The sequence below is a fragment of the Primulina huaijiensis genome, chromosome 1, assembly GCF_012295235.1.
Source record: "Primulina huaijiensis isolate GDHJ02 chromosome 1, ASM1229523v2, whole genome shotgun sequence".
Lineage (NCBI taxonomy): Eukaryota > Viridiplantae > Streptophyta > Magnoliopsida > Lamiales > Gesneriaceae > Primulina > Primulina huaijiensis.
This window is the reverse complement of record NC_133306.1, coordinates 18,087,385-18,138,770: the sequence shown is the minus strand read 5'-3', so window position 1 is coordinate 18,138,770 and position 51,386 is coordinate 18,087,385. Positions and strand designations below refer to the sequence as shown.

Here is a 51,386-nt window from a genome sequence, read left to right as displayed (position 1 = left end):
GGCAGTGCTCTGAATGCTGTTTTATATGCTATTATGATCATTTTAAATGTTTAAGGATTTTTATATGCTAAAATGGTCATGTTAAAGGTTTATGGAATTTTATGATTTATTCATGGAAATTGTGACGTAACAATAAAGTTAAAAGGACTTGTTGCGTGCATGTTTTTAAAAGGAAAAAGGATATTAAATGCATGATTTTATTTAAAGTGATGAAAATGTGAAACGTTGAAGGAAGTGAAGGAATTGTGACTATTGAGGATATGAGGATAAAAATGGGGATATCGTGAGGGAAAAGGCTCCATAGGGAGCCCATTTATGGGAGAATGCTCCATAGGGAGCCCGACGATCATATTTCCATTCGATGAGGATAGGCCAAGGCTCAGTTGACGAGAGATTGTCGCCGATGTCCCTGTCGTCCAGTACTGTGGTTACATGTAGATGGATCCATCGACTTCTTGAGGATGATGAAAGTAACAATTAACGATATGAATTCAATAAAAAAGAAAATGTTTATGATCATGATAAAATGATACATGTTATGAAATGAGGAAAAAGAAAAATGTTGAGGTTTATGTTATGCGTGTCATGAAAAATGTTATTTTTACGTAAAAAGTATTTTCATTGTTGCATGTGATTTTATACATATTATTTGTTATAAAGATTATGGCGTGTTGAGTTTTTAGACTCACTAGGTGTTATGGATGCATGTAAGTTTGATGGATGTCTTGATGGTTGACCTGACTGGACTGAAGGTGCACGTAACCCGAGGACCAACGCTTCCACTTTTCTGCACTTATGATTTACGTTTATGATTCATGTTAAAGATTTTTAAGATTATTTAGTTATGTTTTTGAAAGATTTTTGAGAGGTTTATTATGAGCTATACTTTTCAAATTTATTGTTTTTTAGGTTTGGTAAAATGTTAGACGATTTGACGTTTTGAACTATTTCTTTGGACATTTCAAATACTAGTTGGTTGGTTTATTTTAAAATGATACAAAAATATTTTATAAAAATATTTTTGTGTATTGTTAAGGGTTCGGCCGATTTCATAGCTTAAAAAAAAAATTCTAGTACTTTTAAAACAATGAGATTAGCAGACGTTTCAAAACATATGCTCCAAAAAAAAATCTTCAAAAAAACAATTATCGGATTAACATAATTATTCATGTTGTGAAAAAATAAAAATTTACGGTAAAAAGTAAAAATCTCAAACTATCAAAATTATCACACTACACACTTTATAATATTTTTCTCTCAACTCAATTGTGATTTTCTTCATAAATGAGAGATCTATTTATAGAAAATCTTTACAAATAATCCAAAAATAAATTACATCATTACCTTCATCATCACACACAAATTTCAATATTCAACACCTAATTTTACCTAATTTTCAACATTCAAATATTCAACATTCAATATTCAACATTCAATATTCAAATATTTAATTTTAAAATATTAAATTTCAACACTCCCCCTTGTGATGATGATCATAATGATTGTCTTTATTACGTGTTTTTATACTGTCTCGTTAAAAACCTTACTAGAAAAAACTCATTAGGATAAAAACCATAGTAAGGGAAAAAGAGTGCAGTCACGTAAACTCCCCCTCATGTTGACACGAACAGTTCTTCACAAATTTCGTAGATTGCGCATTCCAATATTATATATGTGCTTTCTGAATATTGTTGTAGGAAGTGCCTTTGTGAAGAGATCTGATGAGTTTTTCACTTGATTGAATGTGACGAACATCAATATATTTATTCTTCTCAAGCTCCTTGGTGAATGCGAAGAACTTAGGAGGAATATGTTTAGTTCTGTCGCTTTTTATGTATCCTTCTTTCATTTGAGCAATACATGCAGCATTATCTTCATATAGTATCACAGGCTTCTCGTCAAATGATAATCCGCATGAGATTTGGATATTTTGGGTCATTGATTTTAACCACACACATTCACGGCTTGCTTCATGTAGTGCAATAATCTCGGCATGATTTGATGAAGTTGTTACGAGTGTTTGTTTCTGTGAACGCCAAGAAATTGATGTGCCTCCACGAGTAAATACATATCCAGTTTGAGAACGTGCCTTGTGTAGATCAGATAAGTATCCAGCATCGGCATAACCAATTATACTTGGATTAGCATCTTTTGAATACAAAAGTCCCAAGTCTGTCGTTCCTCTTAGATAACGGAATATATGTTTAATTCTGTTCCAGTGTCTCTTTGTTGGATATGTGCTAAATCTTGCCAATAAATTTACGGCGAAAGATATATCAGGCCTTGTACGATTTGCAATATACATAAGGGCACCGATAGCACTTAAATATAGTACTTCTGGACCAAGAATATCTTCATCATCTTCACATGGACGGAATGGATCTTTTTCTATGTTTAATGATCTAACAACCATTGGAGTACTTAAAGGATTTGATTTATCCATATTAAAACGTTTAAGGATCTTTTCTGTATAATTTTTCTAGCGAACAAAATTCCACATTCTTTTTGTTCAATTTGTAAACCCAGACAATACTTGGTTTTTTCATTATCTTTCATTTCAAATTCTTCCTTCAAATATGACACAACTTCATGAATTTCATTATTCGTTCCAATGATGTTTGAATCATCAACATATACAGCAATAATTACGCATCCGGATGTTGTTTTCTTAATGAAAACACAAGGGCATATTGAATTATTTACATATCCCTTTTTCATCAAGTGATCACTTAGCCGATTATACCACATTCGGCCCGATTGCTTTAACCCATATAATGATCTTTGTAATTTCACAGAATAACATTCTCTGGATTTTGAACTTTGTGCTTCGGGCATCTTAAATCCTTCAGGGATTTTCATATATATATTACTATCAAGTGATCCATATAAGTAAGCTGTAACAACATCCATAAGACACATTTCTAAATTTTCAGATACCACTAAGCTAATCAAATGCCGAAACGTAATTGCATCCATCACGGGAGAATACGGTTCTTCATAATCAATTCCAGGCCTTTGAGAAAAACCTTGTGCAACAAGTCAAGCTTTATATCTTACTATTTCATTTTTCTCATTTCGCTTTCGAATAAAAACCCATTTGTATCCAACAGGTTTTACACCTTCAGGTGTAAGGACTATAGGTCCAAAAACATTATGTTGATTTAGCGAATCCAATTCAACCTGGATGACATTTTCCATTTTATCCAATCCTGCCGATTTTTACATTCACCAAAAGATTTTGGTTCATGATCTTCATTATCATTTAAGATGTCGATTGCCACATTATAAGAAAATATATCATCAATTTCTTCTATATCTTTTCGGTTCCATATTTTTCCAATATTAATATAATTGATAGAGATTTCATGATTCTCGTCAGTTTGTGGTTCTGACAGAACATTTTCATCATCATGTGTTTCTTCAGGAACAACATTCTCTATTTTGTGATCATCATGTGTTTCTTCAGGAACATCATTCTTTATTTTGTAATCACTGTTTTTCTCTATGAATTTGCTTTTTCCAGGATTTTTATCCTTGGAACCGACTGGCCTTCCACGCTTCAGGCGTTTTACGACATCATGACTTTGTTCAATTTGTTTCTTTGGAATTTCAATTCGAGCAGGAGCATTTACAGCATGTATATATGATTTAGTTACCCTTTTTGCATCTTTAAATGCACCTGGTATTTGATTTGCTATTCTTTGCAAGTGCACAATTTGCTGTACATTTTTTTCACATTGTTGTGTTCTTGGATCCAGATGTAACAATGATGATACATACCATGTAATTTCCTTTTCGGTATGTTTCTTGTCTCCCCCTAACATCAGGAATATTTCCTCATTAAAATGACAATCAGCAAAACGTGCTGTGAACACGTCGCCTGTCTGAGGTTCAAGATATCGAATGATTGATGGACTATCATAACCGATATAAATTCCAATCTTTCTTTGATGTCTCATTTTCTTTCGTTGCGGTGGTGCAATAGGCACATACACCATACATCCAAAAATTCTTAGATAAGAAATGTCTGGTTCTTTACCAAATGCAAGCTGCAATTGGGAGTATTTATGATATGCACTTGGTCTGATGCGAATTAATGCAGCGGCATGTAAAATTGCATGTCCCCATATAGAAATAGGAAGCTTTGTTTTCATAGTCATTGGTCTAGCAATCATTTGCAGACGTTTAATCAATGATTCAACCAATCCATTCTGTGTATGTACATGAGCAACAGGATGCTCAACAATGATTCCCATAGACATACAATAATCAGTAAAAGTCTGGGAAGTAAATTCACCAGCATTATCAAGTCTAATTTTCTTGTTTGTATAATCGAGAAATTGAATCCTCAATTTTATTATTTGAGCAAGTAATCTTGCAAATGCAACATTTCGAGTTGACAATAAACATACATGTGACCATCTATTGGAGGCATCAATCAATTCCATAAAGTATCTGAATGGTCCACATGGTGGATGAATTGGTCCACAAATATCACCATGAATACGTTCAAGAAACATTGGTGATTCAGTTTGGATTTTGGCTGGTGATAGTCTTATAATAAGTTTTCCAAGAGAACATGCTTTACATTGAAACTTATTATTATGAAGATCTTCTGGCCTTTCAGCGGATGACCATGTGTATTTTCTATAATTTTTCGCATCATTGTTGAACCAGGATGTCCTAATCGATCATGTCAATTGGTTAATATTGAAGAATTATCAACTACCATGTTTGATTCAATGGAACTTATATGTGTATAATGCAATCCAGTAGGGAGCATTGGTAGTTTTTCAATCACATATTTCTTTCCTGATTTATATGTGGTAAGACACATATATTTCTCATTCCCTTCATTCATTGTTTGAGTATCATACCCATGAGAATATATATCATTAAAACTCAACAAATTTCTTTTCGATTGTGGAGAATACAAAGCATCATTGATCAAAAATTTTGTACCATTAGGTAACAAAAATTGTGCTTTACCACAACCTTTAATCAAGTCTACAAGACCTGATATTGTATTCACCATTGTTTTTGTTGGTTTTAGTTTCAAGAAATATCTTTTATCTCGGAGAATAGTGTGCGTTGTACCACTATCAGGTATGCAAACTTCAGCTTGGTTCATAGCATTTTCCATATTTGAACTTCAAAAAATATGCAATGAGATAAAATTACTGACAATAAAATACATATTTAAAAATATAGCACACGATAAAATATTATCATATCAGTACATGAAAAAATAAAATATTTTACATATCTATTCCATCAGCAAATTGATCATTGTCCGAGAAATCAATCAGAAAATCTCCAGCATCAAAATGAGTTGAACCACTCAAAGGTTCACTGTGTTCAGTAAAGTTGGTCTCCTTTTCTTTCCCCTTTATTGATTCTTTATAAAGTTTACAAAGGTGCTCAGGGGCTCGACAAATACGGGAGCAATGTCCTGGAGTACCATATCTGAAACAAGAACATTCAAATCTTTTTGAGTGATTTTCATTAACACTCATTTTCTCATGATGCCTTTTCAGTGGATGGTTTGAGACACTCTTTTGAGATGAGTTATATGAGTAACTATCTCGATTATTTTCGAAACCACGGCCGCGTCCACGACCACGACTATTTCCACGTCCACGTCCACGAACACGACCTCGATTTTGTCCTCGACCAAAATCTTGTCTATAACTTTGATTTTGGTTTTCAGGTTTAAATTCATTTTTGCTTACGACATTTACTTCAGTAAATGCCGTTGAACCAGTGGGTCGTGCCTGATGATTTCTCATTAAAAGCTCATTATTCTTTTCCGCCACAAGGAGACAGACGATTAGTTCAGAATATTTCGCAAATCCACACACTCTATATTGTTGCTGTAGAGTTATATTTGATGCGTGAAACTTGGAAAATGTTTTTTCAAGCATTTCTGATTCTGTAACCTCATGTCCACAAAATTTTAATTGCGAGATTATTCGATACATCGTCAAATTGTAATCACTTACTTTCTTAAAATCTTGGAATCTCAACATATTCCATTCATCAAGGGCGGTCGGAAGTATAACTTCCCTTATGTGTTCAAATCTTTCTTTTAATCCTTTCCACAGAGCTATGATATCTTTTTCGTTGAGATATTCATATTTCAAACCTTCATCAAGATGTCAGCGCAAAAATATTATAGCTTTTGCTTTTTCTTGTGATGAAGATATACCATTTTCTTTAATAGTCTCGCTTAGACCCAATGACTCAAGATGCATTTCTACATCGAGAGTCCATGGCATATAATTTTTCCCCGTAATGTCGAGTGCAACAAATTCGAGATTTGTCAAGTTTGACATGGTGGTACTAAAAAAATTTATGATGCATTTTATTAGTTAATTGTGGGGTCCCGGACGCTAATCCATGTCTTAATCATTATTAATATCAAATGAACAATTAAGTAATGTGGGACTAAATTTTTTTCTTTTTAATTATGAATGCGGAAACGTAATGTAATCTAGTTACTATACATATCGGTATAAAAGTACAAGTCCTGTACCACATACACTTATTCAACTTAGGTTGAAACATCTAATATCCAGTGTCCAACCCTATCTCTAAGCCAAATCCGGAGCCTCCACGCTATCTAGTCCAGCCTCGTTCTCTTCTTGACCCTAATCATGTCCCACCTGTTGTCATGCACACATACAAACAAGACAACAGCCGGATAACTCCGGTGAGAATTATATTCTCAGTATAAACCATGTATGCATGCAATCATATAATCAATGTAAAAGCATATAAAGGATATTCATAACATGCATACTAATCAAAACATGAATAAAGTATTCGTCGCATGTATCACAATCCGAAACATGGATCAATATCAATAAAAAGTCATATTCTAAACATGTACCAAAATCAGGAACATAAATCAATATCAATCAATGAATCACTCTCCGTGATTCTCAGACTCAGACTCGACTCAGTCCTAATCTAGGGATCCCGATCAGAATAAGAACATACACCCACCTACACTCCCGATCGGGGTGGTGGTACGTTCTTATTCACAGACTTTGGCCCTTTCCATATCGAACATCAGTAATAGAAGCAACTCCAATTCTATCCACTTCGATATGACCAAACGTCCGATGTCCTGACCTATCTGTCAAAGACTATGGCACTTCTGCCATATTCCTATCCTGTGACAATGTGCAATGTGCCAGTGACGATTCTATCACTATCAGGCACTTCTGTCACAAGACCAATCATTTAATACCTGCTATCTATATATCAATAGAACAAGCATATCAATTCATTCATTAATTGCAAATATCAATGCAATAAAATAAAGTATGTGATTTAGGGAAACTCGAGTCAAACCTCACTCGAGTTGTGCAATCCCAACTCAACATTAATTTATACCTTTATCTTCTCGGTCTGACGAAGACGAAGTCTCGAATTCAACTCTGTCCATACCCAATCTGGCAATGACAATATCGAATAGATACAATATCAGTATATAACTCAGTTCAAAACCTGTTCTGATCAATACTCAAATCAAAACATAATCTAATCAATGTCAACGATACAACAATACCATCTCAATCAATACTGAATCTGATCAATACCAATCTACTGATGTTTCGACGGCATAACAATACATTCTCGCTAACTCCGTCAATCTCAACATCACAGATATACTATCAGAACTCAAAATCAATCACGGTACAACTCATAATCTAATCTGATATCGCATCTCAATCCAATCAACTCCGAAAATCATAAAAATTTCATACACAGTCTGTTCTTCGATCTGACTTCCATTATATACTGATCAGTAAATCCAGAACACATAACAATACTCAAATCTCAATTCATAATCAGTAATGATACAAATCTGATATCAAATCTCAGTCAATTCCGTCCGAAAATCATAATAATTCCATACGGTATCTAGTCTTCAGTCCGGTTTCGATTCTACGAGGTTTACTATGTCAAGAACATCATACATAAATTATGTTCAATTCTGACAATATCAGAATTTCAAAACATATCACAACGTAGCAAAACTTACGTCAAGTTGTAGCATGCATTGATAGGAACACAGTACTGAAGTCGGATTCAAAATCTGACGGATGGATCGAAATAAAAAGGCGTAAGGATTTTCAACCTTTCTTCCCTCGAAGCTTCTCTCGTTCTTTCTGAATTCAGAATTGAAGTATGTCTGTATATATATATACACGTCACATGCAACAAGGCAAATGGCTCATCCTACATGCAACACGTCTCGCGCATATGCGCGACATCACTCGGCGCATATGCGCGAGACCATATGTCTCGGCGCGTGTATCTCGGCAGCTCTCGGGCATATGCGCGCCTTCCCTCGGCGCATATGCGCGAATTCGCGCATGTGCGCCACATTCTCTGGAAATGTCACTTGTGCATCTCACCCCCTCGCGCATATGCGCGCTCTGTCTCGCGCATATACGCGAGGTCCTCTGCCTTCGCACTTGGTCTCTCGCGCATATGCGCACCTCCCTGCCGCGCATGTGCGCGAAGTCTACTGTCGGTCACATATGCAATCATCATGCCTTTCCAATTCTAGTCTCGTCGTGACCCTTCTATAATCACATCAATTAATCAATTAATCCATTAATCCTTTTCGATTAACACGATAAAATCTCGGGCATTACATTAATGAATATTGCAATACAAAATAATGGATAAATAACAAATACAAGCATTCGTAAAAATAAAGAAAACACACGAGGAGGATATTCTCCGATAAGTACAAGATTCGTGAGTATTTAACCAAAATAATTAAAAATAACTTTGTGAAAACCATCTTTTTTTTCTTCAAAAATTTGATGAAGAATAATTTTAGAGAAAAAGAGAAAGTTGGAGTGATTGAATGTGTCTGTGAGATCATATATATAGGGAAAAAATTAGCCGTTTTGTTACCATTTATGACCATTGGTGTACAAGAAAATAAATGTATGTATTTGTATAATTTTATAGTAATAATATGGTGTATATAATATTAATAATGTTTTAAATAATTATGTATATCATATCACAATATTATAATGATGTGTCATAAAATATTTTATTTAAAAACCTTATAAACTTTTATACTTGTCGTATCCTTTACCGGGAGTGTGGGATGTCGTCTTAACATCCTCCCAAGATTTATAACAAGTTTTTGAAAAATTTATTTTATTATAATATTATATTATATATTAAGTATATACACAATAAATAAATAAATAGTAAAATAAATATTATTACTTTTGTTACCTTTTTCTTCTGTTTTGGTGTTTCGAAAAATATAGAGGACTTTTAGAGCTTCGTGCTGATAACGTGTTGTGAAAAAGTAAAAATTTACGGTAAAAAGTAAAAATCTCAAACTCTCAAAATTATCACACTACACACTTTATAATATTTTTCTCTCAACTCAATTGTGATTTTCTTCATAAATGAGAGATCTATTTATAGAAAATCTTTACAAATAATCCAAAAATAAATTACATCATTACCTTCATCATCACACACAAATTTTAATATTCAACACCTAATTTTACTTAATTTTCAACATTCAAGTATTCAACATTCAATATTCAAATATTCAATATTAAAATATTAAATTTCAACCATTCAATCTCTAAATCATTTGCCAATTAGTTTTATAATGTTTGTTTAATTAAAAATGTCAAAGGCACATGAGGTAGATAAAGTTCCACTCTTATTTTCTTATCGCCAACGCCATAGCTTCTCCGCTGCCGTCGAAATGCAAAGCGCTCCGCCGGTTCCGCCCCGTCGACGCCCCGTCTATCTTGGTTTGGATGTTGGCACCGGCAGCGCACGCGCAGGTCCTTTTTGATTCCATCCCATCATCTATTTTCACGTCGAATATGGTGTGATTTGCTGCTGTTGTTTGTGAGTGAACTTATCGGGTGATGGTTGTCGAATTGTAAATTATTAGTTCTTGGTTTTTTTCTGAATCATTTGATTTTTACGGTTAAATTCACGCGATTTTCTTGATATGGCTTATTGTTGGTCGTACTAAATGCGTTTACAGCTACATTCATTTACTTTTCTTCGGCTTATAGTTTAAGCTAATTCGTTTAGATTTGATTACTTAATGGTCATTATTTGCTGTAATTTAGTTAACGGGCTCTTAGAAAAGAAGTTATGTGCTGCTTATGATCGGGTTGAAGCTTAAAACATTGTTTGATGATCAGTCATTATGGTTCTGCGTTTCAATTTTATATTTTATCTCAGGTTATTTATTTCAACATATCGAAATTGAGGAATGGCACATCTATGTTTATTTGAAATCTGGCATTACGGAGCTTGTTGCTGGATGCTCCCTCCCTCTCTCTTCTCTGATGTTTAAATTTAATACAGGCCTCTTTGATGAAGATGGGAAACTTTTAGGTTGTTCTAGCAGCCCGATACAGATTTGGAAAGATGGTGATTGTGTTGAGGTGACAATTGACCATTGGGAATTATCAAAATATAATTTAAATTATACAATTAGGCGTACAAAATTGTCATACATGTTTGGCATTTATATAAATCATATGCCTTGTTCTTTCGAATTCCAGCAATCGTCAACTGATATTTGGCTTGCAATTTGCACGGCTGTCAAAGCAGCATGCTCTCTTGCAAATATATCTGGAGAAGAAGTAACCAGTTTGGGATTTGCTGCTACTTGTTCTCTTGGTTTGTAAGCAAAAAAGTTTCTGAGATTGTTATATATGCTACAATTATTTACGTCTACATCATGCAGCTTTTAGCTGGAGCTACTTTTTGCAGTTGCTGTTGATTATGATGGAGAACCTGTGACAGTTTCTTGGAGCAGTGACACAAGAAGAAATGTGATAGTGTGGATGGACCACAGAGCTGTAAAACAAGCTGAGAGGATCAATTCCTCTAATTCGCCAGTGCTGGAATATTGTGGTGGGGCTGTATCCCCGGAGATGCAGCCACCTAAGGTATTTACACAATTATGAAAGCGCCTTCACTTTCTTGTATGATGATGGTGTTTATATCTGAACATTTTTGTAATCAACATAATGGCTGGCAAAATTACTTTAAACTGAGGTCTTCTAGAAGGCGTTCCAAGTGTTAAATGTTTATGATGTATTAGATGTCAAGAACATCCTATGCTGAAGCCTTGTGACTCGTGTTTCCAGCTCATGGTTAGGAACTTTACAGAATACCACAACTATTAGGATGTTTTCTGCATCTGAAAAGGACTTTTTCGATCAGTTCAAAGTATTAGTAAATGTCACACGTCTGCTATTTGCGAAATGTTCCTTGCCCCATTCCCTGGTTGTTAGATACAAGGTTTTCCCGAAATAATTTGGAATTGAAATCACCATGTCAATCCGACTCATTGGCAGAAAACCCTTGAATGCTTACATTTGTTCTTTGAGTCAACCTTCTGCATTTTTCAATGAATACTTCAATTTTTGACGCACAATTGATGGTTTTGCAGTCTGAAAGTTTCTAGTTTGTACAAAGTACAAACGTTGATATAATTTATCTTAGGTTTTCATAAGAGGCTTTAATATCTATAAAAATTGGATCATCACCCTATCCTCAGTTTTAGATTCTTGCTTAAACTGTGACAATAAACATAGGGCGAGTTATTTCTGTTCAGGAATTTGGCAGAAGATTCTGCTTTCACGTAGTAAAAATATAGTTAACGAATGCCTTGGTTAATTTGACACTCGTCCAATCAAGTAAATATGGACGATACATTTCTTCAGTAAATCATTTTCCATAGACAAAACCAATTGCAATTTACACAACAAATTACATCAAGGTGCCTTTTCTTTAACCAGCTTTATTTATTTGTGGGAATATAATATCTGTGAATAATGTGACTTTGTATAAATATTGTCTGTGGAAATTTGAGTCTGATATGTGTTTTGATTGAATTGAATATCGGAGACAATGAAAATCACCGAGTCTTTAAGGGTAAACTGAACTTGTGGTGAAAATCATGTTAGAAGATATGGATATAGGGAAGGTTAAGATGTTGGCGGTAGGTCACTTGAGAAAGGGAAGACATCCTTCTTGCAGCAGAAGGATTAAAGTTTATGTTATCAAACGATGAAATGGATATGGTTAACTTGAAACTTTTTGACTTTTTAGGTAGTTTTTATTTTCCGTACTTCAATGATGTTAGGGATGGGGGAGTCAGCCTTAATTTTATTGTTTTTAATTTACATGCGACACCTTTTATTTTCCGTTCAGTTTGGTAATATGTCTCTGATTGTAATGGCAGTATGTTAAGGTGATTTTTTTTTAATTTTGTGAGGCAAATGAAGAAGTAAAGAAATAAACGATCACGAGTGCATTTAATATTGCTGAACGTGTTTATGGATTCTGCAGTATTCTATTTGCAGCTTTTGTGGGTCAAAGAAAATTTACCAGAGTCTTGGTCGATGGCATTTAGGTGGATGGATCTAAGTGATTGGTTATCATATAGGTAAAGCCCTGAAATATTGCCTGTCGTGCTACACTTGTGAAACAAATTCATATCTCATATCAATTCTTTCTTAGAGCAACAGGAGATGATACTCGGAGTCTTTGCACAACGGTCTGCAAGTGGACTTATTTAGGTCATGCACATATGCAACAGATCAACGAGAAAGACTCCCGTGACATGGAAGCTCTTGGATGGGATGATGATTTTTGGGAGGAGATTGGTTTAGGTGATCTTGTGGATGGTCATCATTCCAAAATCGGTATATATCTAACTTTATGTGTGTACAACTAGTAAAACATTTTGACTTGAAGAAGTTTCCTTAGCCTCCTTGTACCATTTATTAATTGATATAATATATTACTTTTCTTAAGGTATTGGATCATGATGAATTGGTATATGCCACTAAAATGTAAAGAAAAGGATCTGCCTCGTGTGTTTCACAAACTACTATGGCATTCTTTCTTGGGTGTGGAGATATTTTTTATCTTGATTTTTCACTGAACAATTTTGATGTGTAAATTCTGAATAGGAAGTCATTTGAGTGTAGCTTTAAAGAGAAAGTTCCAAATTGTACGAAGTTCCTGCAAATTCTTTCTTAGGCCCCTACAATAACTCTTTTGTCTACATCTTGATCCTGTGGTGCTTTTTGGCATTTTTAATGCTTCTAAAATACTATTTTTATGCTAATATGTTTGGTGTTATTGTTCAATTGTTTTATGTGAGTATTTCTTGATTTTTACTTGAAATTATGTTTACAGGACGAAGTGTAGCTTTTCCTGGTCATGCTTTGGGCTCTGGGCTCACACCTGATGCTGCGAAGGCAAGGAGTCCTGGATCTTCTTGCCCAAGCGATGCTTCTTGATTGTATTAATAATGTTAAAGGGCCACTTAACCAACATGAGAGCACATGCATTCATATGTTTTTATAGGACAATATTTTCTTGAATCTTTCATTTTTTTAAACTGCTTTTATGTACTTTACTGGGGCTCTTCATTCTATATGCTAAACAAAATCATATTTTCAGGAATTGGGTCTGGTGGCTGGAACCCCAGTTGGATCATCGCTGATAGACGCTCATGCTGGTGGTGTGGGAGTAATGGAAAGTGCGCCGGCCTCAGATTTAGAATCTAAAGGTTAATATTTTTTGTTTTCTCAAAATGACTCTGCTTATTTGGTTTCATTTTCCTTGTTTTGGAAAGAGAAGATTTGTTTCTGTAAATGCCGACTCATGTAAGCTATTATCTGATAGTGGTGTCATATTAATATAATTTATTATTAAATTTTGTTTTATAATATTGTTTTTAAGATATAATATAATATAATATAATAATGTCTTTTCGGGAAGCGATACAAATCTGAATTAATAGTAATAATTTCATTGGGAGATCTGAAAATGAGGGAAAATATATTTTGGGGAATGAGAATAAAATGGGTTGACAATATTTGCCATTGTTATGGGAAATGAAGAATCAGCGAATAAACCAAACAATTGGTTCTGCTGGAAAGTCATATGTTCCTGTATATGTGTTTATTTGGGAGTTTTGGACTTGCAGAGGTTGATGAGGAGACTATATGTCATAGAATGGTATTAGTATGTGGAACTTCTACATGCCACATGGCTATCTCTAAAACCAAGCTATTCATCCCTGGGGTCTGGGGGCCATTCTGGTCAGGTAACTTTTTTTTTTTTTTTTTTTTTTTTTTTTTTTTTTTTTNTAATTCAACATAATATATGTTTTTGGTTTCTTTATCTCTAGAACGAACAGCCACAGGCCCTTTCATTTTATTCAATGTTGCAGGAAACAAAAGAACAATTTACTCAGTCTCCTTCTCAACTTTATTCCAAATGGCTTCTGTTAAATGATCATTTTTTTAAAAAAAAAAGAATCAATGGTGGTCAAATGTGTATTTTTTTATCCCAATAGGTGAGAAAATGGGATGACTATAACATACGACCTATGGTTAGAAATTTTTTTTGACGAGGCTATAGTTAGAATTTTGAAGCTACAATAAAAGCCACTTTTACCACACATGTATAGTGAGGCAGACAAAAATACCTTGTGGGATTATGCTGCTCAATTTGTCATTAAGATCCAAAAAGTGTCTATTATTTTCTCGTCTTACGTATGCGACATGACTAAAGTTGGTGATAGGATGTCGAGACACAAATTAGTGGAAAATCATGGAACAAAAAAATATCACGACTTTTAAAATTATTTCCTAATCCAACATGAATACCTCGAGTCCAATCACAAATGCATGTGTTATACTCAAAATATTAAGACATGGTTTTAGTACAATAGATGCACGAGTCTACTAATTCAATTGAGTCACTTAAACTTGTTGTCTCTCAAGCCATTATCAACAAGCTTATGCCTGAATATAAGATTAGCAATCGCCTAAGCCCCAAGTATTCTCTTCGTTCTTTTCTCAAACACTTTCTTTACATGAATCAGTCATAACTGTAGACATAATTATTTTTCTACTCTCATAAAAAATTCAATAATATCACGTGACCATTATCTCTAAATGTCAAACATGAATTTCCTCCCATATACTAGACTAGTGCTAGCAATTTATGGAACCAACGTCCCTAAAAACTTACAATGTGCTAGGATCATTGATTCAAAAAAAAAATTCCATCAACAATAACACAAATCAGTTATCATATCTTTAGCATTCAATCATGTCAATAACATAGAAATCAAGAAAGTTCCTCATTCTATTCAGGACTCTCTAACTCCATGTTCAGCACATGATCAAGACTTGTGAAAACAAGATTAAGCTTAAGAAATGTTAGTTCTGAGGTTCTTACAGAAGTTTTTAGTCTCCTTGAGCATTTTTTGCCACTAACACTTGAAGCTTAGTGTGGGGTGATTCTTTGAGGCTCGTTAGGAGAACCTCTCGATCTCTTAGCTTGAGGCTCGGTGGAAGAGAATAAATATCATAACACAAGATTGTGAATATTTTTACTGGTAATTTTATTAATGCAATCTATCTATATTTATAACAGAGTACAAATGATTCAAATAAAGATATTCAAGTCCTTATAAAAACCGTATCCTAACCATAAATAAAATATCACCATATCCTACCAAAATTAAAAATAACAACAAATCCTATTTCTAAATAAAGATGTTAGCATTTCAATTTATTCTTTGGGCTTGACTTACCATCTTGTTGTAATGGTTTATTACGTGTAAGGTCCAATGACATTGATATCCCCCCCTTGGATCATGGTTGTCCTCAATCATGAGAAAAGGGTATGGAACCACAGTTCGTGCAAAGAGGCACTTGGATATCTTCAAGAACAATTATAGCTGTTGGGATATTTCAAGGATTAAGCATAGATGACAATAGTTCTTAAATTCCTCCTCCGTAACCCTGGATGATCTAGTTCTGACTTCAGAGACCTGAGTTGGATCCTCTTCTCAAGATAGAAAGAGACCAATCCTTGTTTTCCTCCTGCAAGTGTTGGAGTCGAAAAAATTGTTTGCATAATCTAAACCATCCCAACAGATTTGATTCTATTTTATACCTGGGAAAAATGAGTTTCGAATACCGAGGCATGTTGAGATGGCCATTGGTGCTACCTCGTCGTCCTTCGGAATGCTGGTCGTTGGTGCCCCATTGATTCGTGTCCTCTTCTCTGATCTCGTTCTTTCAAGCGCATGGTTGACAGACACATGGAAATCTTTTCCAACTTATCCGAAGAGCTTGTTGCCGTTTCTTGGCAGCTACCTTGTACTCCTGATAACTTTCTACAAAAGCTTTAAAGTTTTGTTGAAAAACGTGATATCCCTCTTGTACCAGTTTGTTATGGTCCCATGTTTTAGATTCAGTAATGGGGTGTGATTCTTTCAGGCTCGTTAGAAAGAATCTTTTGATTTCTTGGTTTGAGACTCTTGGAAGAGGACCTCAGATCTCGTAAGGCAAGCTTGTGAATAATTTCTTGATAATTTTACGATTGCAACCTATCTCTATTTATAACAAGTATAATGATTCAAACAAAGATTATCAAATCTTAATAAAAAAATAAAATATCACCATATCATAACCAAAATAAAAAGATCATTTGATCATAAATAAAAGTATCACCATGTCCTAACAAAAATATAAGATAACAAATTTCTAGATAAAAGATAATAGCATATCAATTTATTTTTTGGGCTTAACTTTCCATCTTGCTGCAATGGATTATTACATGTAAGGCCCATGACCCATCCATCACATTTAAGCACCTTAGCTTCATAACATCAGAAACAAGATTCTGGTGTAAGAACCTAAAAGAAAATAACATGGAAATGCATGATGCCATGCACTATGCAAAACCCTAGCCACCGTCTATGCACACCATTGTGCAGTGGCCATGCTATAAGTTGAGAAAAACTTTAAAACATGCAAGGTGCTGCACACTGGGTGCTTGAAATAACAAAATACATCTATTTGTGCACAGGGCATCTACTGTGAAATTAACCTGCACACTGCATGACACCATGGTTTGGGTCGATACTGAGCGGCAAAAGGCAGTCAAATTTCAGAAAATACAATCAACTTCACATGCTGGCCATGCACTAAGCTATGCTAATTACTTCCTTAGAATTTTGTCGAAAACTTGATTTTTCGATCCATTCAGAAGTTCAAGTTACACGCTAAAATATTTGGTTCAAATCATTTTTAAAATATAATTTTGAGAAAATTATCGAAAGTACAATTCAGGACCTTACAATAGCTAAAAAGATTGTGACCGGAGTGGATTGAGGACCTTACAATAGCTAAAAAGATTGTGACCGGAGTGGAGTCTCCAGTGGTTCTCTGAATAGTTAATGTATTTCTTGTTCTATTCAAGAGGTGACTAAGTAGTAACATCTGACTTGTTCAACTTCACAAAAATCTTTCAGCTATGGTGCCTCAGTATTGGCTTACAGAAGGAGGCCAGAGTGCCACTGGCGCTTCGCTAGATTATATCATAGAGAACCATATCGCTTCTCCTCATCTGGCGAATCGAGCGGCTTCTCGATGTGAGATTGCCTGAACTTCTCACAGATGTTTAATATGGTTTTGTATTTTATGTTTGGTCTATTTCTCCCGCCTAATCGCTTTTAAAAATTTTCCTCTTTCTGGTCTTGTAGGCATTTCAATATTTGAACTTCTTGGTGAGATACTGGAGTCGGTGAAACAAGAATTAGGTTCTCCTTTTCTCGCTGCTCTGACTAATGATGTTCACGTCCTCCCCGATTTTCATGGAAACAGGTAAAACTCAAAATTTCTTCGATCCTTTTATATTTGGAACTCGCAAATCTAAATTGTTGATTGTACCTTCTAAACTTTTATTTTAGATCTCCGATTGCAGATCCAAAATCGAAAGGAATGATATGTGGCTTAACTCTTGATACAAGTGAAAAGCAGCTGGCTCTTCTTTATCTTGCCACAGTACAGGGAATTGCATATGGCACACGACATATTGTAGAGCATTGCAATTCCCATGGACACAAAGTAAGGAAGTTGATGCATGCAATGTTTCATCCTATATTTTAAGCAATTTCTCTGTGCTATAGTTGGAAATCATTGGCAGATATTACGCAAGAAAAATTGTAGTTATAATTGTATCATTTCTTTATCTTTACAATTGTTAGGATAATTCATGTATATCTTCTTTGTTGTGCTTGGTAGGAAACGTCCAGCATTTTAAACTAATAATTAACCCTCCCGCCTATAGTGTTTTTTTCTCTCTAGGGTGCTATACATGGTTTTATACACAAGCATGAAGTTGTCGCAAATTGGAGTTTTAAAAGCAAAAGTATTTGAAGAATTTGGGATGCCATAAAATGAGAAAATTTATTATGTTATTATAATAGTGAAATGATATTTTGACTGCCTTCTTCATAGGTGCATAGAAAAATGCATACTACAAATAAATATCGGCTGGAGGGTTTAAGTTCTTAATTAAAACTTTCATGAGTGGTTTTAGCCGTTTTGGCATAGTGTGGCGGGTCCACTTTGTTATTTACCCCAATTTTCATGTCATTACGTTGGCAGCGTTGCTTGCTTTCTGCTAATTGCTTTAAGTTTATATTGATCACATTATCCTGACATCTCTGGTGCGCCGTGTGCCATACAATTTTATAAGATGAACAATCTCTTTTGTTCTTAAAATTAACAATCGTATGTTGCATTCTCAATGACTTTTGGCCATATGTTATTCCTATCTGCTCATTGTCTCCAGATTGACACGTTGCTTGCATGTGGTGGACTTGCAAAGAATTCCTTGTTCGTTCAAGAGCATGCAGACATCATAGGTTATCTTTGTCTCTCTACATATATACATGTGCGCATTTGCGCATACATGCATTCGTACCAGTGAATATGCTTGGACGAAGATGACTTCCGAAATTTTATTTTGTAACTTTGTTCCATCTATCTCTCCAATAAGTTATCTTAAATCTTGAATGGGTTATAGTTTAGCTGCACACGTGAACCATTATGTTTTTTTATGGATAATCTTTGCACTGTCCTAGTATAATGGCCATAGCAGTCGGAATGTTTTGGAAAAATAAAACTCACAAACTTTGTATGCACATTCATTGTCACCTTCACTTATTACTGGCCTCCTTAGATGGTGATTGACACATCATGTTCATTTTAATTCTGTGTTGGGAGAGAATTTCGAAGGGTTTTGCATTTTTCCATTGACGCCTTTAGACGACAGTGATCATACTTGAAATTTCCAGACTTGATCTATGCCTGTTTTGGAGGGGAGAAGAACTCGATCCACGATGTCTTTTTTTCTTGCCTTGAGTTGAATACATTTTCTTTTCCTTTCTAAATTTCAGACTCAAGATACTTTTGGCAATACTGTATATTTGGGCAGGTTATCCTATAGTTCTTCCCCGAGAAAATGAATCTGTGTTATTGGGTGCTGCTATTCTTGGTGCTGTTGCCTCAAAGAAATATTCCACTGTCCGAGAGGCCATGAGAGCATTAAATGCAGCTGGTCAGGTATGCATGTAACTGCTTCTTGTTATATCCAAAATGATTTAATCGTTAAAGGGAGAGATAGATGGTTATCAATATTACACGATCTTCAGCTATAACACTTGAGTTCGTAGCATGATACAAGTCATGTGGTAAGCATCTCTTCCGCTTTTGCTCATATATATTTTTCGCCATTGTCGTCTGCTTAAAACTATGTCGTCTGCTTAAAACTATAAAGAGATGCAGACCAAGTAAATCCTCTATTTTTATCATTTATCCTCTTTTCTTCTCCTTTGGATTGTTCAATATTCTGTCAACGTTTCTGATCTATACCATTTATGAGACGAGTATTTATCTAGTTGTAGGCTTGTAGCAACTAAGCATTTTACAAAGATTCACCCAATTTTTGGTTTTAATTTTATATTTTTGGAAAATGTTTGGGGAAAATGTTTTGAAAGTTTAAACTATTTTTTTATTGTTTTATCAGGAGGCATTTTTTATTGTATGTCAAATAATGTAAATTTTGTTTAAATTGGTATTTGTAGAAATCATACTAGGGTGATATTTTTTTCCCAATTATAGTATTGTTTTCACTATAACGCTGACGACGGGACATCAACTTGTAAGTAATAGCTGAAGTTATATGCAAGCGATTTTCGGTGTCACAATGTCATTTTCCGATGTTACATTAGCACTCTTGTGAAAAGTGATTAAATTGAAAAAATAGATAAATAGAGGACTAAGACAGTAGAATAACCAATATCATGACCAAAAATAGAAAATGTGCATACTGCACATATTGAAAATGTAATTTTCCAACGAAAATGAGAGTGATTAAATACTTTTAACGATCCATCTTTAAATATTTGCTATCGCTTGGATTTATGGTTTTTCATAACTTTTAATAGGTTGTGCATCCATCTAAAGATCCAAAAGTAAAGAAGTACCATGATGCTAAATATAAGATATTCCGGGAACTTTACGAGCAGCAGCTGTCTATGCGTTCCACGATGAATCAAGCTCTTTCATAGGTTATTACCTCGATTTTTCTCTGTTGTATCGAGGAATTCTTGGAAAGTTGGTGCTTGTTTTATCTTGATCTCCTGCATATTGGTTTGGGCAAGTAGTTGTCGTGTATAGATAGATAATCTCGATATTTTTTGTTCCTTTAAAACGATTATAGTTTTTCCTGCTCAAGTAATGGGTGTTTGTTACAGCATAGGTTTGCATACTTTTCTGCATCCGAATTTGTAGAATCAGTTGAAATGTTCTTTCTGAACATGCAAGTTAAGCGTTATTTCACTGTTCAAATCATTGAAGTACCATCGTTGCACGTAGTCTAATATTATTTTATTACTTTTTGATGTATGGTGGTGGCAAAAAGTTCCATGTCTTAAATCTACTTTCACGAACTTTACGTGAGTGAAAAAGTCTAACGAAAAAGTTTATTAGGATAATTATTTCAACAATGATTATCTTTTAAATATATTTTGAGTGCTTTAATTGAGGTTTATATAGAAGCAAAATATGTATTGCACGAACTTCACGTGAGTAAAAAAGTCTAATGAAAAAGTTTGTTAAAATAATTATTTTAACAATGTTTGTCTTTTAAAATTATCAATATGTGTCCTTTAATTGAGATTTATTTTATTTGCAGAAAGTAAAGGAAATAAGCCCTACAGTGACTCGTCCAATTTCCTAGCCGCAGAGAAAGTTATCGGAAAGAAAGTTAACGAGCGTCAAGGATCTTATGGTCTAGTAGCAAGGCAAAAACTTGTGTGAGACGGTCTCTCGGGTCGTATTTTGTGAGATGGATCTCTTATTTGGGTCATACATGAGAAAGTATTACTTTTTATGATAAGAGTATTATTTTTTATTGTAAATATTGGTAGGGTTGATCCGTCTCACAGATAAATATTCATGAGATCGTCTCAAAAGATACCTACTCTAGTAGCAATTGTGAGGTCCCGAGATTCAAGAGGTCTTGGATTAGAATATTACTTGTGTGAGTTATTTAGTTATATAAAAATATTTCTGAATGTGTGTTATCTTGCACTATTAGTGGCTTGTTTTTTTAGTTGTTTATTAAGTGAGTGAATAATAAAATAAAGAACACGATAACACCAGAATTTTAACGTTGTTCGGTCCAATCGACCTACATCCAATGGGTCACGCGCAGCTAACAAGTGAATCCACTGAATATATAATGTTATGATCATACAAGGATTTATTCAAATAAAAGACTCTTTTTGTAACGTCCAAAAATCTGGTTACGTAAATCGCATGCATGAAAATTATTAAATTGCTAAATTATTTTAATTAAATGATTTTGGATACATGAATGATATATTTTGATTGACTAAATGATTAATTATGTAGTTTTGCTTGATTTCATAATTTAAAATTTTTCAGATGAATATCTGTGGTTGGCCCAAGGACGGAGGATCGAAGACGATTAATGTATTAAAGATTTACAAGCTAAATTTTTATTTGTAGTTAAGAAAACATTTATTTTAAATAATTTAAGAATTTTAAGGTCAAATTTAAATTAATTAGTGGAAACAAGAAATTTTAAGTAATTTATATGAGATTTTGAAAATAAGTGTTTTAAAATCTTTTAAATTTGAGGCCTAATAATTTTATTTATTTTAATGGGCCTAATTTATTAATTAAAAACTAAGTTTGATAAAGCCTATTAATTAAGTGATTAAGAAGTCTTTTTGTTTTTTTTTAAATAATTAAACCCTAAGCCCTAAACTCACACACACACACCGAAACACACCGAAACATACAATTCACGAAAAGAACAGCGGCCGTAACTAGGAGTCTTGCCAAGGGAGTTTCGAAATTTTTTTCTCCTTTGTTCTTCCATTTTCTCATCGTTCTTCCTTCCAACAACAATCACTCGACTCCAACTTACTTTATATGTGTTTTCACATTTATTTTCTGTTACAATGATATCAACAGTTGCGTTTTTAATAGTACACGCATGTTTATTAAATTCAACTGAATGATTATGATCGCATAATTGACTGTTGCTGATTAAATTATATTTCAAATTATCAACAAGTAAAACATCGTCAATAATAATATTACCATGGATAAGCTTACTCTTACCCATAATTTTATCTTGTGAAGCGTCCCCAAAACTGATATTGGGAATAGAATAATTGATCAGTTGAGATATCAGTTCAGTGTTTCCAGTCATGTGTCTTGAACATCCACTGTCCAAGTACCAGACTGAATGTTTGATCAATTTACCAGTAATCTGCAATCACAAATAATAAATAAATTTGGTACTCAAATTTTTTTTGGTACAGAACTGATTAGTCCTTTGAGAACACATATTTGGATCAGCCGAACTGATCTACCAGTTTTTGTGTTCTCGATAACATTTCCTAACTTGTGTGTGACAGATGAGTGCGGTGAGGATGATACAACGTGAGTTTGTGCTCTATTAATCTTATTGTTTATCCGGTAGCGTTTTTGAACATGCTTGCTAGTTAATAGTTATTACATTAGTCTTTTGTTGAGTTCTGTTTACCATAACTGGACCTCTTGGGTTACTAATTGCTTGATTCATTTGAACTCTTGGGGATGTACCCAATTCCGTGCCGTTTTACATTTTTCATATTTTCAGTTGGTTTTCTCAACCGGCTTACTGAACTCAAGATTTTTATCTATCATTATTGATTTAACAAAGTGAATATACTTCATTTTGTTCGTGTTCAGTTTCGGCATTGTACCGCTAGTTGAGGGTTCATCTTGGCTATTGAATCCCATACCAGTCTTATCTCCAACTGGTTTTTGTGACCCTTGAATTTCAGTATGTGTGACTGACGACTTATTCCAAGCTTGAATTACTTCAGTCAGTCTAGAGTTTTCTGATCTCAGCAGCTGAATCAAATAATTACTTTCATCCTTTCAGCTATCAGCTTAGCAATCTATTCTTTGACATTTTGGCTTTCAACTGATTTTAGGCTATCAGCGGTGTCATTTGAAGGATCATTTTGCTTAGTCTTAGCTTCCTCAAAGGAGATAGCTAGCTTGTGGTGCTCATTAACCATATCGTGCAGTGTGAAAATGAGTTCTTCTCGTGTTAAATCAGTAGAACTAAAGTCAAGTACTTGTTTGGTGATGGACTCCAGCTCTGCATCATCAGCCATGAGGTATTTTACCTCCTCTTCATCGCTGGAGCTGCTTGAGCTCTCGATTTCCAATGCTTCGCTGCCAGTTTCGACCCACTTTGACTTATTCTCTTCAGCTACCAATGCTTAATTCTTTCTTCTGGATGACTTCTTCTCATCCTTGAATCTTCTTCTATGCTCAAAGGGCTTTTTACCCATTTCAATGGATCTTTTGCTGTCCTTTTTTAGCTTTGGACAATCAACAATGAAGTGACCAGTCTTTCCGCAGTTGAAGCACGCATTTGGTTCCTACTTTGATTCATTTATATGATAGTTTATCTTGAAGGAACATTAATTATTTCTCATAAACTTCCTAAATTTCTTTACAAACAATGACATTGCGTCATTGCTCAGTTGTTCCGTTGACTTCTCAACTGAAACAGTTGGTTCCAGTTTCAGTGCACTTAGAGCTGTTGTAACTGATGGAACTATTGGCTCGCCTTCTCTGTTTGCATTTTGAATTCGTAGGTTTTTAAGTCTGCAAATAAGTCGTGTAGCCCCACATTATTCATATCTTTCAATTCTCTCATGGTCATAGTTTTGACATCACATTCCTTGGGAAGGCCTTACATCACTTTTAAGGCAATGTCTTTGTTTGAGTGCACTATTCCTAGTGCATTCAGTTCGGTTACGATGCAATTTACTCTTTCATCGAACTCACTCATTGATTCTCCGGTTTTCATCTTGATATTGTCGAACTCCTGAACAGCAACTAAAAATTTGTTTTCCTTGGTATGTTCATTTCATTCACACAGTTGAATCAGCTTCTCCCAAATTTTCTTAGCTGATTTACACATTTTGATTTTGCTGAATGTGTTTTTATCCAGCGTATTGTACAGAGTGTACTTGGCAACATTGTCCAAGTTTTCCTTTCTTTTATTTTCTGAAGTCCACTCATCACGTGGCTTTTCTATACGATGTGGTGCTCCGTCAATAAGAGAAACAATTGTGTTAGCTTTCATAATCTTCATGGTTCCAGCAGTTATGACGTACCACATGTCATCGTCCAAAGCAGCTAAATGAACTCTTATTCTGATTTTCCAATCGTCAAACTCTTCTCTGGAGAACATGGGGATTTTGTTGAATAAAGACATGGTTATCAGTTTGAGCATATGAATGTATTCAAGACAAGATTAACTGCTATGATACAACTTGATAGGATTGGTTAATGCAGTTGGAGTGTTTAGAGGAGGGTTGAATAAACACTCTGGCTTTTTTGCAATCTTTTGGATATGAATAAATTCTTTAATTGAATTGATCCTGAAATCTTTTTTATCAATATAAATCAGTCAACTAATAATAGTGTGAAGTTAGACTGAAATATAGATTGAATACTGATGGTGAGGTACTTGTAAAAACTGAATAAATAACAAAATAGAATACACGATTTTTATGGATGTTTAGAGTCTTCAAATGCTCCTACGTCACCCCTTCTATCTCAAGAATAAGTTTTTCACTAAAATACTTTGATGTATTATAACAGATTGTAATAATCCACTTCAGTTGGACTTATACACTGTCAAGATAAAACTCTTACTTTTTCAACACATTACAGTAAATAACTAAATCGCTCTAAGGAGTAACCTGAATGCTACGAATAAATACAATGAAATAAGATCTGCAGTTTGCGATTTGTAAACTGAAAAATGCTTGAGAGTGTATCGCAACTGATTGATGATTGTAGATAATTCATTCAGTATTTTCACCAACCTTCTTCAACTGAATCGATCAGCTATATATAATCTCCGATTCCAACGGTCACATTGAATGCATTTAATAACTAATATCCGTTGAATCGTCATTTAGTCCAAGTACATGATTTTGTCTGACAGTAGTATGAAGTATTAGATTGTTCTGCTTTGTTTCATCTGTTTTGCTTTGGTACGAATTGTCAGTCTCTCAGCTAATACTACAACTGATAACGTGACTAACTGATCAGGAGTCAACTGATCGACATATCAGTTCAGCTGGACAGCATCTGTTCTAACTGATGTCTTCTCAGTTTAGAACACTTCAGTTGATAAGGGTCTTTTCAGTTCAGTTATGTGATATCTTCAGTTCTAATTACCAATTCGTTTACTGAATTTCGTGTCATCGATTCTAAGACTTATTTATTATTATAAGAACATCATTTCTTAATCCATTTAATTCCAATAAGTCTTCTTTTAGTTATGATCTCTTAATTAGGTTCGATCAATTTGGTTCTTCAGTTCTCTTGCGGATGTATTTGTCAAACTCTGAAATTCATAATATTCCAACACATAAAATCCATTCCAGCAAAATCAAACTTACACAACCAGAATCACACTATAATAAATAATGAACTTGCTCTGATACCAATTGAAAGCGTGTTATCTTGCAGTATTAGTGGCATGTTATTTATCGTTATTTATTAAGTGAGTAAATAATAAAATAAAAAACACGAGAACACCAGAATTTTAACGTGGTTTGGTCCAACAAACCTACTTCCACGGGGTCACACCCAACTATCAAGTAAATCCACTAAATATAAAATGTTATAGTCATACAAAGACTTGTTCAAAAGGCTTTTTTTTTTTTCAAATGACGTCTTTATGATAAATACATTCAGTAGACTTCATTTGGCGATCACTATTCGTCTGTCAACTCGAACTCCTTTCGAAACTGCGGATTGTTATCTCCCAACAACGTGACCTTTCTCTCCCTGATGAATGTATAACGAAGCTTTGAGTGTGTGTGTGCACACCATTAGTAATTAAAACCACCAAAATCATAATGGTACGGTGGTTCTGTAAAAACATTGTTGCAACACATAATGAACAGTCAGGTGTTTTCTGATCCAAAAGCGGCGCATTTCAACAAATACTTTTCTCACATAATATAAGCATTAACAAGCCTTTATTTGTACGAAATCTCATCAAAAAAATTTAAACAAATCTTGATTGCATCTTATCATTATTTAATCAAGAGTCTGTAAGATTACCAATACAAACCTAAACCACTTCCCAATATAAATTCATCACCAATAAATAGAAATATACATAATGATAAGACTTATCAATTCAGCAGTTATAGATATATCAAAGTGAGTCATATCATATCCTCAAAAACCAACCAAAAGATAACTTCAACAAGCTTAAACAAACAATATCATAAATTAATCACTAATCAAACTATATCATGACTTCAAAAATGTAGTCAAACGATCACATTAAACTAAATATGCATAATCGAAAAATATCAAAACAAGATAATTAAAAAATGACAATCAACAATTTCTACCCCTCGTTATATATATAAAGAGTCAATGAGCTAATCAATCTATAGTCTATATTATGCCAAAAGTAAGGAAAGTAATTAGAATTATTCTTGAGACGACACTTTGAAGGTGCTTGAAGAGGATACAATGAGAATATACCAAATCTATACCATTCTCAATAATTCATGGACATTCTGTCTTCTTTATTCATTCTTAATAATGCATGGATATGTGCTGCTCAGAGAATGACAATCTTATAATTTATATTTAAAACAATGGATTTGAAATGGTAGATTTCGAAATCTTTGACTCGTTTGGATGATTAGATTTCAAGAGAATTCCAATATGTTTGAATAGGTATCTTGTGAGACGGTCTCACGAATCTTTATTTGTGAGACGGGTCAACTCTACTGATATTCACAATAAAAAGTAATACTCTTAGAATAAAAAGTAATATTTTTTCATAGATGATCCAAATAAGATATCTGTCTCACAAAATACGACCCATGAGACCGTCTCACACAAGTTTTTGTCAATATGTTTTATGTAAAGTTAAGTGATATGACTTCGTTGAAATGGGTGAGCCGGGTAAGGAGTTCCAACGAGTCAAATCAATAATTTATAGTTTTTAGGGATTTGAGTGAAGATAATGGCTTCAATAGCACCTACAAACAATGAAAAAAACTCGTGAATGGGCGCCGCAGGGGTGTCCGGCGTGGCCACTCCGATGCTTAAGTCAGCAGGTTGGAGCTGAGTCAAAGTAATATTTGGTGAAAAATATGTGTAATGCTTAAGAGTTCAAAGATTTCATAATCGGTAAATGACATTAATACCTGCTATTTATAGTAGAAGATGGGGTAGGTACCTCGATTCCAGTGCTACCTATTAAGTATGGTAGGTCGGCTGCCCATACCCTATCTTCTGATGACTTCTAGGACACTCCAAACCCAAGTTGTTCTGACAGATTAGACGTCCTGTATCAATCATACTCGAGTGTGGTTCAATTCTCGAGGTGGCCCGGGCAATTGATTACCCGGGTACTTATATGAGAGCTCGGGCGATGATTGCGCGGGAGACCGGGCTGACCGGGATGTTCGAAGAATACTTGGGAAATATGTAATGCTCGGGCTCTTGATAGTGTCCAGGTCATCAGCGACTCGGATCCTTATGGGGGTATCACCACCCATCCCTAAAATAGTCGGACTAGAGCTTGACTCGCTGTCCCGATCAGTCCAAGATAATTAACAGTGCACAAAATTGCGCCTTCAAATATCCCAGAGATGAGATGAAATGCTGAGACCTCCTATCCCCCGGATTCATAATAACTTATTGTTTAACATTCTTGGGCCCTGTCGCTATTACCACGATGACACGTGTCATAGCATGAATTCCCGCCTAAAGGACGTTTCGCATTTCGAGAAGTGGATAAGCCTGACGCCTCGATAACCGTACACGTCTTTTCACCTCTTGGCACCATTTCCAAAAACGCATCCTAGACGTTCGTGCATTTATAGATCAAAGGCTGTGATTAGATCATTCCTCCTATACATAGCCATTCACCCACTTTTCAATCGTACTAACAAACTGTCATCCAGGAAACACAATGGCTAGTGCAAGTAGTTCGAAAACTTCGAGTATGACCCAAGCCTTCAAGGAATCTGCTCTAGAGACTCGAAAATCTACTATGGAAGATGAAGTGTTTCACGCAATTCTTGACTACTGGGAAGAGCTTCAGGGGCTGAAACTTCTTTATGACTCTGGAGAAGCTATCACTCCTAGCCTGGTGGCCAAACTGAGGAGAGTGCGAGAGCACTTGCATATAGTTGAGTGGGTAGACGTCTTTACAGATGGTCGTATCTACCAATTAATGCTTCGGAAAGAAATAAAGATCCTTAAGCGTATTGCCGATTCAGACAGCTTCCTGAAGACTTCTACCGGGCCTTTAGCTGCTTGGGTGAAAATATGGATAATTGCTGTAGAGGAAGAATATGATGATGTAGTACGTGCTAATGTCTATGGTTGAATAAAATACTAATTCTAGCATGTCTTTGTCGTTACTTTGCTGTAATCCTTTAAGTTTATCAGTTGATATGTATATATCGCGAGTGGAACGAGATTAATTGATAAATCCTAATGCCAAGCCTTAACATCTCCCGGGCTTTCCTTGAAATGCCCGGGCCTCATGCCTCCCGGGCTCTGAATACGGTGCTCTGTCGGTTATTCTTCTCGGGTATTCCAAGAGACGTCATTATGACACACGCTTCGCATTCATATCATTCCATGTTCCAAGAATCTGTTAATTCCGATACATTGATATCTGTAGCTCCGTCTTTCTTCATAAATAAAAAACGTTTAGACTAGCATACGGCTCTCCACCTTCTTCAACATTAAATACCACCTGTCTATAAATAAGAAGATGAAAGTGAAATAAGAACAATAATCCAATATGCCGAGTTCGAGTGAGTCTACCGCTTGTAGCAGCACGCATGTCATTGTCACAGATGAGATGCTTCCTTATCTGGAAGACTTGAAGAAGACTATTGAAGAATATATCTCGGTAAAGGTTATGTCTTCATGGTTCAAGATTCAAGATCTCCAGAATTCTTATCAACATGGTTTAGCATTTATTCGTTCCCAGAGAGCAGTAGCGAGAAGATACAAACAACAATTTGATGTCAACCATGTTACAGAGCTAGCAACTGATCAAGTTCTCCTGCATGCAATGCTATGGAAGGAGTGGCATCAGCTAAAGAAGATCTCATCTGCTGAATCCTTCACTAGTTTAAGAATCCATGAACTGAATAATTGGATAGTTGAGTGGCAGGATTCTGTAGGTTCTGAACTAGCTGCTGTAACGTGGCATAGATTATTTCCTTAATAAAATTTTAGTAGATTTAATTTTTTGTCTTCATATTCTTCTGCCAATGAATTCTGTAAACCGAGTAGTATATAACTAACGCGTAAAACCGAAATGCCAGAAACTAATGTTTCCTGAGCCTAACATAAATTGCCGGGTTCTTCCCCCACCTGGGCTTAAAATGAAATGTCGGGTTCTCACACCACCCGGGTTTAAAATAAAATGTTGGGTTCTCACACCACCCGGGTTTAAAATAAAATGCCGGGTTCTCATACCACCCGGGCAATTGATATGGTGTTATAATGACGTATGCCCTACTGCAAAGCTGTCAGAATCTGTACGTATTCCGAGTGTATAAATGATCATGACGCATCGATTTATGCTCCCGTCTTTTCAAATGTCCCGCCCAATCATGCAGCTCAATTTTCGAGGTTAATCTGGTTCGTTTGTTTTGTTCTGGATCAACGGCTTAGATTCGTTCCCACCGCCTATATATATTAGGCCTCCTGTTTTCGAAAAAACACTTTCAAATTTAAAACTTCGGCGAAACCCTTGCGAATTTTCTCCCTGAAGCTCCTCCGCGCAAAATCACCTAGCTCCAACGATCCTCGACCATCCTCCTCCTAAAAACTCGTAAGTTTCTCCTTCGTAATATGTCTAATTCTACTTCCTCTACCTCTGGAGCTAATGTGCGGGGCTCTCCTAGCGATGAATCCACCGCATTGCGCTCTGACTCTCCTCCGTCTCCCCCTCGCCGTTCTATCACTCAACCTTCTAAAAAACAAAAAATCCTTCTAACCAAACCCTCCTCTTCGGGCACTTCCCGAGCCCCAGGAAAGGACAAGGGTAAGGGAAAAGCTCGGGTTTCTGACCGTCCTTCTTCTGAGGCCCCGGGAGTTCCTTTGTTCTCCTCAATGAGCAGCACTTTGCGCTCGGTGGCGGACGAGGAACTCCGTACCCTAGGAGTTATTCCCTCTTCCTTTCCTACTATTATACCTGGCCCCTCTGATCGGGCAGATAGCCCTCCTCCTGGGTATACTACTTTTTTCCGGGACCAAATCAAGAATGGTCTTCGCTTCCCCATCCCTTCTTTACATCGAGGTCGCCAAATTCTTTGGGGTGCCTGTCAATCAATTTCATCCCAACTCTTTTCGGATTATGGCCTCGGCCTTTGTCCTTTTTCGTATGTATAACCTTGTTATTAACCCCCTTATTCTTCATTACTACTTTACCTGTAGGCTAGGTGATAATGCCTTTTCCCTTTCTGCCCGGTTTAACGCCCGGTTCCTTGATGACATTCCTTCTTCCCAGAAAGGATGGAAAGGAAGATACTTTTTTATACAACTCCCATCCTCTCTCTCCTGTCTAACAGGGTTTCTTCCCTTCCTTCCTCCCCAGCCTGCCCTTCCTCGAGCTTACAAATTCCAGGAATTTTACACCCGAAGCCAAGACTTGGTGGAGGGTCAAAAATTCTCTTCCTCTCCCTTATTTCCCAGGAGCACTTGATCACTTATAGGTTGAGCTTCCGGGCTGAAGACCCGATAGATCGGGCAATTGACGAGGTGGCTGGCTCGGACCCTCAACCCGGTAACTTTCTAATTCCTGTCTTCTTAGTTTGTTATTCATCCATCCTTTATAATCTCTACTAATCATCTCTCTTATTGCGCAGATTCCTCCAAAATGCAAGAGGCTTTTCTCCAGAAATGGGAAGAGGAAAGGGTTGCCAAGGAGAAGAAATTGGCAGCCCGGAAGGCTGCCCGTGAGAAGAAACAGGCTGAGGCAGAAGCAGCGCGGCAAGCTGAGCTGAACCGGGTGAAAACCCAGCAAGAAGAGTTGACCCGGGATTTATCCCGGGAAGACCCCGAAGACCCTCATCCGGAGGAAGCGAAAGGCTGTCACAAGCCCGGAGCGGATTCTGGGTGAATCTAACTGGGAAGGAGGGCAGAGCTCGTCAACCACTCCTCCCCAGCGTCAACCTACAGAGGAGCCTCCCCAAGAGCCTCTTCTGACCGATCAACCCACCTGGCCCAACATCTTCCTGGAGGGAGCTTCTTCAACAGGTATTCGGCGCTTAAAGCTTATGCTCACTCCTGAAGAAGAGGCCTTTTTGAAGAATTTTGGGCCTGGTGCTCGGTTCCTTGAGGGATCTAACCGATTCCTATCTGTAAGTCTTTTCTTTATTCTTTTTTCCTTCATTTATCCTTTCTTTTACTAACTTGCTTCGTACAGGCTGCCCAAATGATGATCTCGGCCTTCGAGGAAGTGGCGGCAGTGGCTACCAAGAAAGGTCAACAAACCCGGGCTGCTCAAGAAATCCAAGATCAACTGCACGGAGAGCTTGCTCGGGCTAAAAGCCTTCACGAAGAGGAAATCGCCATCCTAAAAGCTTCCTTGGAGTCGGCTCACACGGCACGAGACAAGTCTCGGGAGGACCTCAATGAAGCTACCATTCGGGAGGAGAATCTGCGAGGTGCCTTGTCTGTCTCGGAGTCGAGAAACCATTCTCTATCCGAGCAGATAGAAGTTCAACAATCCCGAACAGAGAGGGCCGAGAATGCTTTGTCTCTGGCGGAGCATAATAAGGATAAATGGCAAGCTTCCTTCCTTCAATCTCCTGAGTTCAATAAGGCAGTGGTAGATAAGGCTTACCCTCTTTTCAAGACCGGTTTTGACAAGTGCCGGGAACAACTTGAGGGAGCTGGACTCTTACCCCAGGATAAGGAAAATTTTCCTGATTTTGGCCTGGCCATTGCATCCCTCCCCAAGGATGGTGAGGAGGAGAAGGAGGAAAACCAGGAAGACGAGCCAGGATCCGACCATATTGATATAGACTAGGGTTGTATTCTCTTTTTTCTTTATTTCTGTAATTCCTGTCCTCGGATTTTTATTGAACAAATTCTTTCCTTCAATAGTGTCTCGATTAATCTCTTGATAGCCAAGTAATACCATTGTTTTTTATGCAAACATCAAGAAAATATTTCAAGTGTTGAGAACTAACCGGGACCTTTTAGTAAACAATTGAGATAAGAAAAGAACATATTTTCGTAACGAATGAATGTCCCTAGCCTGGATCCTGTCGAGTTAAGAATAATCAAGGCGTGTGGCCAAGGAACACATCTCGGGACTTGTGAATGTTCGAGGTGTGGTTCCCCGAGCCAGGGTGTAGTGCCCTGGGCTTTTAGATCCAAGGTGCGGGGCCTCGGGCCGGGGAACATGTCCCGGGACTTGTGAATGGTCGAGGTGTGGTTCCCCGAGCCAGGGTGTAGTGCCCTGGGCTTTTAAATTGGTTCTTCCCGAGTCTAAGATACGACAAATAATATAATACTTCTCTTTGAGAAAAACAGATCTTTCATTATATCTTCAACCAATCAATTACATCTGTTAGGCATAGTACTGCTTTAAATTAAATACATTCCAAGGCCTTTTAAGAGAGCGTCCTTTCGTGTCTTCTAAATAAAAAGATCCTGAGCTAACCCTCTGGGTAATTTTATAAGTTCCTTCCCACCGAGCTTCTAGTTTCCCAACATCCCCGGCAGGATTAACTTTTTTCATGACTAAATCCCCTATTTGAAAATCTCGAACTCGGACCTTTTTATTGTATGATTTCATGACCCGACCTCGATATGCTTCCATTCGAATTATTGCTCGATCTCTTCTTTCTTCTACCAAATCCAATTCCATGGCCCGACTTTGATCATTGCTGTCTGGGTAAGATTCTACCCGGGGAGAAGTTTGCCCAATTTCAACAGGAAGGACTGCTTCAGAACCATATACCAAGTTGAAAGGAGTTTCTTGAGTAGGTGCTCGGGGAGTAGTTCTGTACGCCCAGAGAACACTGGGTAATTCTTCCACCCAGTCCTTTCCCTTGCCTTGTAGCCTGGTTTTCAATGCTTGTACAATAATTCTGTTAATAACTTCTGTTTGACCATTAGCTTGAGGGTAGGCAACAGAAGTAAAAGACTGAGTGATTTTCATTTCATGACACCAAGATGTAATTCCTTTGCCCTGAAATTGTCTCCCGTTATCTGAGATTAGTCTTCTGGGCACTCCGAACCGGCACACAATGCTCTTCCACAAAAATTTCAATACTTCCTGTTCAGTAATTTTAGCCAATGGCTCGGCTTCTACCCATTTGGAAAAGTAATCCACAGCCACCAGCAAGAACTTCTTTTGAGCCCTGGCAGTTGGGAAAGGGCCAACAATATCCATGCCCCATTGATCAAAGGGGCAAGATGCTCAGATAGGCTTCATGGGAGTGGCCGGATTGTGCTGGAAGTTTGAGTGATGTTGACATCTCTCACAAGCCTGAACCACTCGAGCAGAATTCTGGCTAAGAGTTGGCCACCAGAACCAGCCAAGCATTGTCTTCCGGGCCAAAGCCATTCCTCCGAGATGCTCAGCACAACATCCCTCATGTATTTCTCGGAGGACATAATCCACTTCTCTTTCAGATAAGCATTTTAGCAGTGGTCCCTGGAATGATCTTCTGTATAAGATTTTATTTAAGAGAACAAACCTGGGAGCTTGTCTCTTGATTTTTTGAGCCCGAGTCCTGTCTTCAAGTAATTCATTTGTTGTAATGAATTTAATCAATGGCGTCATCCAGGATTCCTCGGGTACTGGTAATATTTCTTCCTCGGTGGACAGGACCAAACGGGAAACATGCAAAATTTCCCGGGTGTTGACTTCTGATAATGAGGCAGTCATTTTTGCTAGAGCGTCTGCCTCTCCATTTTCCTCCCGGGGTATTTGTTCGATACTCCAATCCACAAAGATTGCTGTCTGGGTTTTTATGAGCTGTAAATATTTGAGCATCCTGTCATCTTTAGCTTCATAAGCACCCTTTATCTGCTGAGTGATTAATTGTGAATCAGAATACAAAATAACACGGGAATCTCCAATCTCTTTAGCAGCTCGGATTCCAGCAAGGACAGCTTCATACTCGGCTTCATTGTTAGTTACCCGGGAATCAATTCTTAAAGCCAACTTAATCTTCTCTCCCGGAGGAGATATTACTACAACACCTACTCCACACCATGCGAGGCTAGATGCCTCATCCACAAACACCCTCCATACTTCATCTTCATCGGGTTGTACCATCTCGGACAAAAAATCTGATAAGGCTTGTGCTTTGATGGCCACCCGGGGGTTGTATACGATATCATACTCTCCTAATTCCACTGCCCATTTGATCATTCGCCCAGATACTTCAGAATGAGTCATGATCCTGCCTAAATGACTATTAGTCAGGACAATTATTTGATGCGACAGGAAGTAAGGCCTTAGTTTCCGGGCAGTCATGATTAAGGCCAGAGCAATCTTCTCCACCTCACTGTACCGGAGCTCGGGTCCTCTCAGAGCATAGCTGACATAATAAACAGGCTTTTGATCGAAGCCTTCTTCTTTTATTAGAACCGAGCTGACAGCATACTCTGTGGTGGATAAATAAACAAATAATTTTTCCCCGGGCTCCGGTTTCACCAACACAGGGAGCTCTGCAAGATGGATCTTCAAGTCTTGGAAGGCCTGTTCACATTTGTCATCCCATCCAAATTGCCGGGCCTTCCTCAAGACTTGAAAGAAAGGATAACTCCTGTGTGCTGATCGGGAAATAAATCGAGAGAGGGAAGCAATCCTCCCAGTCAGTTTTTGTACGTCTTTGACAGATCGAGGAGATGGCATGCACAGCATGGATTTGACTTTCTCCTGATTCACCTCAATCCCCCGATATGTCACTATGAATCCCAAAAATTTGCCACTCTTTACGCAAAAAATGCACTTGGCCGGGTTAAGCTTGATTCCGTAATGCAAGAGAGTGGCAAAAGTTTCTTCTAAATCGTCAATAAAGCTGGCAACCTCCCGGGTCTTACCCAGGATATCATCCTCATAGACTTCCACGTTTTGTCCCAGCTGTTTCTCGAAGACTTTGTTCATCAGACGCTGGTAAGTAGCCTCTGCATTCTTCAACCCGAAAGGCATTACAATATAACAAAATGTACCGCCCGAGGTGATGAAGCTGGCTTTATCCTGATCATTCTTGGCCAGGGGGATTTGATGGTATCCCTGGTATGCGTCCATGAAACTTAACAATTCGAAGCTTGAGGTGGAATCCACCAATTGATCGATACGGGGTAAAGGATAATGATCCTTGGGACAAGCCTTATTGAGATCGTGAAAATCCACACACGTGCGCCACTTCCCTGTTGATTTAGGCACTAATACCACATTCGAGAGACAAGTAGGGAATTGAATTTCCTGAATGTGACCGACTTTCAAAAGCTCTTTTACTTGTTCATCAATAACTTTGTCCTTTTCAGGGCCAAAGTGTCTCTTTTTCTGCTTTATCGGGTGAGATCCCGGGAGAATATTTAGTTGGTGCTCCAATATCAAGGGAGAGATTCCCATCAACTCCTGTTGGGACCAAGCAAAAACATGAATATTAGCCTTTAAACAGTTAAGTAGACTGACCCGGGTGGATATCTTAAGATCTCGGGCCACCCGGATCTGCTGGCCTGGTCCAATCTCCACAACTTCCTGCTCCTCTTCTGCCACGAAATGCACTTCTCCCTTCTCAACTGCTCTTCCACCTACTTCATCAGTTCGGGCCTTCTTCCCTGCCTTCTTTGCTTTGCTCTGATCTACCCGTACAGCTTCTACATAACATTTCCGGAAGGAATGTTGGTCTCCCCGGACTTCACTCACTTTACTACCAACCGGGAACTTAATCTTTTGGTGATAGGTAGATGCCACGGCTTTTAATTCATTCATATCTGGCCTCCCCAAAATGATATTATATGATGAAGGGGAGTCTACCACAGTAAAAGTAGTCATCACCGTTTTCTTGAGATCCTGGGAGCCCAGGGTTAATGGTAGGACAATTTCCCCTTCCGGGTAGACCACATGGCCAGCAAAGCCAAAGAAGGCAGTTTCCACGGCTTCCAAATGGTAACCTTGCAAATCCATCTGCACAAAAGCATCTTTAAAAATTACATTTACAGAGCTTCCCGAGTCAACAAAGACTCTCAGAATGTCATAATTGGCCACTCGGACTTGGATAACCAGGGCATCATTGTGGGGTAGATTCACCCCCTTCAAATCCTCTGGGCCAAAACTGATGACCACCTCACTCCTCCTCATTCCCTCTACCTCCATATACTCCCTCCTACTCCTCGACTTCCTTGCCCGGTTGGAGTCTCCATCCGTAGAGCCTCCTGATATCATTTTTATCAATCCTGTAGCAGGGGGTGAATTCTTTTTTGTCTCAAGCTCGGGCTCTCTTCGCCTCCCGGGCTCTCCTCTCGGTACATTCCTCATACTTCCTCCCCGAGCGTTGGACCCTGGCTGTGGAGATGTCCATGGCAATCTCGGCCTCTTATTGGCTTGACTTTGCTCTGGGGCGGAAGGGAAGGAATAGTTTCCCTTCAATGTTTTGCAATCCTCGGTGTTGTGATAGCACACCTTATGGATAGTACAAAATCCTCTTTTCTCAGGCCGGGATAATTGATGGTCCGGGGCCAGATCCCTACTGCATTCCTGGACCTCTCTGTCCCGGGCAATCTTAAGAGGCACGTGGTGAGAGAAGTGTCCTGGATTATTCCTTCTCTGTCCTTTCTCCTCGGGCCTAGCTACCCGGTCTCCTCTTTCTTTCCTTACAGCTTCCCTCTTCTGCTTCTGGGCTTCCTCCATGTTGATGTATTTTTCTGCCCGGGATAATAAGTCCTCGAAATCCCCGGGCACTTTTTTGGTCAACGATTTGAAGAATTCACCCTCCCTCAAGCCTTGTGTGAATGCCGTAGTTTTTGTTTCAGTAGCGCAAGTAGGTACATCCAAAGCCACTCTATTAAATCTTTTGATATAAGCCCTCAAACTTTCATCCAGGCTCTGTTTGACTTCGAAAAGACTAAAAGCAGTCTTCTTGTATTTCTTGCTGCTACTGAAGTGGTGTAGGAACACCTTCTGGAAGTCTTTAAATGAATCAATACTCTTAGGAGTCAGTCCTTCGAACCACCTTTGAGCTATGTTCACCAAGGTAGTAAGGAACACCTTACACTTGATTCGATCTGTATAACAGTGTAACATAGCCATGTTCTCAAACTGGGCTAAGTGCTCATCAGGATCCGCATTGCCATCGTAATCTTTGACTTTGGCGGGCTTGAAATTCCCGGGCAGAGGTTCCCGGACAATGATATCAGTAAATGGGCAACCCTTAGCAGTAGCTCGCGAAATGCTACGACTCTCCAACTGCCCTTCCAGAACTTTCATTTTCTGCCTTAATTCAAACAACTCCTCAGCCACGGTAGGTGATTTGGATCCAGCACTAGACTCCTCATCCTCTCCCCTAACTTCCTCCTCCCTCCACTCTTGCTCTTGCTCCTGCTCATGCTCATCACCTTTCCCCCCTCCCGGTGGGGTAACTTGATGAGAAGTGTCTTTCCTTGCCACAGCTTTCTCCACCGCTTCGGAGATTATTCTAGCCAACTCCTCCGGGGTCATGGTAATAAGATTGGGTCCTGTGGGAGGAACACCGCCACCCTGCCCCGAAGCACGTGTATTATCCCCGTGCGCCCGGGAATTATCTTGGTTAGTTCTTCGAGTACGAGCTATATCAATGCCTTAATCTCAAGTTTCCCACAGACGGCGCCAATGATATGACTTCGTTGAAATGGGTGAGCCGGGTAAGAAGCTCCAACGAGTCAAATCAATAATTTATAGTTTTTAGGGAATTTGAGTGAAGATAATGGCTTCAATAGCACCTGCAAACAATGAAAAGAACTCGTGGATGGGCGCCGGAGGGGTGTCCGGTGTGGCCACTCCGATGCTTAAGTCAGCAGGTTGGAGATGAGTCAATGTAATATTTGGTGAAAAATATGTGTAATGCTTAAGAGTTCAAAGATTTCAGAATCGGTAAATGACAATAATACCTGCTATTTATAGTAGAAGATGAGGTAGGTACCTCGATTCCAGTGCTACCTATTAAGTAGGGTAGGTCGGCTGCCCATACCCTATCTTCTGATGACTTATAGGACACTCCAAACCCAAGTTGTTCAGACAGATTAGACGTCTTGTATCAATCATACTCGAGTGTGGTTCAATTCTCGAGGTGGCCCGGGCAATTGATTACCCGGGTACTTATATGAGAGCTCGGGCGATGATTGCGCGGGAGACCGGGAGACCGGGTTGTTCGAAGAATACTTGGGAAATATGTAGTGCTCGGGCTCTTGATAGTGTCCGGGTCATCAGCGACCCGGATCCTTATAGGGGTATCATTAAGTAATCTTAATAGTAATTATGATGTATTTAAAAAAACACACAAACTTTGAGTCATTTGAACTCATTCTCCACATTTTCTCTTCAAATCAAATGAAGTATTAATTATAATAATATTCGGATTATTTGGTTAAAGTGCATTAGGAGTACTGTGATGATAACAGTAGCCGCGATGAGTGAGGGAAAAACTAATGTTATTTTGATTTTATATGTTTATGTCTTTACTATTCTTCCTTATTGTAAAATTTTATTCTTGGTAGGGTTCCTTTCAATTTTAGTCTTATTCTCGCATGAGTGTTGATGTGACACTGTACACATCAGATTTATATCGTTGCCTCAGAAAAAACTGAAATTGGAAAGAAATAACAGTTTAAAGTTGTCATATATTTCTTACTTTAATTATTAAGTAAGAAATAATATAAACTAGAGGAACAAAATTTGCTCTATCAAATGTTTTTTTAAAAAATTGTTTTAGAGTAATCTTCCTTAAATTTTGAATTTTTAAATGATATTTATCATTCTTAATATAAAAAGTTATCATAAGAAGATATTAAATTAAAAATAACGATAAAATTTAACACAAAACTATCACATGTATATGTAGCAGCGTGTGCAAAATGCGTGTTAGTTACATATAAATATTAAATACCATATAATTCATACGCACACAAAATTTGGTGTTTTTTGTAAAATTAGTGACGATGCTATCAATTAAAATAAATAAATAAATAAAATCTATCAAAATAGAAAGAAAGTATGTTAGTATGTGTATATATATATATTTGATATGTTGTTCATATATCGTTTCAATTTTCATGTCTATCAATAATAAGATTCATTTATTAATGTGATTAATGATGTCCAAATATACATCGAATGAGTGAGTCATCTTATTTGTGGACACGAAAATGAACACGATAGATCGACTATATATCAAAACTCTGCATATATNTAGTTTGTCTTTGTAGAAATTCACAACACAATCTTACAAAACAAAGGAGATCATTGGTAGTTTTGTATTAACCTTAATAAATGAACTCGCTCTTACTCTGAGCGGTACCATATGATCCCTGTATTCGAAGCACTCAAAACCCGCCACGTGTCTCGTAACGGGGGCACCTCCAGCATCCCCAATTCCTCCCCAGCCGTGGCATCTCCTCCCCTTTTCTTCAACACAAAGTATATTCCCAAACACCCCCACTTGATTTGTTCATACACGCGTATATTTATGCGGCTGTAATACAATTATTCATTAATATTTGTCCTTTTCTGGCATTTGCTAGGCAATAGGATACATCACTTTGTTTTTGTTTTTATTTGTTTTCGTTTGATGCAAAAGGGTATAGGGATCTGTTAGATTTGGGGGATTTTCCGGGGTTTTCTTGAATTCGAATTTTCAGGAAATTCAGGGCTCTGGTGTTTTCAGAATCCCCATTCTCAGGTGAATCGTTAGTCTTTTTTTTTTCCGTTTCCAATATGTGTGTGTATTCTCTTTTTTGTTTGATTGAATTTACGTATAAAGAGTGATCTTTGGATGGAAAGTTTCCATCTTTGAGGCGAATCTGCGCTCGAGTCTGATGTTGCAGTGATTTGGGGCCACTCATAAGAAATTTAAATTGCTAGAGTATTTATTTGATTTTAGCCGTCAAGATCAGGTTTTTTCCCCCAAAAAAATTGATTTTATTGGATTTTTTTAATAATCTAAGAGTGAAAAGTGGTGAATTTTGGGTTCTGGATGAGGAATTGAGGGAAGCGAGTGGGAGCATACCTTTTTTTTTTAATCATGAAACCAATGGGAATATCTTATGTGCAATTATCAGGAAATTGAAAATCTAAACAAAGTGGAAGTCGAACGTGAATGCCAAAATTTTGATCTGCAGCATCAATCTGTGTCCTTAGTGGATTGCACCATGGTGACTGCTGGCTCCACCCCGAGCTCTAATGATGACATTCCACGTGTTAAATTCTTGTGTAGCTTTTCGGGTAGTATATTGCCACGACCCCAAGATGGTAAACTTAGATATGTTGGAGGTGAGACACGTATTGTGAACGTCCCGCGTAATATAACTTATGAAGAACTCATGGAGAAAATGAGGGAGCTTTTGGAAGGTGCGGCTTTGTTGAAATACCAACAGCCGGATGAGGATCTTGATGCCTTGGTATCTGTTGTCAACGATGATGATGTCACAAATATGATGGAGGAGTACGACAAGTTAGGATCCAGGGACGGGTTTACCAGGTTGAGGATATTTTTGTTTTTGCATAATGATCAGGATGGTTCATTGCATTTTGGTGATGGAGATGAAAGGGATAATGAGAGGAGGTATGTGGATGCTTTGAACAACCTTAACGAATCTCCCGAATTTAGAAAGCAGCCTGGGGAGTCTTTGGTAGTGGGGGCTTTTGACGATGGCCATACAGCTGAACAGTTCTTTAATCAGATGAATCTAGAGGGTAGCTTCCTTGGTCAAAGAAACATGGAATTGCCAATTGCTCAGATGAATTTACGGCGCCTAACGATACCTCATTTGGGTTCGGGCCAACCTCAACAATCGATAGCTCAAAGATATAATGAGATGGAGGCACCATGGAGTCCTGGTTACTATTCCCCAAGGCATCCTGGAAACATAGATCAGAGGCAATTTGCAGAGTTTCCAAGTTCGCCTTCCTCTCGCTGTCGAACGCCCTATGGAGACTTTCCTGACAGAATTTATTCTGAGGACTACAGTCGGGCTCCAGTCAATACTCAATTCATTTATGAACAACCTCCACAGTATTCAGACAATGTAGTGTTAATTCCTACTGGATCTGCTGTCAATGAGAAGGATGGATTTCCTGGTAACATACTCCAAGGGTCCAGCACTTATGAAGGAAACAGTATTTGTGAGAATTGCAGGATGAATTTTCCAAAAAATAAAGTTTATCCTGAATCTTCTAGGAAGACCAGTGAACAGTCACATCTGGAGACTCCTAACCTGGGAAATGGGTATATTCAGGTCCCTAATTCTTGCTCAGAGTGCCCTCCAAACCGGGAAGTGTACATGTTGTCGGATGCAAATATGCACCCTGTGTATCACAATGATCCTCGATTCGTGCATCCTAAGACCCATAATCATGAAAGAGGATGGGTTTCACCACATCAGTCAAATCCTTGGGCCGAGGAATCGAGACCACATATATCTGTTGCTGGAAGGTTGGCTGATGGCTACACTATTGAAAATGGTGTGAATATCCTCCATGGTCATGGTAATGTATGTGATGGACACCATGTGCAATCATCTTACATCCATCATGATGATCAACGATATGCTCGGTCCGAGGTAGAGTATGGTTGTCAACTGTTTCAGGACCATGCTGTGGCAAGTGGATCACATATTCATCTGCCATCTGCTGACGGAATTCGCTATGTAAATCCTGCCTATAGATATGGGGATGATAATCTCCACCCGGGACCGCAATGTCACATTCCTTCACAAGCTCTATGGAGAAATGGAGTTCCCTCCTATGACGCATCAGTCTCACATCAGCTCTTGAATGGCTCTGTCGGTACTGGTTTCATCCGAGGTACAGTGGAGGGTAGTCCCAGAGTTCAAGCTTTTTTAGAGAATCAGAATGTTTGGGCTGACTCATCCCAAAAAATCGCAGGTTTCAATGGGTCTCACATGCCAGAATATTTTAATCTCCAATCTGTGAAATTGACACCTAGTATGTACACTGTGGAGAATCCTCATCAATATGGTCTGGAACCCGTCCAATTAACAGCTGAGCTGACTAAGTTTGGTACTTCCAACGGCCCTTTTCCGAAGTCTGACCCGGCATCTCTAGCAGATGATAAATCAATTCCTGTTGCTGCTGCTAGTATAGATTTTAGAAACGATACAGATATTACCAAAGAATCAAATCATGCAGGAGCAGGAGAAACTTCTGTTACGTGTGGTATTATGGACAAGAATTCCAATGGTTTAGCATCTTATGCATCCATTAAATCAAATGTTCCGGAACCCACTGTAGAAAATGGTGGGGCTGCGACAGTAGATGCAACCAAAGATAGTTTTCATGAGGAGTCTTTACATGTCCAGTTGGAAGTCTTGCCGGAGTTAACTGCATGTGTAGAAGAGGCGGCCTTGCAAAGTATGAAGGAGATGAAGTCTCAAATTCAAGATGATGAGGGTTTGGGGGTTGAGCATAAAGTAGTTGCAAATGAACATACTCAAAAGGATGCAGATGGAGTTGTAAGTATTGAGTAAATTTTAATCGACAAATTTAGTGTCTTTTTTTGTCACTAAAAATATTTTCTTTCTTTATATAGGACACCAATACAGAATTGGAGGCAGAATTCGAGAATGAAAATGTTTACAACTCCAAGATAGAGCCGACAAAAGCTGAGGCGGAAGCGATAGATCAAGGATTACAGGTTATAATTGATGTTTTATTAGTTTATGTGATCTTTATGCCATTGGAGAAATTTATATCCATCATAAATGTTTTAATTACAAATTATTTTTTTTCTGCTCATGCGCTGTCATTTATTATTTCTTCATTTTGTTACCCTTGTAGACAATAAAAAGTGAAGATCTGGAGGAGATCCGGGAGTTAGGATCTGGGACATATGGTGCAGTCTATCATGGCAAATGGAAGGGCTCGGATGTAGCAATAAAAAGAATAAAAGCCAGCTGCTTTGCTGGAAAGCCTTCTGAAAGGGAACGACTAGTAAGCTTTTCCTTTCAATTAAATACGTAATTGTTTAAACAATCTTCGTTTCCATGTTTTTTCTTTAACTGCAACAATTTTCATCTCATGTTTATGGTATACAACATTGATTATTTGTGGACTTTTGCATCATAAATTTTGCGTTTTCTATCTTCTGCAAATGAGTTAATATTTTAAATTTTCTTCCCTATGATTCCACCAATAGGACGAATTAGTTGAAAAATGATATAATTTCTGTCTTATTCAGCATCATGTTAAAATGCTGATAAAGTTATCGTTTTAGTTCAGATCAATATAATTTCTAACGAACATGTGTACCTGCTGGTTTGTTACAGGATAGCAAGTGCTGATGATAAATCGTGTAATTCCTGGAATGATTTATGATACATTTGGTTAAGTTCAATGTCTCCTTGACGAACACGCAGACATGACCTTATAATAGTTCTGTTTTTCTTGCTAGTGGTGATTATGCCCTCCGATTGACTTGTAACTTTTACAACAATGTTGTCAATATATCAACTGAATTATATCGTTTTTTTTTCATGTTCCCTTTTTAAAACACTCGGTTTAATAACTTGTTTAGATTTTTCATATTGGTTTTTAAGTTTTAACTCGATCTTTCCCAAACATAGATTGCTGATTTCTGGAAGGAGGCGCTGATATTAAGTTCATTGCACCATCCAAATGTTGTCTCTTTTTACGGTGTAGTTCGTGATGGTGAAGATGGATCTTTAGCAACAGTTACTGAGTTCATGATTAATGGATCTCTTAAACAATTTTTGCAGAAGAAAGACAGGTTATTTTCTTTCTCATTGGCAAGCATATCTGTAACACCGATTATTGATATGCCATGTTTATGATTATTTTTTGGGCAGAACAATCGATAGACGCAAAAGACTAATAATAGCAATGGATGCTGCATTTGGTATGGAGTACTTGCACGGAAAGAATATCGTTCATTTTGACTTAAAATGTGAGAATCTGCTGGTAAATATGAGAGACCCTCATCGTCCAGTTTGCAAGGTAAGTTTAATGACTGAACAAGGACATTTGAGTTTCTGTGGTAGTCCGTTTACTGCTTTTGCTAAATGACTAGTTTTGGATGAAGGGCAAACCTAAAACTCGATATTCTCTGGGAGTTGGGTGAGTTGGGAATATGAGTTTTTATGTGAACCCATTTTCTTTTGACTGAATTTCATTTTAGATTGGGGATCTCGGCTTATCAAAGGTGAAACAACACACTTTAGTGTCCGGAGGTGTTCGTGGGACATTACCATGGATGGCACCCGAACTCTTGAGTGGGAAGAGCAACATGGTAACTGAAAAGGTAATTGTGGTTCAATTTGAGCTGCTGTACCTGTTTTTGATGTCTCTTTCATGCATCCATACATATTTTATTTTACTCATGTTTTACATTTTCATTCTTCAGATCGACGTGTACTCATTTGGGATTGTCATGTGGGAATTGCTGACTGGTGATGAACCCTATGCAGATATGCACTGTGCTTCTATAATTGGTATGCACCATATTTTTGGGCATTTGATTCTTGGCTTAGAAGATGGTCACCATTTGTTTTTATCTCTTGATGAGTCCAATTTATATAATAAGATAAATATGATCAATCTCATTATTCTTCAAGAAAGTAAACATCTTGATTTAAAATGTCAAAACTATTTAACGTAGGAGGGATCGTGAACAACACATTGCGGCCACAAATCCCAACATGGTGCGACCCCGAATGGAAGTCATTGATGGAAAGTTGTTGGGCATCTGATCCAGCACAGAGGCCATCGTTTTCAGAAATTTCGCAGAAATTAAGAAACATGGCCGCAGCAATGAATTTGAAATAATCCTTCACCAGAAATGAGCTTTCACGTGCATCTTGCCTTAAAGATAATATGTGGCTGCAGAACCAAGCACGTTCCGCCGCCTTAAAATAAAGCATACACGAAATCGTGTAATGTTTTCCATCTTGTTCATTTGAGTGTAATAATGTGCCTTCGGACATGCTATTACTCTGGAGAACTTATAGAAATGTGATTTGTTATATATACTATTTGACATACGGTTATTGATGTTGCTTTATGCAGCTATATATGCCTCTTTTGGTAGAAGTATTGGTTGTATACTTGAGCTGTTTTTTTATCTCATGCTCTACTGTAGAAGAAAGGACCTACAATTTGAATAATTAATTGATTTATAGAGAGGTAATGTGTGATTTTTTTTAATGTATGGATCGAATTGAGTCGAATATTAGTTATATTTGATTCATGCATAATTTTTTATTTTTATTTTTTAATTTCCAAGGGCCAGTTTGAATTCCAACTTGTTTAGAAATTAAAACGAGTTTTAGGAAGATCAAGTTTGTTTCGATATCGAGGCGATGATATCAAATATTGGTTGATATTCCATCGATAAAATATCAGTAAAGTTTGTTGATTTCTTGATTATCCGTTACAGAAACCAAGCATTTCCATAATTAATTTTAATGAAAATTACAAATTAAAGACATTAGTTTCCATGTTTTCGATATCTTAAGTGAGATTTCTGTCTTTTTTTTTAATGATTGTTTAGGTACAAATTTAATGATTAAAAAGGGGTTGGCATGAACAACTGAATTAACAAATCCTTGCAGGTCAAATTCGGTGACACCATATATAGTTATATATATAAAATTTCGTTTCATTTCATTTTCCAATTCCTCTGAGCTCAATAATATTTTGTACCAAATTCTCACGGACAGCTTCTCACGTGCCATATGCTTCCTAAGCCTCGTTCACACGTGTCAGTTCCTGGAATTCATAAAAATTGGATTGAATTGATTTGAAGGAATATAAAAACATTTTATTTTTAGAATGACACAGTAATTGTATTTGAAATCTATTATAATCTATACTATTATATTAAGTGTGAGGACATGATAATAACTAACCAGAGAGGACACCAATTTTTTTTCCAATTTTACCCTTATATGATATTAATATTACACTTTTGTCTTTTGTTTTTTGTTTTGTTTTAATTTCAACACACACTTTTATTTTTATTTCAACAATTCAAATATCAATTTAGTCCCTCCATAATTTGTCAAATTTCACTTTAGTCTATCGATAATAATAAAAAAGATTGTACACACACATCGCGTGTGCATAGTAACTAGTTATTATTATGAAACTGATATTGATTATATTTGCATCCAAACAAATCAAGAAACTTGAAAGTTTCATAATTTTAAATCTATAATTTTAAATTTATCAATAAAAATACAATTTAAAAAAAAAAATTTAGTAATCGCCATTATATCCATTTCTGATTATGTAAGATTGTTACATAATTAATTACGTGAATTTTTTTATTGAACAAATAGCATTTAACATACATGTGAAAATTAAACCTAAAAAATTAAAACACATAATCACTTGAATAAAATTAATGATATTTTATAGTCCCAGCGTTTTAAAAAATCAGACGTAAAAAAATGTGGAAAACACGTTTTATTTTTTAAAAAAACACATGGTTATAAAGTGTTTTAATTTAAGATAAACGATATGGTTTTATATTTTTTTCGATATTTCACGCGATGACACTTGCAATTTGCCAGATTTTTTTTTTTTGTGACATGCAATTATGCACTTGATAGATTAATTTTGGGAATATATAATTCACAAGTGGTGGTAAATTTACAAGTGTAAACCATACAATTTATGTGTAGATAAGGGAAAAAGTCAATTTCTTGGATGCCAATAAATAGTTGGGTTAGGTGGGAAAGAATGGTTTGACAATTGTTAAATGAAACTAGTCGTTAATTTATCAAATTAAAGGGGTTAGGGATTCAGTTTGAGCTCAGCAGCTGCGTTTGTTTGTAGCGTAGTCTCTTAATTATTGTACTTAAAAAGTGATTTTAGATCATAACAGCTTCATTAAATTAATTAAACAAGTTTACAAATGTCAAAAGATCGTAGGATTATAGTTACTATGATCAATTATATGACAATGTTTTTAAAGTTATATGTACATAATTGTCCTCGACTTTCAAACCCCAATGGTTTTCTCAACATTAATATTTTATAACAAAATATATTATTTGTATTTAATAAAAGTAAATTTAAACATATTTTTATTATGCTACCAGAAAAAACCGGTACTAGACCGAAGCATAATTCCTTTTCCATTTCATTGAATTGGTTCCAGCATTTATTTGTAGTGTTTAAACAAGTAGATGTAGTATAAAGACTCTTAAACCTTGGATTTCGTATCAGGTATATACTGTAGGACCGACCGATGTCGTTTTACTAGAAACTATAGTTGATGGTAACGGTGAAGTTCAAATCTTTTATACAGTACGATAAAATCAAGCACCACGTTTCGATTGGTCTACTGAGTAGAGACAATTAATTCATTCTACAATATCTCTCTCAATAATTACACTCCTTTCGATCAATGAAAATCGAACTCATGACTCTGATTCTGATATAATTATAGGATCAATCGCTTGTCACTTTACCAAAAGCTATAGATGGTAGTAACAGTGCAACTCAAATATTTTAAATCGTATTGTAACTCAAGCACCACGTTTCGACTGCTCTGCTCAGCATAGATAATTATTACATCCAACATATGTGTAAATGAGTTCAGTTTAATCTACTCTTAGAATATTACACTTAACGTTGATCGGCCACCATTGCTCTAAAAATTTTGAGTAGATCTATTGTGAGACGGTCTCACATATCTATTTCAGTAAGACTGGTCAACACGATCTACATTTAAAATGAAAAGTAATTTATTAACATAGAATATAATGGTTTTTAATAAATCAGGTTGAGTTAGAAATACATATCTCAAAATTGACTTGTGAGACAGACCTACATAAATTTTTTTTTGGAAAACCTTTTATATGAGGCCAAACGTAGAACTCTGTTTGAGACATTGATGTTTATTGAACGTGTTGTGAGATAATACCATCATTGTAGCATCTTAATAATTAATTTGTATATGAATTGTTATAATATAAAATTACTATATTTATTGAACAAATTATGTCAATTTTATATACAATCTGGATTATTAAAGTGATATATGAAAATTTGTATATGCGTGAAATCTTATTTAATTTTTATATGAAATATTACTCAAATGTTAGGAAATGCTGCTGGAATTTAATGTTTAAGAGAGCGGAGGGATAAGATGATCACTAGCAATATAATTATTCTCCTCCAGTACTTATGTGTTTATTAATTTAATTTAATCAACGATGATTACTCCAACGATATTTAATAAAACTTTATTATTAAAATAAAATTATGAATCCCAAATAGTCTATGGCAAAAACTTGTGTGATACGGTTTCACGGGTCGTATTTTGTTAAACGAATCTCTTATTTGAGTCATCTATGCAAAAAATTACTTTTTATGCTAATAGTATCTCTTATTTGGGTCATTCATGAAAAAGTATTACTTTTTATGTTATGAATATTACTTTTTATTGTGAATATCGATATGATTGACTCATCTCATAGATAAATATTTGTGAGACCGTCTCACAAAATACTTACTCATAGTCTGAATGATTTGCATGAAATTTTTGAATAATATTTCTGTCAAAACAAATACATAATTATATTAACGTGTCTTACTTTGTCAAACCTGTTCTGTTACGAGGGCAGACCTTTTTTTTTTTTTTTTTTTTTTTTTTTTTTTTTTTNGACCTTTTTAAGACTCATATATATGTAATTAAACAAACATTAAATCTGACGCCGTTTGCCAGGTGGCATGCCAAATAATTGTATCTATATTGTATGGGATTCAATAAATTGATATAAAAACTATATTGTTATGAATTTTAGAAAAATTTATGTAGGATTCTTGATGCCGTCAAATGTAAATATGAGAGATGGTCTCACAGATCTTTGTCTGTAAGACGGATCAATCATGTCTATTTTTACAATAATAAGTAATAGTTTTAACATAAAAAGTAATAATTTTTTATGGGTGACCTAAATAGGAGACCCGTTTTATAAAATTGACTTGTGAGATCGTCTCATAAATTTTTTTGTGTCAGGTGTTCTCTGTATTTAAATCATATGTCCTCTTTTAAATTGGAATGAGAATATTTGTTGGCCTTAAATGTATAATAAATAAATAAAAAATAGAGAAAATATCAGCTCAAAATTTAATTTCAACCATTGTATTTTTTATTCTCAGCATATTTAACTACTATAGAGACTTATGTCAGAGCAACAAGTGGACTAAAAGAATATTCCAATTTAATTTATTTTTCGAAGACTCGTCTGATTTGTTGCTCTAACACACTAAGTCTAATTAAGGGAAATTTGGGATGACCTTGGAACGACGTACGGTCACCGCCTGAAAGACCATCGCCCAATAAAAGTCAACACTTTATATATTTATGTATGATAAAAATGTTTTAGATCGAGTTTTCACAAGGACGCGATGTGAGATTGTTAGACGATACACTTAAAAAAAATAGCCCAATTTTTTTATCAGTGTGATTGGATTAAGAGAGTGTTTGCAAAATATTTCTACTTTAAAATAAGCGATTAAATTTACGGATTATGAAGAAGTGAGGAAAAATAACAAGTGATTGATATTTGAAAAACAAAAGTGTAAATCTGAAAATCAGATGTGAGTAAATAATGTTTGATAGATAAGTGATTATAATATTAAATTGTTACCATTCTCGTGGAAACAGAATCAACATCCCACTACCTTAATGGATTTTAAATTAAGCTGAATCTGAGTTTTAAAAACACACAAAACTGATTTCTTTAATCCTAAAGCCAAAAATTATGTTTTCTTTTTAATGATTGTAAACACTCACTAAAATTGAAAATCCAAATTCATCAAATCCTTATCTCAAATGCATCCTTATTAGAATGGCTAATGAGATGCTAGACTTAGAACATTACCCTAATATTACATCTAATGGTCCTAAGTATTTATTTACTCTCATCCACAAAAAAATAATAAACCTTTAAATATATATAAAAATAAATGTGAATTGTTCGATAGATCGATAATACCTTAGGTTGAACTCAACCACTTCGAAGATAGCCCAAGTCGTCCCCCGTTTCCAAAAATATATGTAGGTGATTTTGCAAATTAACATGCCGATCGAAGACGCCTTATTCACTTGATTCTTGATTTACGAAGTAAGCAAATCAAATTCGAACTAAATAAATTTTGTACCCTTGTACGTACTCTAGGTCAACCTGCTAGTTCAATATAAATTAATCCAAAAATAAAAAATAAAACAATAACTAAATACGTAAATTAAAATTAAATTCTTTGTTTAAAATTGTCAAAAGTAAGTTGGACTCCATAAAAAAGCTGAAAATTCAAACATATTTAAGAAAACCATTTACACCAAATCTAGTTTTAATTACCTGAGTCTTGACTAAAAATATATAAAATGGCTAACTCAATTAATCTCTTCAATTATTTTAATTTACTTAAATCTAATAATCAAGAAATTAATTCTTTTTCTCCACCAAATCTCCTTTAAAACAAAAAAAGAAATTAAATATCACAAGATAGGTCTTCTTTGCTGATGCAAGAAAGTGCAATGTCAATGGAGAGAGAGATTCTAGCCTCGAGAGAAAGACAAACAGAAGCATTCTTTCTTCTTTCCTAAAGATCTGACTCAATTTGAGTAT

At 36.4% G+C, this 51,386-nt stretch overlaps 2 protein-coding genes across 6 annotated transcripts; both read left to right on the top strand.

The window, feature by feature from the left end:
- The first annotated feature begins 9,685 nt into the window (after positions 1 to 9,685).
- Positions 9,686 to 20,654, top strand: LOC140982294 (uncharacterized). 3 transcript variants are annotated; one of them, XM_073448765.1, is made up of 15 exons: positions 9,686 to 9,848; positions 10,387 to 10,466; positions 10,587 to 10,704; positions 10,798 to 10,976; positions 12,399 to 12,481; positions 12,556 to 12,740; positions 13,240 to 13,301; positions 13,507 to 13,615; positions 14,036 to 14,155; positions 17,384 to 17,503; positions 17,615 to 17,735; positions 17,822 to 17,978; positions 18,709 to 18,781; positions 19,354 to 19,481; positions 20,366 to 20,654. In XM_073448765.1, exons 1-15 carry the CDS (start codon positions 9,686 to 9,688, stop codon positions 20,486 to 20,488), a joined length of 1,821 nt encoding a protein of 606 aa, XP_073304866.1. In that variant the 3' UTR covers positions 20,489 to 20,654. The 3 variants fall into 3 exon arrangements, 2 of the variants coding, with proteins under 2 accessions (XP_073304866.1, XP_073304877.1); XR_012176237.1 differs by lacking the exon at positions 18,709 to 18,781; XM_073448776.1 differs by lacking the exon at positions 9,686 to 9,848 and having other exon boundaries at positions 10,448 to 10,466; positions 10,587 to 10,708.
- Positions 20,655 to 39,983: 19,329 nt separating this feature from the next.
- LOC140982275 (uncharacterized) lies at positions 39,984 to 45,843 on the top strand. 3 transcript variants are annotated; one of them, XM_073448753.1, is made up of 9 exons: positions 39,984 to 40,185; positions 40,827 to 43,238; positions 43,316 to 43,420; positions 43,564 to 43,716; positions 44,349 to 44,512; positions 44,592 to 44,739; positions 44,921 to 45,043; positions 45,146 to 45,233; positions 45,401 to 45,843. In XM_073448753.1, exons 2-9 carry the CDS (start codon positions 40,917 to 40,919, stop codon positions 45,565 to 45,567), a joined length of 3,270 nt encoding a protein of 1,089 aa, XP_073304854.1. In that variant the 5' UTR covers positions 39,984 to 40,185; positions 40,827 to 40,916; the 3' UTR covers positions 45,568 to 45,843. The 3 variants fall into 3 exon arrangements, with proteins under 3 accessions (XP_073304854.1, XP_073304845.1, XP_073304838.1); XM_073448744.1 differs by having other exon boundaries at positions 39,984 to 40,447; XM_073448737.1 differs by having other exon boundaries at positions 39,984 to 43,238.
- Positions 45,844 to 51,386: the final 5,543 nt, after the last annotated feature.

Bases quoted from the DNA above. Each gene is read 5' to 3' on its own strand.
- LOC140982294 (XM_073448765.1), top strand. From the start codon at position 9,686: ATGTCAAAGGCACATGAGGTAGATAAAGTTCCACTCTTATTTTCTTAT. The intron at 18,782-19,353 runs GTTATCTTTGTC...ATATTTGGGCAG, and splicing joins AGAGCATGCAGACATCATAG to GTTATCCTATAGTTCTTCCC. The intron at 19,482-20,365 runs GTATGCATGTAA...AACTTTTAATAG, and splicing joins CATTAAATGCAGCTGGTCAG to GTTGTGCATCCATCTAAAGA.
- LOC140982275 (XM_073448737.1), top strand. From the start codon at position 40,812: ATGTGCAATTATCAGGAAATTGAAAATCTAAACAAAGTGGAAGTCGAA. The intron at 43,421-43,563 runs GTTATAATTGAT...TTACCCTTGTAG, and splicing joins CGATAGATCAAGGATTACAG to ACAATAAAAAGTGAAGATCT. The intron at 44,513-44,591 runs GTTATTTTCTTT...TTTTTTGGGCAG, and splicing joins TTTTTGCAGAAGAAAGACAG to AACAATCGATAGACGCAAAA.